Source organism: Camelina sativa, chromosome 11 (genome assembly GCF_030686135.1).
Source record: "Camelina sativa cultivar CO46 ecotype springtype chromosome 11, ASM3068613v1".
NCBI lineage: Eukaryota > Viridiplantae > Streptophyta > Magnoliopsida > Brassicales > Brassicaceae > Camelina > Camelina sativa.
This window is the reverse complement of record NC_141890.1, coordinates 30,107,780-30,175,149: the sequence shown is the minus strand read 5'-3', so window position 1 is coordinate 30,175,149 and position 67,370 is coordinate 30,107,780. Positions and strand designations below refer to the sequence as shown.

At 36.0% G+C, this 67,370-nt stretch overlaps 8 protein-coding genes, 1 non-coding gene and 1 pseudogene across 12 annotated transcripts in view; 3 read left to right on the top strand and 7 right to left on the bottom strand.

Moving 5' to 3' along the window:
* LOC104724434 (cystinosin homolog) overlaps positions 1-1,931 on the bottom strand; it is a 2,386-nt gene extending 455 nt beyond the window's left edge. Inside the window, 7 exon segments of the mRNA XM_087475892.1 lie at positions 1-6; positions 97-214; positions 300-342; positions 444-568; positions 695-784; positions 948-1,080; positions 1,177-1,931. The exon segment at positions 1-6 is cut by the window's left edge and continues 44 nt beyond it. Of these exon segments, the coding sequence (XP_087332018.1) occupies positions 1-6; positions 97-214; positions 300-342; positions 444-568; positions 695-784; positions 948-1,080; positions 1,177-1,436 (775 nt within the window). The 5' untranslated portion in view covers positions 1,437-1,931.
* Positions 1,932-13,943: 12,012 nt separating this feature from the next.
* Positions 13,944-15,995, bottom strand: LOC147934609 (uncharacterized). Its single transcript, XM_087472699.1, has one exon. It carries the CDS (start codon positions 15,993-15,995, stop codon positions 13,944-13,946), a length of 2,052 nt encoding a protein of 683 aa, XP_087328825.1.
* Positions 15,679-15,787, top strand: LOC147934610 (small nucleolar RNA R71). Its single transcript, XR_015573443.1, has one exon. It is a non-coding gene; the product is annotated as a small nucleolar RNA R71 (small nucleolar RNA).
* Positions 15,996-18,315: 2,320 nt separating the features above from the next.
* On the bottom strand, positions 18,316-19,185 carry LOC147934608 (uncharacterized). The gene is made up of 2 exons (XM_087472698.1): positions 18,924-19,185; positions 18,316-18,776 (listed from the first exon to the last, which is right to left on the bottom strand). The coding sequence occupies exons 1-2, from the start codon at positions 19,183-19,185 to the stop codon at positions 18,316-18,318; spliced, it is 723 nt and encodes a 240-aa protein (XP_087328824.1).
* Positions 19,186-23,935: 4,750 nt separating this feature from the next.
* On the top strand, positions 23,936-26,286 carry LOC104724432 (uncharacterized). The gene is made up of 4 exons (XM_010442921.3): positions 23,936-24,738; positions 25,413-25,587; positions 25,658-25,935; positions 26,019-26,286. Exons 1-4 carry the CDS (start codon positions 24,310-24,312, stop codon positions 26,124-26,126), a joined length of 990 nt encoding a protein of 329 aa, XP_010441223.2. The 5' UTR covers positions 23,936-24,309; the 3' UTR covers positions 26,127-26,286.
* LOC104724433 (succinate dehydrogenase [ubiquinone] iron-sulfur subunit 2, mitochondrial) lies at positions 26,277-28,276 on the bottom strand. Its single transcript, XM_010442922.3, has 2 exons — positions 27,445-28,276; positions 26,277-26,692 (listed from the first exon to the last, which is right to left on the bottom strand). Exons 1-2 carry the CDS (start codon positions 28,113-28,115, stop codon positions 26,521-26,523), a joined length of 843 nt encoding a protein of 280 aa, XP_010441224.1. The 5' UTR covers positions 28,116-28,276; the 3' UTR covers positions 26,277-26,520.
* Positions 28,277-28,593: 317 nt separating this feature from the next.
* LOC147934607 (RPM1-interacting protein 4-like) lies at positions 28,594-29,310 on the top strand. The gene is made up of 3 exons (XM_087475891.1): positions 28,594-28,719; positions 28,809-28,997; positions 29,129-29,310. Exons 1-3 carry the CDS (start codon positions 28,711-28,713, stop codon positions 29,150-29,152), a joined length of 222 nt encoding a protein of 73 aa, XP_087332017.1. The 5' UTR covers positions 28,594-28,710; the 3' UTR covers positions 29,153-29,310.
* Positions 29,199-32,809, bottom strand: LOC104724430 (putative membrane protein At3g27390). The gene is made up of 10 exons (XM_010442920.2): positions 32,261-32,809; positions 31,702-31,810; positions 31,422-31,614; positions 31,198-31,331; positions 30,825-31,113; positions 30,637-30,743; positions 30,330-30,465; positions 30,048-30,243; positions 29,685-29,934; positions 29,199-29,590 (listed from the first exon to the last, which is right to left on the bottom strand). Exons 1-10 carry the CDS (start codon positions 32,352-32,354, stop codon positions 29,338-29,340), a joined length of 1,761 nt encoding a protein of 586 aa, XP_010441222.1. The 5' UTR covers positions 32,355-32,809; the 3' UTR covers positions 29,199-29,337.
* Positions 32,810-36,728: 3,919 nt separating this feature from the next.
* Positions 36,729-38,199, bottom strand: LOC147934606 (uncharacterized; annotated as a pseudogene).
* A 2,673-nt stretch (positions 38,200-40,872) lies between these two features.
* Positions 40,873-53,043, bottom strand: LOC104724428 (uncharacterized). 4 transcript variants are annotated; one of them, XM_010442917.3, is made up of 11 exons: positions 52,849-52,894; positions 52,631-52,731; positions 43,527-43,592; positions 42,899-43,047; positions 42,210-42,345; positions 42,039-42,117; positions 41,897-41,961; positions 41,655-41,800; positions 41,451-41,565; positions 41,244-41,335; positions 40,873-41,152 (listed from the first exon to the last, which is right to left on the bottom strand). In XM_010442917.3, the coding sequence occupies exons 5-11, from the start codon at positions 42,312-42,314 to the stop codon at positions 41,044-41,046; spliced, it is 711 nt and encodes a 236-aa protein (XP_010441219.1). In that variant the 5' UTR covers positions 42,315-42,345; positions 42,899-43,047; positions 43,527-43,592; positions 52,631-52,731; positions 52,849-52,894; the 3' UTR covers positions 40,873-41,043. The 4 variants fall into 4 exon arrangements, 2 of the variants coding, with proteins under 2 accessions (XP_010441219.1, XP_010441220.1); XM_010442918.3 differs by lacking the exon at positions 52,631-52,731 and having other exon boundaries at positions 42,890-43,047; positions 52,797-52,894; XR_015572797.1 differs by lacking the exons at positions 40,873-41,152; positions 41,244-41,335; positions 41,451-41,565; ... (3 more) ...; positions 42,210-42,345; positions 42,899-43,047 and having other exon boundaries at positions 43,282-43,592; positions 52,631-52,715; positions 52,797-53,043.
* Between the last annotated feature and the right edge of the window lie 14,327 nt (positions 53,044-67,370).

Genomic DNA, 67,370 nt, shown 5'->3' with positions numbered 1-67,370 from the left:
AAGAATCTGGAAGAAAACAAACAATGGAATTTTAGTTAACTGTTATTACCAGAGCAAACAAAAAGCAACTGATGTGAAGGAGAAGAGATTTTTTACGTTGGTCAATAGATTGTACAACCATTTGCAGATAGTTAGCGACTCCTCCACCAAAATCAAGAAGAATATTCCCGATGCTCCACCCAACTGTGCTCTTCCTAGTAAAGTTCATCTTTGCCTGAGAAGGAACACATGAATCTCATCACAATCTGAGTACTACAACAGATTACAACAAAAAGAAAAAAAACTTATTTGTTTTAGACCTGTGGAATGTACTTGACGCATGTCATGGCGACTTGAATCGAGCTATATAACAATGAAACCATATCCAAATTATCATCAAAAGTGTCATATATGTATTACCATCAAACGAAATGGTTCATAAAAGGCTCAGCGAAACAACTTACTTGAAGAGGGAGATAAGCCAGAGCCAAGACTGAGTAGGTAATGCTATGAAAAAACAGATGGCTGCGAATGCCCACACAGCAACCACAATACCTGTAGCAAGTTTGGATATTTTTTGAGGTCCACGCTGAGAGAGAGAGAGAGAGAGAGAGAGAGTAAAACACTAGAAACCATCAGAAAAAAAAAAAAAAAAAAAAAAACAGAACACATTTTACAAGGTAAAAGAGACAAAACAAAAACTTGATTAACTCACTTCATAGATAAAGATCTGGAACAGAGTAGCTGCTGTCATAACAACTGCATGGAGTGAGAATGCAACATCATTTGCAGCCACAGGTATCATCTGAAAAAAATACGCCAAAACCAAAACATAAACCGCTCATCCCATTTTCTTCCCCCCCACCCCCAAAAACTATCCTCATAACCATACCCATTCATTTACAATAATCTAAGGCATAGGAGTCACAAAGAACCAAAACAAGAAATAACAGGAGAAAGAGTTTTACCTCTTTATCGCCATAGGTATCAAAGTACTGTTTCTGAATAACAGGGCTAAAGTAGAGGGAGACGTTGTATATCATATACGATGAGTGCTTTGTCAGATTCAACATCGCGAAGTCGAAGTTTAATCCAACCACACTTTTTTCCATTTCCCCCCGAAAACAACACAACAAAAGATTCATCAATTTCGATTTCGAAATAATAATAAATAGAGAGAGAGAGAGATGAATTTACCTTTTTCTGCGGAAATTTAAAACAAGCTGTGGGTAAAAGCTAAAAGACCACGAAGCAAAAGCGATCCATCCAACGATCTCGTACAAGATCTCCAGCGGAATCGAATTCCACGACGCCATTTTTTTTTTCTCCGAAAAAAAAGTCAAATCGATCTGTTTTTTATAAAAAAAAAGAGTTGACGAGGATGAAGAAACGAAGACGATGAAGAAGAAGAGCCTTCTTACTTTATTTATTTTTATTCTTTTTTTGTCGGCGAGCATGCTAAAAAAAAAAACACAACAGGAGTAGTGTGTATAATTGTTTGGTGGGCACGGCCTTAAGTTACGGGCCACATGATTTTGATTTGGAATTTAATGATGACTTGTCTTAAAATATTTATGGTAAGTGTTTGTTCCAAGGATCTTATCATGTGAATGGCGTAAAAAGCAATTGATTTTTAAATGAGACAGAGATCCTTATCTTATCTCTCTCTGTCTCTCTCTGAACCTGACCATCTTTATGGCTACATTCCTAATTCAACTAATTAGTACTAAAATGTTTGTCTGGTGGTGCTTCGATAATTCATGTAAACCTCTTTATTTTGGCAAAGCTCCGAAGACGTTTTGGGTTTTGGATGAAAACTGAAAAGCTTTACATAAATTGGCAACACCGATATCGCAAAACTCCAGAATTTTTTTTTTTTTGCTTAACTAAACAAGTAATGTAAAAAAAAACTCACAAAAGTTTCGAATCTTTTTTTTCTTAAATTTGGTTATGGGAGTTGATGACGACTTAAGACGTGCCTTTTTAAAATACTAGAAATACAGACAGAAATTGAAACTGTTGCAAAAATGATGGGTCACTCGATAATGACGTGTCACGGCGGTAGTGTTCTATAAGATTCCACGATCTTAGCGTGAAGGGTACAGCATTTGATTTTTAATGAGATGAGAGAGCCTTTTATCCGATTGACTCTGACGTTCTTTGTGGTGGTTGCGTACGTTCGTTCTTTGTTTTCAACCGGCGGCTGTTGTACTTGTACGACGCCCGTGGTCACTCGATTATCCTAATTTTGCGATTTTAAGTATTTAACATTTGTTTCTTTTTTGTTTGTATAATAATTTATTGCTAAAACTAATTAGAAAGTCCGGGGGAGGAGGAAAATTAGTCCACGATCGTTGATGATATCTTTTTATAATACGTATAAAAATAGTTTGTGTAAGCTTTTATAAACCGTATTTGTGTATAGTATATCTCAAAATTTTAGAAGCATTTTTTATGAAAGTTTTGAAAATAGACATTTTTGAAAAGTAGTATGAAAAAAACATCTTAAAAGAAAGAAAAAATTAATATTATTATGAATGTATTTTTTTTACGAGTTGGTCCCCTAAAAATATATTATATGAATGTGTATTTTTTACAAATACAATTATTTACAATATATTTACGTATATTACTACTTTAAGATTAATATTATTATAAATGCAATTTTTTTACAAGTTGGTCCATCAAAAATATATTATATGAGTGTGTATTTTTTACAAAAGCAATCATTTACATGACTAAAGTAAAGGGAGACATTGTATATCATATACGATGAATGCTTTTTTTTCCTGGAAATAGCACTACACACACGTCTGGAACATAATAAACCTCTGATCAGTTTTATATAAACTTGACCGTCTTTATGATAACATTCCAAATTCAACTATTTGTATAGTTGTACTAAAGTAGGGGGAGACAGATTTTATGCTCTGTTTTAAAAATTCCCGCCTAGCACCAATTAAGTCTCGCAAAATCGCTAGGCCCACACTCTTTGTCTCGATTAATGACTAATCCCTGCTTAGCATCGATTATCCAATTATGTTCGTCTAATTTGATTATAACATGTTTACGCCGATTATTTCCCGCTTAATTTTGTATATACTGATTATTTTTGAAGTCAAATATAAATCAAATATATATTTTTTTGTTATTTAGACATTTAAATTAAGAATTTATGATATTTTACAATAAAACTTTAATGAAAATCATAAAATTTTCTTTTAAAATTATGTTTTTATATGTTTACCGTAATTTTAAAGATAGTACTATAGTTTTATATTTTTTTGATATTTTTTTTAACATAAACAGAATTATTCATATATTTAATACTATATATTTGTATTTTATTATTAATTTAATAAAATAACCCTAAAACTAATCCCCGATTAATCATTGTTTAATCCCTAAATTTCTCACTAGACGCTAGGCCCATCCTGATCGCCCAACTAGCGTCTAGCGATTTTTAAAACAGACGTTTTATGTAAATTTGATAGTCTTTATGGCTACGTTCCAAACTCAACTATTTATATAGTGGTACTAAATTTGTCTGGTGCCAATTTATTTATGTAAACCTCTTTATTTTTGCAATCTCCAAAGATTTTCTACATTTTGAATAAAGCTTTTACATAAATCGGCAACACCGAGATATTGCAAAACTCCAGATTTTTTTTTTGCTTTAGCTAAACAACAGTCAATGTAAAAACTGAAAAAAAGTTTCGAATCTTTTCTCAAAATTATTATGGTGTTTGTTTGAGTGTTGACGATGATTGAAGACGTGCCTTTTTAAAATGCTATAAATACAGTATACAAACAGAAATTGAAACTGTTGCAAAAATGATGGTTCATAATGATGACCACGTGTCATGATCTGGAGGCGATAGTGATCTTAGCGTGAAGGGTAAAAAGCAGCTGATTTTGACGTTCTTTGTGGTTGCGAAAATGAGATGAGAGAGCCTTTTATCCGACTGACCCTGACGTTCTTTGTGGTTGCGTACGTACGTTCTTTGTTCTCAAACCGGCGGCTGTTGTATGTACGACGCCGTGGTCACTGGATTATCATAATTTTGCAATTTTTAGTATCTAACATTTGTTTCATTTTTTTTGTGTATAATAATTTATTTTTATATATCTATACTAATAAAAATTATGAGCTATAAGCTCCTAAGACCGTTCACATAGGATTTTAAACAACCAATAGAAATTTGACATATCACTTATTAACATTTTATACAATTTCCAGAATTTTTTATATTAAGAATTATTTTAAACAACATATCATGATTTGACATGTCATTCATTAATAATTTTTAAATTTACAGAATTTTTTAGAAAAATGAAAATTTTAAATTTATGCAAATCAAAAAACTAAGCACAATATCCCACATTGGCTATAAATTTTTTAGACAATAGTTCAGAACCAGTATAAATAAGATTAATATGCTTCCAACAACAAATGAGCAGGAAAACTTGATTTATCAGGGCGTCCAAGTTTAAAAGTTTTATTTGGGTTGATCTAGCTTTTTATTTGATCAAATTAAAACTTTAAACAGTTTCAAAAATATATTATAATATTTAAAAGTTCTTAGCGTTTAAAAAGTTTTTAAATATTATAAGTTTTAAATTTTAAAATTTTAAAATATTATAAATATTGAAAAAATTCAAAAGGTTCAAATTTTATATTTCGAAACCTTTTAAAAGTTTAAAATATTATAAATATTGATGCAAAACATAAATTATTTTATTTATCTACATTTGTGCTTTTATTTCTTATGAGCTGTAAAACATATTTTTGTGTATGATTTTAGAGATGAGTTGATATTCTTTCATTATTTTTTTATTTTTGGGTCTAAGGAAGAATGATTGACATGGCAAGACCTTAATTAGATGTTTGAGTCAAATTTTGAGGTTTAAAGAAGAAAGATGGACGACAAACACACATGTTTTATTAGCTATACATAGGCATGACCAGGGTTATGGTTGTCACGGTTAAGGTTTATTAACCATCGGTTATGGTTAGAAATTTTTGTAACCTTAACCAGAACCGTTTAACAAACGGTTAAACGGTTACGTTTAAATACGGTTACGGTTCAAGCGGTTAATGTTATATACGATTATGGTTATTTGATAATATGATACAGTTGATATTATTTGATGATATAATATAATTGATATCATTTATTTATAATTAATATGTTCTTATAGTGTACTCATATTTCTATATATCATATGATTCATATTAAATATATAATTATTAGTATATTTTATTATGTTTTTAAAATATTATAAACCAAGTAAGGATTTTGGTTTGAGAAGTTTCTAAACGCGTGGATCTAAAACCAAATAAGTATATGGATAAAATTGTCAATAATTGGGTGCATGTGTTGACTATGCTGGTAATCATGAATTTCACAAATTTTATGAGAAAAAAAATGATTTTGTTCTTGGAGTTTTATGGGTTAACAAGTTGTGTGGTAGTCTAAAAAAAGGTTTTTCAGTGGAAGAATGTGAAGAAGTTGACGAGGAAGAAGAAGAAAAGGAGTATAACGAAGAACCAAACGGTAAAAGTTACGATGACAATTAACACAAAATTTGACAATGAAAATAACAAGAAAGAATATGAAGAATAAGAAAACATTGAATAAAAAACACGAAAACATAGGTGGTAGCGATCAATTAAATATGAAAATGAGTTAAATTCATGATTTTAAAATTGTTTCGTTTTTCTGGTGGTCAAAGAAAATGGTTTAGGATATGTGAGGTCATCAGTTTGATTTGTCTCGTCTGGACGTCAAGTTAAATTTATGATTTTTTTTATCAGATTTGATTTTATAACATAACTGATTTTTAAAATTTAAAAAATTGTGTATCTGAAATTTATTTTTTTTCCTTAGTACTAATGTTAATTTTTTATGAGATAATATTTTATTACCGTAATCAATCATATATAATTTTTATCAAAATATATCAAATAAACCCATGCGTAGCATGGCTTCAAAACCTAGTTGATATAAAAATTAAACACATACCACACAAATCAGTTCGTGTTTGGTCGTCGTGTATATGAGTGAATATGTTTTGTAATTGAATATTACTTAAAAATTAAAATAATTTTGTTCTTTAATTATTTATATTTATCCAAATCATTTTTTTGAATAATATTGTCTATAATTACTTTTCATAATGTACAAATATAAGATTAAGTATTTGTAATTATCAATATACTACTATACAAAAGTATATATATATAATATTCTACATCAAATATTAGCTTATTAAATTTTATAATTAACAATAAATACGTATTTTAATATCTCTTAAGAAATACTATTAGTATAACCTTCACTCTTATACTCCCTCTGTCCCTAATAGATTGATGTTTTGGCATTATCACAAATATTAAAAAAAAAAGTTTAATTTGTAGTTATAAATTAATTTCTAATTAGTTTTGGGTTGATAGACAAATATAGACCATTAGATTAATGCCAAGTGGAAAAAAGCATAAACACTACAAAAAAAAAATTATTGAGACATATTTTTGAGACATAAAACTTTCGTCATAAATCTGTGACATTTTAAATACGATATTATGACTAAATTTCTTTGTCATAGATTCATATTTTCGTCACTATATTATGACGAAAAAAAATCATGACTAAAGTTTGTCACGATTAGTGACGAATATGCTATGATAATGTTAATCGCCACTATTATGACTACATTGTGACCAATATGTTGTTGCAAATTAGTTACGAACTTATAACTGATACACAAGTCACAGTTTGTGACATTAAAATGAGTAAACATTAGTTATAAATTAGTATAATTTGTTATGTCGTTCATACAAAGCTCATTAAGCCAAGTCTCTAACCCTAGTTTAAGAAGACTTATTTTGGATATGATTAGGGTTTTATTCTTTATAATTTCGTGTCTTCTAACCCTAGAGAGAGAGCAAACCATTTGAGAGAAAGATGACAAGAAGCCACAATCGAGATTAAGGACATATCTTACTTGTCCTAAGAGATGGTGTAAACGAATGGGTAAACAGACTCTTTTATGGTGAATATTGGTGAGCAATTTTCCAACTGATAGATATAAGTATTCCGCAAAAAAGATTGTAATACATTTTGTAGATTAAAAGTAATACATGTTTTCTCAAACCTATATTACGCAGATCTGCGAACTAATATCAGTCATCTTGTGAAACTGTTTCCCATTGCTACAAATTGAACCTGATCTACCCACCTTTGAAAAGATTTGAGTCTTACCTTTCTGGAGAGCCTGAGATCATTTTCATCAGAGTTATAATATGAGAGTTATGGTCGATTATGTGCATATGATGTTAGCTGTAGTCAAATTCGTGATTTGTTTTTGTAAGAATGAAGATAAATTATAATGTATATCTAATGTTTATGATTATTAAAAATTTGTATAATTATGAATTTAATAAAGAATTTTTTTTTGAGATTATGTTTTTAGTTATAATGTTTATTAGATGCAATGTTTTGTTTAGTAATAATTTGTGACCATTTGAAACGAACTTCGAATGATGAAATTGGGCATTATTATAGTAACAAAATATCATGATTTTTGAGTATTTGTTACAATTATGCGGTAAATTTTTAGTTATCACTTGTGACCATTTGAGACTATAGTTTTGTAATAATGAGATACATAATTAAAACGTTATTTTAGACACAAATTGTGATGATTCTAAGACGTTATGCTAGTTTTGTAATTGAGACGGCTTTGTTACTTTTTCAGTTTTTGTACTGTAATTTTTTTTTTCGTCGAAAGTGATGTTGTTATATTGATGATTGAATAAAGTCACAATACAATTGGTTTTGAAGCCATTTTGGCGGTGAAAAACAAATTGAGTAGAACTCGGAACAAATACAACCAAATTTTGCAAGTAAATGAGCTACATTATTACAATGTCTTCTTGTGAAATTGAACTGTACTTCTTTAAATTTCGCGGCCCATTCTCGTATGTCTTGTAAAATGTTCTCTAAAGAGAAATCGCCATCCTTGTTTGTTAAAATTTTTGTCAGTATCTCTGAATCTCCTTCGAAACAAACTGAAGTGATTCCTCCTATCCATGTTTGCTGCATTGCTGTTAATAGCGCTTTTGCCTCAGCTTCTAAAGGAGATGATGTTATCCCAAGAGCCATAGCACCCCAACCATTACTTATTCCATTCTTATCACGTAGAATCCATACTGTCTTTGTCGTTGAAGTACTATAATCAAAAGCTGCATCGTAGTTACATTTTAAAGAGGTTGTAGTAGGACGATTCCATTTTTGATTGGAGCTGTGAGATAATTGTGTTTAATGATGGTTTGTTTGAGAATTCTGATTATTCCAATCTGCAACATCACCTTTGGCTCGTAATAATACTGTTATTGGTTTGTCTTGAATGGAGTTGAATGTGAAATTATTTCGAGACTTCCAAATGTGCCAAAGTATCCAAAATGGTAATTGTTTAGTGATTGAAGGGATATCACTATCATATATTGAATCCAAAAAGATGGAAATGAACTGTTCGCTGGTGAAAGTTGCAGGAAGCAATAAATGAATTGGTATATTGGAGAGTTCCCAGATTTCTTTAGCATGTGTACACTAAAATAGAATATGGTCTATAGTCTCATCTGCTTTGAAACATCTTGGACAAATAGGATCCAAATTCATGCCACGAGAATTCAGTCTGGTAATTGATGGTAAGGATTGGGATAGAATACGCCAGAGAAAATGTTTTATTCTTGGCAGAATCTTTAGTTTCCAAATCTTTGTTTTGTGTGGCACTGAACCATGAGGGATAGCTGCTTGTGGTGGACTGATATTTGGATGATGCATAGTAAGCCAGTATCCAGAGCGAACAGAGTATTCTCCTGATTTATTATAATGCCAAATAAATTTGTCTCGGGAAATTGATTTTGACAAATAAATTTTGTGAATCTCTTGATGATCAGAGAGAGTAATGTGTTCGGATAACCTTTCTTGAGACCAAGTACGATAGGATCATGTATCGAAAATCAGTTGTGACACACTCTGCATATTATCTTGATGAATACTTGTTATTGGTCTTGGAGGGTTTTCTGGGATAACATTATCAATATTTACTCGAGCTGTCTTCCCATCACCAATGATGAATCTTGAACCTTTTTTGATTAACTCCAGTCCTTCTAGAATAGAATCCCAACCATAGGATTGGTTAACTCTTTTTTTTGCATCTAGGATTGAACAATCTCTATAATATCTTGCTTTCATAATTTTTGCAAATAAACTGTCTGGACAACGAAGTAAACGCCATGCTTGTTTGGCAAGTAATGCATCATTGAATTTAGATAGGTTTTTGAATCCTAAACCCCCTTCTTTTTTTGAATACTGTAAACGTTCCCATGCTATCCAAGGTATACTTCTTTCGGCATTTCCTTTTTCCCACCAGAATCTTTGTAAAACTGAATCAGTTTCTGATATAATCCTTGTAGGCAGTTTAAAACATGTCATTGAATAGACAGGCATCGATAAAGCTACCGATTTTAAAATTATTTCTTTCCCAGCTAATGACAATTTTTTTGTGCTCCAAGATGCAGTTCGTTGCTTTACTCGCTCGATTATGTAGGAAAACATTTATTTCTTCTTACTCCCAAACTGTTCTGGTAGCCCTAAGTATTTTCCTCCTCCACTGTTGTTTGGTATCTCCAATATCGTTTTTAATCTGCTCTGTGTGTGTCTATGAACTCGTGATCCAAAAGTAATCTTAGATTTTGATGTGTTGATTTTTTGTCCAGAATAGTATTCATAGACATCAAAAGCTTCTTTGATTGCTTTACAATTCCGTGAGTTAGCTTGGCAGAAGAATAAGGAGTCATCTGCAAATTGTAGATGAGTGATAGCAGGAACACCATTTCCGATCTTAATTCCACGGATGTCACCAGATTGGACTCTTGTTTTGATCAAATGACTCATGATGTCTGCACACAGGATGAATAAATACGGCGAGAGAGGGTCACCTTGTCGTATTCCTCTTTCAGAAATGATCGTTCCGTGTGGTGCACCATTGATAAGCACAGAGTAACTAACTGATCGAACTATTGCCATTATCCAATTGATCCACTTTTCAGAAAAACCAAACAAATGCATTGTAACTTCTAAGAAATTCCACTCTACTCTATCATAGGCTTTAGTAACATCTGTTTTGATAGCCATATAGTTTTGTGAGACTCTTTTTCTTGATTTCAGGGAATGCATTATCTCATGTGCTATCATAACATTATCTGTTATTAGCTTTCCTGGAATGAAAGCAGCCTGAGTATCTGAAACGATACTGTCAAGATGCAATTTAAGCCGGTTAACTAAGCATTTTGATATAATTTTGTACAAAACATTGCATAGTGCTATTGGTCAAAAAATCTGATAAAAAGTTTGGTGGATCAACTTTTGGAATCATGCATATGTTTGTGTGGTTAATGACGTGTGTAGAATTTCACTCCAAATCTTTTACCTGAAAAGACTACACAACGACTGAAAGTGCACAGTTAATCAGTGTAGTATTTTAGAATCGATCCCACATAGAGTAATAGCAAACACAAATTGAATTATAAGAGAAAGAACTATGGCTAAGACTAAATAAGAGATTGGGATTTTGGTTTTCCTAATAACTATTGCAAATAAATAAAAACGGTTTAAAACTATAAGACTAAGGCGTTGGGCGTTTTGGGAGTGATCTCAGGGTTTTCATGGTTTTAAGCAATATTAAGTGTAAGATCTAACAAGTAAATACTAATTTTTGGTCTAGGTTCTCAACTACGAAACACTAATGAACTAACAAGCTATTCTCATAGAATGAAAGTCTAAAGTCTTCACACTCCGTTACACAACTCTCGTAGGCAACGACGCATGTCAACCAGCTAGTTAAACAAGTTCGATACATTCACCAAACTTCGTAACTCAACTTACGCAGGTTACGAGCAAGGTTTCGGTATAACACTAGTTCGGAGAAGTAGGATAATGCGGTTAGCGCTTCCGTTCTCTAGATCAGTACTTGGTGATCAATCCAAGCATAAGAATTAAGATAAAGATGTCCCAAAAGAACTCTAATATAAAACCGAAAATAAGATCTGACAACCTAATTGAAGCGAACCATAAATTCCCCTTGAATCACCCCATAAAACCCAACAAAGTAAACTACTCGTTCATGATGCAAAGAAACGACATTAATATTATATAAAACAGCATCAAAAACGAATCAATAAACAAAAAGGGTTCAAAGGAAACTTCTCTATTTGTCACAAAAGTAACTTGATCCCAAAAGCAAAGTAAGAATGAAAGAAATAAGGAAGAGTAGAGATTTGGTGTCTTCGGTGATGGCTTCTAAGAGGAGGTGAGAGAGAACGAGATTCGACGGTGGTAGAGGAGTCTCTGGTCGTCTCTAGGTCGGCTGCTGGTGGTGTGGATGAAGAACTTAGAGGCACAAAGGAAGCACCGAGGAAGCACACCTCAAAACCCTAGGTTTTAAGAGTATTTATAGGGTTTTGTTTAGGGTTAGGGTTTTGTAAGGGTAGAAACGTTTTCTCTTCTTAAGTGCAAGACAAGGGGCGGCGAAAGAGGCTTCTGGACCGTGGAGGAGGCTTGGACTGGGCCGCAGTGGTGGTCGCTGGTCAGGCCTTGAATGAAAGCCCATTCGTAGGTCGGTTCTTCTTACGTCGGTTTATAACACGTCTCGGTAAAATAGGCATAACTTTCGGATGGCTGGATGGATTGAATTGATTCCACTTCTAGGAGAAATATGACTCTTACAGCTTTCCATAGACACCAAGAATGATATATTTTGAGCTCTGGAAATTCTTCAAAAATTGCCCGTACTGTAAAGCTCTGAAACTTTCCTAAAACGTATTTTCCTTGTCTTTTGGTCCAAAGTGCTATAAAACCTGTAAAACCTTATTGAAACCTGAAATACTTGATAATATACATTTTATACTTGAAATATCATCAAACTCTTCCTAAATGCATATAAAAGCTATAGCTAATATGAGTAAAATAATGATGTTATCAACTCCCCCAGACTTAGACTTTGCTTGTCCTCAAGCAAATAATCAAACTAAATCATGGAAAAGAGGTTTTGAAAATAATGGGAATTCACTTATCTTTGGGGATATCATCTTTGCACTCTTCTTCGCCTTGACATTAGGAACTTCCATTTGTAGTCCACCATGAGAATCAACAACGCTCCTTGATCCCACAATTCTTTAGAGTCTCCAGAATCTCCATTGTCATCTCTTTACATAAATTAAGCAGTAATAAAAAGTGAAATCTTACCAAGGGAAAATCGATCAGAGGCTTGTAGACTCTCTTCAAGCCAAGACTTTCTTCATATGATTCCTTTCCTCTCCCTTTTCTCACTTCTTTTCTTCTTCTTTTTTTTTTTAATCAAAGGTGTAGGCGAATATTGGGGTCATCGGTAATTTACCTACCCCTCGCTTCCAAGCTTTGTGTGATAATTTAATTCAAGAGTAGAATAATGATGTCACAGGTAATTTACCTATCCCTCTAAACTGATCAAAATCATCTCATTTTTTATTTTCTCTCTTTTTTTAAAATTCTTTTTCTTTCTCTTTTTTTTTAGGGTATTGAAGGGAAGAGAGAGGGGAACATACTTTTGAAGAAGTGCAATGTCTTGTGTGGCTTGAATGTAGAGATCTAGTCCAATGAATACCAATTCCCAGGGCTTGAAAATTAAGTCTGGTTTAGGTCCTATAAAAGTTAGAGACAACGTTAGATCATCTGAATATCCATCGAATAGAGACTTGGGGGATTGTTGAGTCGGCTCACAGTCTTTCCAAACTTTGGTTCTGTTGTCAAGCATAATCAAGAATCATAAGAGTGTTAATCCAAATCAAATAAACCGTTAGAATAAGATCATAATTCCCTACTAGTTTTGACTCAATAAAAAAAAATGTGACTCGATAAAAACTTCAAAATTATTGATGTAAAAGGTGGAAAAAGGTTTCAAGTCAACAAAATAGAAAGTAGCATTAGTATAGGATGGAACATCCTTCCCCCCCAGACTTTAATCACACCGTCCTCGGTGAGAAAAACGAAAGAGATGAGGGTTAAAAATCATAAGGAAAAGTGTAGGGTTTAAGAACAATGTCACCTTGATGGAATGAAGTTTAGTCGACTCTAAGACGTTTAATGGTTGCCCAAAATTTGTCTTAGAATTCGGCTGTGGAATGAAAATTTGGTGACTAACCGTTTGTACTTTCTTTGGTTGCTTGACATCGAATATGAACTAGGCTAAGTTCAATCGAATTGTGTTTGATATATCTCTAAATGCATCCTCCTTGAAACAAAAACCTAAAACCATCAATAATAATGAGAAATAAAAATAATAAAAACATACCTAAGTGACAGAATGGTGATGATAGGTGGTGAGGATGGTGGTGGTTCGGAGTTGTCTCGCGGTACACGGATGAACGGTCGCGGACATAAGCAGCTGGTATGGTGGTGGTACGCGGTACGCAGGACATGGTACATGGTACGTGGGACGTCGGACATGGTACACGGTACGTCGGACATGGTACATGGTACATAGTACATAGTACATAGTACATGAGACATGACATTGGCTAAGGTTGGTATGGCTGGTGGGGACTCTCGGCATCGATCACTCAAGGACGGTGATGATCCGTTGCCTTCGGCGTACATCTTTCACGGTTAACATGGCCGGTCAGTAGGTGGTACTTGCCACTAGTCATAGTGTGTATTGCCAATCCATGGTCATTCTTCTTTTTTTTTTTTTTTTGCTATTTTCTATTTTTTTTTGTTTTTTTTTATAAACCTGAAACTAAAATGAAAAAATATTAAAAATAAAAGAAAATAAAACCTAAAAATAAATACTTACTAGCTTGGGTTGCCTCCCAAGAAGCGCACTTGTTTAACGTCGTTGGCTCTACGTTAGCGGCCAAGTTAGGCTTGAGAAAGGTCAGCTTCGGGAATCAATGCTCCTTCGGCTCCTTTGATATCTTGATAGTCTGCTCCAGCTTCAATAACAAGTTGTCCTTTTGCAGAAGTTTCAAAAACTTTTGCATGAAGAAGAACTTCTTTAGTATGCCTTATCATTTCTTGGATCTGTTCCTTGCTCTCATTGCTTAGCTCAGGAGGAACTATGATCTTGATCTTGGAAATTTGTGGTGGCTTAGGCGGTTTAGGTTGCTTGGGTAGCAGGTTGTTGGTACTTGTGGATGCTGAATGGTCGAATTGCTTCATCTTGTCGATGTTAGGATCCATCAGCTCTTCATGTAGCGAGTAGGTCGGCCATGGCTTTGGCTTGGAGATAGTCGGATATGACTTCTTCTTGTTGATGTTAGCAAAGGTTGTTCTCTTTGACTTGTGGTCGATGATAGCTCCAACAGTAGCTAGGACTGGTCTTTCTAAAATCAATGGTGTCTCGGTCTTGTCTTCCATATCTAGGATGTGAAAATCGGTAGGGACTATGCAATCTCCTACTACAAGTTGTAGGTCTTGAACAAATCCGTCGGGAACCTTTTGTGATGAGTCTCCAAAGACTAAACTGAGGTTGGATGGCGATATATCTCGTAATCCTAGTGTATCGGCTACACTTCTTGACATAACATTAACATTAGCACCAGAATCACAAAGAGAGTTAGAGAATTCAATGCTTGTTATGGAGTATGAGCAAACAAAACGTCCAGGGTCTTCAGCTTTAGGTAGTCTCCTTAAGGGGTAGTGGCTTGCGGTTTCTTCATCAAATGGACATGTCATACGAATAATGTCTTCATAAGAGTCAAATAGTGGTACCGTAGGTTTGGCTTCATGGCAAGTGAGGGCTGGTACGGCTGAGATAGCATTGCAATATCCTTTAGGATTCTCTTCGGGTTTTCCTGGAAGTACACCAACTTGGCGTGGAACGACATTAGCAGTTTGAGCAACTTGGGTTTCAAGCTTCTTAACATGAATAGAAATGCTTTCAAACTTCCCATTCAGTTTGGTATAGATGTTGTCCATCCTTGAGTTGATATCTCTTGATTGCTTTTGAAAAGCAACAAGGAGTTCTTGCATCTTTATGTCGACGTTAGCATCGGCTTGAGAGGAAGGCGCCTGGGCTGGTCCGGATTGGAAAGGTGGCTTGTTGTTGTTGAATTGGGCACTCGGCTGAAAGTTATTGTTGTTGTTTCCACCGAAGTTGTTGCCTTGAAAGCGGTTAGCTTGCTGAGGATAGTTCTGATCTTGGGGATTCTCCACATTTGGGTTCCTATAAGAAAGGTTAGAAGTGTTTCTAAAGTTGTTGTTGAAGTTGTTGTTGTACCCTCGGTTTTTGTAGTATCCTTGAGCACCAACATAGTTGACTTCTTCTTCTTGGTCATAAGAATCTTCTTGGAAAGGCTCCATGTTTCCATTGTTAATAATCTCACAAGAGTTTACTCCGCGTTGTTGGTTCCTTAGAAGTTGGTTCATCATGTTCTTAAGGTCAGCAATCTCCTTAGCGTCGGAATTGCTAGAACGGATGGTTCTATCAAAATCGGTGCAAGTGTTGCTACTACTTGCGGCAAGGTTGTCGATAAGAGCTCGTCCTTCTTGAACGGTCTTCGTAGTGAAATCTCCATTGCTGGCTGTGTCGAGTGAAAGTTGATACTTAGGGTGTAATCCTCTATAGAAAGTACTTAAGAGGTTACCTTGAGCAAAACCATGATGGGGGCAGTCACGTTCATAGTCCTTGAAACGTTCCCATGCTTCATAAAAAGATTCGACCGGTCCTTGTTGAAAACTTTGCAGCTTGTTGCAAAGAGAATTGGATCTAGACTTTGTGTAGAAGTGGTTGAGAAAGGCTGACTTGCATCCTTCCCAGCTAGTAATCGATCCAGGAGGTAGAGACTTTAACCATCTATGAGCCTTGTCGGCTAGAGAGAAAGGAAAAAGCTTACACTTCAAGTAATCTTCGGGAATTCCATTGGTTCTTGTTGTTGAGCAGATTTCTTCAAAGAGATCAATGTGGTCCATCGGATGTTCGGTAGTAAGGCCATGGAACTGATTTTGTTTCACCAAACCAATAATTTGAGGTTTAATCTCGTAATCACGTCTTGGAGGATGAGTGATACGGATAGCAGCACGGTCTTGAACGAATTGGTTAGGAGCATCATAATCGGCTATGGTACGGTTAGGTGCGGCACGTCTTAGAGGGTGCACATAATCAGGTTGTCTTCAGCCAACTTGATGTAGTGATGGATTAGCGACGAGAGCAGGCTGGTGAGGAGGAACATCGAGGTTGTCTCCCACGCCTAGAGGATTAGCATCATGAGGAGCTTGTTGATTGCCTCGGCCAACTTCAGGGTCGAGTTGCGGAATAACGGCTACAAGGTTGGGGTTGCCACCTTGTGCAAGAATCGGTTCTCCTTGCTCGTTGAGGGCTGGAGGTATCAGCGGTTGGTCGAGGTTAAGGAAACCTTGGTCCTGGTTCCTTTCTTCGGCCATGAGTTGTTGTCTTTGAAGTTTCCTAATTTCACGTTCTAGTCGATCAATGTCTTGAATTGGAGATACGGTTCCGGAGGGTTGACTCCTAGTCATGCACTACAAAATCCAAAAACAGAAACTAAAAGGGAAAATGGTGGTTATCGATAAACAAGAAAATTAAAACTAAAATTGAAAAAATTCAAAAGAAAAATTCAAAGTATATTAGACGAGAGTTCTTATCAAATTCAATGGGCAGCTAGTTACTCCCCGGCAACGGCGCCAAAAAGCTTTGATGTGTGTAGAATTTCATTCCAAATCTTTTACCTGAAAAGACTACACAACAACTGAAAGTGCACAGTTAATCAGTGTAGTATCTTAGGATTGATCCCACAGAGAGTAATAGCAAACACAAATTGAATTATAAGAGAATGAACTATGGCTAAGACTAAATAAGAGATTGGGGTTTTGGTTTTCCTAATAACTATTGCAAATAAATAAAAATGGTTTAAAACTATAAGACTAAGGCGTTGGGCGTTTTGGGAGTCATCTAAGGGTTTTTATGGTTCTAAGCAATATTAAGTGTAAGATCTAACAAGTAAATACTAATTTTTGGTCTAGGTTCTCAACTACGAAACACTAATGAACTAACAAGCTATTCTCATAGAATGAAAGTCTAAAGTTTTCACACTTTGTTACTCAACTCTCGCAGGCAACGACGCATGTGAACCAGCTAGTTAAACAAGTTCGATACATTCACCAAATTTCGTAACTCAACTTACGCAGGTTACGAGCAAGGTTTCGGTATAACACTAGTTCGGAGAAGTAGGATAACGCGGTTAGCGCTCCCGTTCTCTAGATCAGTATTTGGTGATCAATCCAAGCATAAGGATTAAGATAAAGATGTCCCAAAAGAACTCTAATATAAAACCGAAAATAAGATCTAACAACCTAATTGAAGCGAACCATGAATTCCCCTTGAATCACCCCATAAAACCCAACAAAATAAACTACTCTCTCATGATGCAAAGAAACGACATTGATATTATATAAAACAGCATCAAAAACGAATCAATAAACAAAAGGGGTTCAAAGGAAACTTCTCTATTTGTCACAAAAGTAACTTTATCCCAAAAGCAAAGTAAGAATGAAAGAAATAAGGAAGAGTAGAGATTTGGTGTCTTCGGCGATGGCTTCTAAGAGGAGGTGAGAGTGAACGAGCTTCGACGGCGGTAGAGGAGTCTCTGGTCGTCTCTAGGTCGGCTGCTGGTGGTGTGGATGAAGAACTTAGAGGCACAAAGGAAGCACCGAGGAAGCACACCTCAAAACCCTAGGTCTTAAGAGTATTTATAGGGTTTTGTTTAGAGTTAGGGTTTTGTAAGCGTAGAAACGTCTTCTCTTCTTAAGTGCAGGACAAGGGGCGGAGAAAGAGGCTTCTGGACCGTGGAGGAGGCTTGACTGGGCCGCAGTGGTGGTCGCTGGTCAGGCCTTGAATGAAAGCCCATTCGTAGGTCGGTTCTTCTTACGTCGGTTTATAACACATCTCGGTAAAATAGGCATAACTTTCGGATGGCTGGATGGATTGACTTGATTCAACTTCGAGAAGAAATATGACTCTTCCAGCTTTCCATAGAAACCAAGCATGATATATTTTGAGTTCTGGAAGCTCTTCAACAGTTGCCCGTACTGTAAAGCTCTGAAACTTTCCTAAAACGTATTTTCCTTGTCTTTTGGTCCAAATTGCTACAAAACCTGTAAAATTTTATTGAAACCTGAAATACTTGATAATAGACATTTTATACTTGAAATCTCATCAAACGCTTCCTAAATGCATATGAAAACTATAGCTAATATGAGTAAAATAATGATGTTATCAGTTAAGACCAGACTTCAAATAGAAAGTATCAAAGAATTCTTTCACCTCTTGTATAACATCTTGGTCAAGAGTACTCCAGTATTGTTTGTAAAATCGAGCTGTCATCCCATCAGGTCTCGGTGCTTTATCGTCTCCTATCGAGGTTAAAGCCTCATAAATTTCCTCAGCACTGAATTCTTTTGTGAGTTCTGCATTTATTTGTGGTGTAACTGTAGCAGGGAAGTCACCGAAGTCCAATGGTGATACTGGAATTCTACTTATTTTGTACGCATTTGTAAAGTACTCTTGTGCATGACGTCCTATTTCATGATCGCCTTGATATATATTGTCTTCTGTATCACTTATGGCAGAAAGATAATTCTTAGCGTACCTTGTTTTTGTACTTGCATTGAAATATGCAGTGTTTCGATCTCCATTATTGAGCCATTGTTTCCTACTCTTATTTTGCCAATAGTATTCTTCATCATGATAGGCTTTGTTTAGCTCTTGTTGTAGCTAAGGGATTCTTTGTCTCTTCGATGATTGGATACTCTCCATTGCAGAATTTAAAGCAGTTTGAAAATAATCAATCCTTCTTGAAGCATTTAAATTTTTCTGATGTTTACTTTTTGCCATGGCTTTTCGGCAAGCAGATATTTGGTCGCAAATAGTGAAGTAGTTCTTTTGTTTACATGAGTTCCAACTCTCTGTAACCACCTCTTCGAAATTTTTGATTTGAGATAAACGTTTATCAAATCTAAAAGGTTTGTGTGGGGTGTTCTGCAATGACGTTATATTTGTGAGGATAGGTTTATGATCTGATCCATTGAATTCAAGAAATTCAGCCTCTGCGTGTGGAAAACTTGCTCTCCATTCCGAGTTGATCATCACTCTGTCCAAACAACATTTGATTGTATAATTTCTTCTTTCTCCCACCCATGAGAATCTGTCTCCTTTATGTTTTGTATTGTAACTATTTGTGACAAAATAGTTACTATTATATTCACTAGATGAATACCCGCGCTATGCGCGGGCTTATGGCTTACCATTTTTTAAATAATTTTGCTACTAATTTGTTTTTTATGTAGAGTTTATCTTTGTTTTTTTTAACTGTGGAAATCTTGAAAATATATAATTTGAGGTTTATTGCTTTAATACTTTACATATGTTTTCTCATTTTGTAATTGAATTATTAGATACATGCATGAACAACTTTGTTTTGAGAGATTTAAACATTCTATAATTCTTGTCTAAAACTGCAAAAGAAAATATTTTAAATGAAAACTTGATCTAAGGATGCATATTTTGTAACAAAGAGTTTATTGGTTGAATAAATTTTACATTCATTAAAAAAAAGCTTAAGTATTTAGATATATTGATACTTAAGTTTCTCAATTAAATACTATAAAACACTAACATTTTCTTTTATCAAAAAATGTAGCTTGGGTAACTCTTTAATAGATATAATTAAGATAGACATCTTCCTTTCATGTTAGCTCTTCAATTTCTTGAATATAACTATAGAATTTGGTTTTTAATAAGAATTTCATTCAGTTTTATTTTTGACAACTTCTAAATATTAGAATATGAAAACTAACAGTCATGAATTTATTCAACTATGTTCCTCTTTGTCTCTGTATTTTTCTAAACCAACATTATACAGTTTTATTCAACTATCTTCCATTTGCTAGTGAACAAAACCCCAATCTTCTTTATATATAATTTTTTTTTTGGGACAAACTTTCATCAATTTCTCTACAATATTAACCAATATCTCTATCAATGCTGCAACTTTTCAAACTATTGTAAAAATTGAAACGCCTAAACCATATACCCATACATTCATGGTTTATGCCAAGAGGAATAAATGGCATTTTGATTCACTTCCGATGCTCTTTTATCTTTTGGTGATCCATCTAGTTTCTTGAGATATGTTATAGGCCTCTCTAAATTTCTTACGTAAATATTGAAACTGTTTGTGATATAAAAAATAATAAAAAACATATGTTTCATATTCCTTTAAGTTTGGGTGTGTTTGCTTTTAATGAGTATAGACATGTGGCACTCCCTCCAGTGCTGATGTGTCATTCAAATGGAGAGAGTTGACCATCTTTCATATTATAGATTGCAAATTTTGTGACGTTTTTATTACAAATAAAAAGTTATGACGATTGTATTGCAACCATTCAAAAATTGTCACAAATTCGTAACAATGTTTATATTGTGACTAAATACTTTTTATTGTGACTAAATATTACGTCTTAATAAAATTATTTTCTTGTAGTGAAAGTAGAAATATTATTTTAGTTTTTTGTATCTACAAAATTAATCTTTTTGAGACAAAAATATATCCTAGAACATCAATATATTAGGGACAGAGGGAATATATATTAATTCATATTAATTCTTAATTTAGTACATATTAGTACCTAATCACTATTATTTGAGTAGTCCGACTAATGCGCAAATTTATTTTTGTCTTACTTAATTACAAACTGTTGACACTTCAACTACTTTTAATTTGTTCTTTAGTAAAAATTTGTTGGAGATGAGTTTTTGATAGGGTTTTAAAATTTTGATGTCTTATTTTAGGGGGATTTTTTTTTTTTAAAGACTTTTTCTCATACCACTTTTCAAAAATATCTATTTTCAAAAATATCTATTTTCAAAACTTGTTTACTTCTAAAAGCTTAAGATACATTGTACCCAAATAAGTTTTATAAAAGCATACACAAACTACATACACAAACTACTTTTATATGTGTATAAAAATACCATAAATGATCGTGAACTACTTTCCCCCTCCCCAGGCTTTCTAATTACTCCCTCCGTTTTTTATTAATTGTCTTTCTAGAGTTAAAATTTTGTGTTATAATATTTGTCGTTTTAGATTTCCAATGCAAATTTTTGATAAATATTTCAATTTTATCCAACAGTTTTAATGTTTTAACCAATCAAAAAATTAGAAAATATATTTAAAAAAAACAAAACAATAAAATTAATGGTTTTCTTAATCTATGTGAAACAACCTTAAACGACAATTAATAAAAAAACAGAGGGAGTAGTTTTTAAGAATAAATAAAAGTGGGGGAGAGAACGAACAATCATAAAAATGTGGTTTACGATCTAATTAAATTAGTATTAGTACAAAAAAAATACCGCACATATATTTTAGATATATTTTCACAAATTATTGTATTTCTAATTATTTATTTTTATTCAGTTACTAATTATTATTTACTGCAACCAAATATTTTATGATTATTTTTTACTTAACAGCTTATGTTTTTTTTTGCTTTTTGTTATTTCTGAATCCTAAAATTAATATAGAAGATTGAAGTGCATCATAAATCCAACAGAGATTTCATGGCCAAGGGTAAAGATGTTCAAGTTACAATTATTTTACAATGCACCAATTGTGTTCAAAATGATATTAGGAAAGAATCCGCATGATTTTCTATATATACTAAGAACGGATCTGCCCTATAGCAAGAGAGAATATATATTGTTATGTAATATAATTTATAGTAAAAGTAGCAATATATGTAAAATATTGTAAATGATTGCATTTGTAAAAAATACACATATAATATATTTTTGATGGACCAACTCGTAGAAAGATTCCATTCATAATAATATTAACTCTAAATGTTTTATCATATGATTGTGAGTTTTGCAAACCATCTAGTATATTTTTTAGAAATCATGATATTTTAAATTAATAAAAGCATACCAGCTGGTCCACTTCCAATAATAACAACCTTTTTCCTGCAAACTAATAAGCAGCATAAATGGAGAAGCATGTCAATCCACAATATATAAACTCCAACCCAACTAGAAATTGCAATTTAGGTGAGACCTACAATATACTTTAAAAGTATACCATGTTTTCTTGAGAAGAGGCATTAGTACCATCCATCCCTGCTCAAAGGTTTTATTTATGATAAAACATTCAATGATTTTGATAGAAACATGGTTCTCGATTATTCCAAGAACCTTCAAATAGTGCAGGGCATACCCACCCAGTAAATTTTGGGACGCTGTTTGTCTCATGTAGATTATTCGAGCCTTCTTGCCATCTGTTAGGTACACAAGTTCGTTGAATTCAGGGATTTTGTTACCAAGAGGACACCCATAGAGATCTCTTGTGATTTTTTCAAAAACAAAAAATGTTGAGCATTCATTCATGAAACACCAAAATGCATTTTTTCCTTAGACATTAAATTATTTTCAATTAATAAAAGGATAATATCTAATATATGTTATATTCATATCCAGAAACCAAATTTTAAGTATCCAAAGTATCCAAGAGTTTTTTTTGGTTTTATCAATAATTGATCCGATTCATCGCTAATTTCATACCTAAAATACTCTTAATGAAAATTCAAATCTTAAATTAATTTTGAATGGCCTATTTTGTAAAAAATAGAAAAATTAAAGGTAATTTTATATTTTTAGTAATATAGGAATTACTCAAAAGAATCATTGTAACACTCCTAGTTGATTGGAATTGAGAAAATCATGTCCCTATTGTACAATGATGTATATCAAAATATCAAGTTCGTCTTTGCAACTCCAGTATTAATTCCACAAGTAGTTGGGAATCTCCTTCCCTGAAACCAACTTGAAGTGTTCGCGTTATGCTAAGGATTGTTTTATTTATTCAGTTTCTTCAAGTTTTCAACTAATTTATTATAATTTTATGTATTTAGGTTAAATAATTAATCAAATTTGTTATGAAGTTATATCATTTTCAAAATACAGATAAATATAATATATATATATATATGTTAGTCCCGTCTCAATACTTTTTTGGACCGTAAGTGAACTAAATCTTTTGGACCCTAGGTAAACTAAATTTTTTGGTCCTATTTTACATTAATTATTATTTTTTGTTCTTTTTGTTGAAAGATTTTTTTTCTGAATTGTTGGTTGGTCCCTTGGTTTTCGCCCCTCCCCGCCTTCTTGAGTTGGGCTGTATATTATTGAGAAATAGTATTTTATATTATTAAATACGAAATTGTTGTTTGACAATAAATAAAATGAATAACACAGTATTTGCTTATACTTTCCAAAAATTGTAACTTATTATTAATTTTCATATCCTTAAAAATTGTAACTCACGATTGATATAAAAAGAATCTAAATTTGCATTAAACAAAGCAACGAATCCCCAACTTTGATTGCCTTTTCTTAAAAATAAAAAATAAATAACAAATCTTTGAGAAACAATAGAAAGGAGGGAAGTCAGATATTATATTCTGAATTTACATTAGAAATTAGCACATTTGCTGCACTTAGGACAGAATACAGATGGCTTATGAGTTTTGCTGCAACTTAATTATAATTTTTGCTCTTTCCTCCACAGTCCTCTGGCTAGAGCAGTACGTGTTTTGAAATGATCATATCATGCATTTCGTGAATATACACTATGTCAAGCCAACACACAACTAGAGGCTAGCAATAGCAGTGTGTTTTGGTGTGATTTCTTATTGTTCAATTTTCTATAAGTACTTCAGTTGTAGAATCACAATAATAGAAACCACACAAAATAAAGACCATAGGTCATCAATCAACGACTGATCATTTAGACACCAAAGTTAAAGACTTAAAAGCCATTTTCTAGCAGTTTACAAACATGTACATCAATAGACATCTTTCCTATGGATCATCCGGTATGTTTGTAAACCAAACTCAAATCATCCAAGATGGTGGAATATAAACTAATACTACTTTAGATGTTGCAAATCAAAACCAAATAAAGAAAATTGGATTAGAACCAATTTACAAATAATCATATAGACAGTATCTTAGTTTTGTATTTAGTAATAGCTAGTCACATTTTTCAGAAAAAAAAACAAAAAAAAAACACATTCTCTAATTTTCTTTTAGAGGTTTATCACTTGGGGTATCGCAACGACGTCGTTTGGGCTTGGATCTGTGATCTTAGAACCCCTAAGCTTACAAGGTGAGAGAGAAGTCCATTTTTGTCACCGGAGAGGGAAGAAGTTAATGGCGGCGATGTTAATCGGAAGAGCATTTAAATCGGTTAGAAACTCTTCTAATCTGGCCGTTCGTGCTCGATCCTTGTGTACGACATCCGCCGCTCGTCAACCCGAATCCGATACTCAGGCATCGGAATCTTCGTCTTCGTCTTCGTCGTTCACGTTCGAGAAAGAAAATGAGAAACCCATCTTAGTGAAAGCTCCCAACACTCGCCGGAACAACGACTCGGAGTCAGTGACGATGCCGACGTCTTTTATGACCGGTTCGATCGTTGGGAAGAGGTTTTACAAGAAAGTGACGACGAGGGAAGCTGATGATGGGAATGGATGGACTGTGATGCTCGATTACAGAACACTTAAAACCCCTTCCAAAAGACCTCTCAAGCTTCGTTCTGTGGCTCTCGCTAAGGCCATAGCAGCTGAATGGGAGTATCAGGTTTGTTCCACATTTCACAAAATTCGATCTGGTTTGCTTCTAAAGTCTACTCCTTTAAGCTAGTGGTCTGTAATGGGTTTGATTGAATTTAGCTAGAATCTTTGTGATTTGGTCTGTTCGTTGCTCATTCAACTTAAAGCTGAGAGCTTTCTATTATGTTCTTTAGTTAGCGTAACTAATGTTTGATCGGTTTCTTGGTTTTGCCATCTGAGTTCTTATGTGTTCAATAGGTTGTAGTAAACTCGATTAGTGGCAAATTTGATAGTGTTCTGAAGCTCTGAGCTTGATGGAGTTTACCTACATTCCGTGTAATTTGGGGCTGTCTGATTATCTATCAACGTAAAGCTGAGAATTTGATGTTGTTTGTATCCATGAACATCAATCAAATCGAGTGTGTTCTTTAGAGTCCATGATGATGTTTTGATCCATGTCTAGGTTTCGCTATTTTGAGTGCTAATGTGATCGATAAGTTGAATTATCTGTTGTTTAGATCCAATCTACTGTTTTTTAATGTTTGATCGGACTCTGGGCGTAGTTCTGTGAAGTGATTAATAGGTTGAAAATTGGATTAGTGGAAGTGAGATGTCAAGCACTAGACTTACCCTTCTCTGCTCAGTTTCTATTGAGATTCTACTTACGCTTGTGCAATGACTGCACGATGATCATGTGTATAGCTAACAGAAGGGATCAGACCATTCACAATGCCGCTCATGAGACTAGCATGTACTGCACTTGAAAGAGTTCCTCTTACGCGTTCAAAGATCATCGAACATCTAGCGAGAAAGTTACATCAAGATCTCGTCTTTTTCCGAGCGCCTGAAGATAATGATCTGACTAGTGACGTCCATGGTATAATACACTGTCTCTTCAGTTCCACTACCTTCTAGATTTTACCCTTATTGAGTTGTGTCTTTTGCAGAAATTCAGGTAGAGAGTATCGATCCTCTACTTGAGTGGGTAGAATCAAAGTTTGGGGTCAAACCGAAAGTGTATTCTAGTATCTTCGGGGGTAAACAAGACGCCAAGCTAGTGAAAGCAGTAGAAGATCTGCTCAAGAAGACAAATGATGGTGAACTTGCAAGCATTGATGCACTCCAAGCATCAGCTCACTCTATAGTAATCGCCCTCGGCATTTTCTGTGGGAAATTGCAGATCGATGATGCAATCAAATTGATTCGACTTGAAGAAGATTTACAGGTTTCCTTTTGTCATTCACCCAGCTAACATCTATTGCTTTGGCATTCTTTGTTAAACGAATCTTTCTCGCACGTTTCATGCAGGTGGACAAATGGGGACTAGTGGAAGGTGGGCACGACATTGATATCGCTGATCTCAAAGTTCAGATTGCATCAGCGACAGTGTTTCTTGCTCTATCCCGTGATAACTGATTACTAGTCTCTCTTTTTGGCTCAACACATTTTTTGCTGAAAGACTTATCTTTAAGCTAATCTGTTTGTAGAATAGATCATTTACCTTTCAAGTTCCTAGAGATAAATGTAAACATTTTGTTCCCTCTATTCGCAAATAAAGCAAAACAAAACTCAAAAACCGTTTGTATTAAAGCAAATGCTGAGGTTATAGATTATAACTTTCAGAGTTTTTATAGCTTCTTGTTTTAGGCAATAAATTTCAGCAAGATGTACCACAAAATCATCTCTTCTGAGATCTTGTAACAGCAATACAGGAATAAATCCAAAATCAGAGTTACTTGCAGATTATTATTAGCATCAAAAGCCATCTGCAGATGAGTTACTGATTGGTACTGCGTGATTGATTAGTTGTTCAACCAGATTGCTGAAGCTGCTTGATGTGGGTGATCTGTTTTCCTGGGTTCAGTCCCTTTGGACAGGCACGAGCACAGTTCAAGATTGTGTGGCATCGATACAGCTTGAACTCATCGTCAATTGCTTCAAGCCTTTCCTTAGTGTACTCATCTCGGCTATCGCTTATCCACCTGCATATATGAAAGAACCTCGTTACAATACCGTGAAAGATCAGAACTTTTAACTAGTAACACAGAGACAGTTAGATAGTTGAATTTATGGTTTTCTCCAGTGACATTATCAACTTCTGATAGAAGTCCCTCCTCCATTTCAGTTGAACAAAGAGCTAAAACTACACTACAACTACAGGAGCAAAAACAACCTAAATGTTCACGCATAATGACACATATATAATCAGATAGCTTAACTTGCGGTTTTCTACAGAGACATTTGAAGAAGCACATTAAGTCCTTTGTCTAAAGGTCTCTCCTCCAGTTCAGTTGAATAAAAAGCTAAACTACACTACACTTGCAGTAGCAAAAAAATCAGACCGTTGAATCTGAGGGTCCTACAGAGATACTTAAAGAATCGTTAGCACCTTCCTTCAAAGATCCTCCTCTACTTAGTGAAACAAAGATCTCAAGCATACTACAACCAAAGGAGTAAAAACAGCCCAAATGACAATACATAAATGAACTAATGTAAGCTACCAGCTAACCATACATAGTCAATTTGTCAAGTCTTATAGCTCAAAGCAACAAAACTCTCCCTAAGCAAAACAAACACGTAAAGAAGCACAATGAGTCTTTAACACATTCCTTCAGAGTTAAACTATAACACATTCCTAATTGACCGTATGTAAACTACTAACAACTCACAAGATAATCAATCTGTAAATTCCCGAGAATACTTTGATTAGTGAAAGTCCAGAATTTGTTTTAACCTGTTGGCGTGGAGCAAAGCAGCAGGGCCAAGATAAGACTCAGGGTTCCACCAATAGCTAGGACAAGACGTACTACAACAAGCACAGAGAATACATTCATACATCCCATCAAGCTTAGCTCTATCCTTCTTACTCTGTAAAATCTCCTTCCCAGGAACAGACGCTGGAGTCTTCCTCTTCAACCACGGCTCAATACTCTTATACTGATTATAAAAATTCGTCATATCCACAACCAAATCCTTAATCACAAACATATGCGGCAACGGCGTAATCGTCGTCTCTTTAGATCCACATTCAATCTTCGTCAAACAAGCGAGACCATTACAACCATCGATGTTCATAGCACACGAACCACAAATACCTTCACGGCAAGAGCGACGGAAAGTGAGCGACGGATCCATCTCGTTCTTGATCTTAATCAAAGCGTCTAGAACCATCGGACCACAATCCTTGAGATCGATTTTGTAATCTTGAAGCTCAGGCTTCCCTGGATTATCTGGATTCCATCGATAGATCTGGAACGTCTTCAGATTCTCTCCTCCGCCGCCAGACGAAGCTTTCGATTGTGCTTCTGATCCTGTTGATGTCCATCGCGCCGGAATCAATCTCGCCGCCGTGGATAACCGTGACGGTTTGGTTCCAACAACTCTCCCGATCAAACCGAACGCCATAACTCTCGGAGAAGCTCAAATGAAATGAATTTTTTTTTTTTGTGAAATGGCTGAGACTATTTTTTAATAGTGTTAGAAGAATGATTAATTTGTTAATAACCTGTAATTAATAATTAATAATGCGAGGCTTAGCTTCGACTACGTCATCGTTGCCGTTGATTAAAAGCTTGGACAAATCTGAACCGTTTATAAATACCGGCAAATTAATGGATATGTTCTGAAACGCGCGTGTTGGCCTCGAGAAGTGTGTAGGTGTAGTGTAGGCACAACTCAACACGTGGCGAGTTTTTATTCGATATTCGATAACAAAAAGGGTACAAGAAAAAGCGTCCCGTTTCTATACAAAAGAGAAACAATTCGTGTCGTTTTCAGCTATTTTCTCAAACCTGTTTTTTTTGTTTGTTAAGTGTTTTTGTGTTTTCAAGTTTCAACAATAAAAACACGTTAATTAGAAACATAAAACCTATATTTAACCTTAAAAAAACGTTAATCTGTTATCAAATTTTAATTCTTTAAACGTAAGATAACAATTGTTTTTTCTTGTTGTTTGAAGATCATCTCATGTTCTGTTTGCATCTTTTTACACAATCTTTGAATGGCATCGGTAAGATCTTTTACCCTTTTGTTCTTCACATTTTTATGTGTGTTTTCATCATTGAATTCATTAGAATTTGTTGTGCTGAAAAATTTCAGAATAATCAACGACAGCAACAAGATCGACCATTACCAAAATTTGGGGAATGGGATGTGAACGATCCAGCATCAGCCGAAGGATTCACGGTTATATTCGCTAAAGCTCGAGACGACAAAAAGACAAACGCAAGTGGTCGTGCCACCTCACAACGCCGTGACAACAACAATAAATCTCAAGATGAACCTACGGTAAAACATTCTAAATCTCAATCGTCAAACATTTTAGGACTAGTTTGTAAGAAACAAAGACAATCAGCCTTAGTTCGTTATGTTTTAGAAAATATGAGGTCTTAAAAAGGTTGTTGCTATTTCTATTGCAGAAGAAACGGTTCTGCTGTTTCTGAAGAGCAACAACACATCATCAAAAGGCCAAAAGCTGAGTCATAAACATTTGTTAGATCATTGAAAACAGCTTCTTCATCATATTCACTGATATCTGTGTAAATTTATCATTACAGAGATAAAGAAAAGAAAAAAAAAACAGACGGAAGTTTCGATCTAATTCTTGTCACACAAAACATTTTTTTACTTACACAATATCAATGTCTCTTAACCCGCGGTTTGGTGAATCTTGATCTGACCCATTGCTACTTGTCTTTTTCTTGAACGATTTCTGGCTGAAAATCCTAGAAACCGTTTTCGCAGGACGTGGGACTGATCTTGAACCGCCTTCATATCGGTTATGTTTCTTGTCTAGCTCATTTGATAGTTTCTTGACTAGTTCCACAAAATGTCTTCTGAATGTTGGATACCTTGATACTGATTTGGTTAATCCTTGAAGCCTAACCAAAACCAAAACCACACACAAAGATTACCTTAGAATACGAAGTAGAAAGTCGTAACAAGATTGTGAGTTTTTTATGTTCTTTTATTTACCTGCGAGCAAAGGCGTCAAGTTCAGCTTTTCTGAGTTCGGTTAACGGAGGAGATTCAGCTTCAACAATGGAGCTTTTAAGTCTCTCTGAAGCTCCAAACAGCAATACCAATCTCCCAAGATACTCTTCTTCTTCTTCGGATAACTTTGCTGCTTCGATCTGGTCTTTGAGGATCAAAAACGGATTCAGAAACCAATCAAAAAACGCATCTTTTGGGCGGTTTTTTGAAGTTATCTCCGTAACACCGTCACCTACACACAAAAAACCAATTTGGGAATCCAAAATGCTTAAAGAAACTGTTTTGCTTGGTTCTTGATGATATTCAAATGGGTACTAGACAAACTGTTGAAACATTGCAACATACCGAGTAATAAACCGGTGGAATTAGATTTGATAGAGCGTAAAAGCTCGTGAAGAAGAGAATAAGCAGGTAAGCCAAAGCTGATCACTTGACTGCCTTTGCTAGATTTAGCTTCTTCGATGTCTTTTGAGTTTATAATCCCTTTCAGCACCATTATCTCTCCGTGCCGCCTACATTCTACAAATAGAGCCTCCAAAAGCTGCAAAATAAACCAAAAAAAAAAAAAAAGTTTCAGTTAAAATTTAATACAAGGAATCGAATATAAGAAGAAGTTGTTGTGAGTACGTCAAGCGGTTTCAGGTCGATCATTGGGCCCCTGTTTGATCCTCCTCTTGATGGAGTTGTCTTGAAAGAGTTCGGTCTTGAAAGACCACCAGGTAATGCTGTATTAGCCCCTTCTTCGTTTCTTCGATATTTTGGCCTGTAACAAAAAAACAAAGAACCACATTTTTGGAATAAAAAGAGAGAGAGAGATAAAGATTGCTGTACAGACCATTGGAGACAAACCTGGGCGGTTTTTGGAAGTTATCTCCGTAAAACAAAGAGAGCAAGAGAGAGAGAAAGATTGATATATAAGCCATTGGAGACAAACCTGGGAAAGCAAGAACCTTCTGGCATGTCAAGAACATCATTGCTATACTCATCATAAATTGAAACAGAAGCAACAACATAGCAGAGACCGAAGAAGAACGATGACTCCTGTGTTGTGACAAGAGAGAACCGATTCAATATCATCAAGATTCACACTTGTCTTAAATCAGTAAGTCATTTTAAAATAACCTGATATGAGACTACACCGGCGTAGGCACCAAGGAAGACACTAGAGACCACAGATCCTAAAACCGCTCCAACAACAGCTAAAGGCCAGAGTAAGATCACAAGGCCTGCGATTGGGACACACATTGTTTCCAAGAAAGGACCTTCACGTCCAATGAGATCGTGAAACAAACGGCGCCAACCTTTGAACAACATGTAAGGGCTTTTATAAAAGGCTAAGAGTGATATCATTGGGAAATCAACAAGAATTCCAAGAACCGCAGCAATCACAGCGCCTGGGATTTGTAGTAACCTGAGGAGTAATGTAAGTGCAAACTGTAAGAAACCACTGTTGTGTAATCGCAAATTACTGAATTTCATAAAGAGTTCTGTAAACCTTATTTCATAATAGTGACGATCCGCGCTAGATGTTCTAAGATCATCCATAAACGAAAAGTACGAGTGAAAGCAAACATCTCTAAAATCGCAGACAACGGTGAAACTGCCTTGAACAGTGCTCCAAGTCCCATCCTAAATTGTTAAAACAGACAATTTTATGCGTTGAGGTCTAATCTGTAATAACATATAAAAACAAGAAATGGAGAAGGAAAAAAAACTTACATAAAAGCAATGGAAAAGGGGATTAGACTTCCCTACGCCAACAGCATCGAAAGTGGCAAATATTGGAGAAAGAAATCCATAGATAGCACCTCCGAGGATACTTCCAATGATACTAACCACAAGCCAGAGAACGACACCGAGAGGAAGACATAAACACAGAAAGAGCTTCAAGATCGGTCCTAACTGTTTAGCACTGAAATCAAACAAAAACGCTTCAAACATTGAAAGAACTGGTATTACTTGTAGGAGGACAAAGATTGTTTCAGTAAAGAGAAAGTACCTCACTGTGGAATATAGAGTCCAAATAGCGTGCACTGGTAAAAGGCCTAAGATGATTGCAGAGTTCCCAATAGCCACAATAAGGCATATAACCGGGCAGAAGACGATACCTAAGCAAACAAAGAAGAAGTTTAAACAATTCAACCCGATGAATGGATAAATGAATTAAATTACTCTAAGATGAACCATCCATAAGCCACTGAACTAGTGAGCAAGATCTCTAAAACAGAACAAAGTCCATGGATTAGGGGTTTCCTTACAATTAAAGAAGGGAACTTTATGGTATTGAAGAACCCTAAATTGGGTATGGAAGCAGTTGAAGAAATAAATGAAACAAATCCTAAAAAAAGCCCAAACACAAATCAAGAAAAAATCCTAAAACTTCACATTAATACCAAAAAAAAAAAAAGAAAAAATCCTAAATTAAGTCAACAACATCGATCAGAGTTAATGTTATATCCCCACAATCGAATTCAAGTCTGAAACTTTTGATTATAAAGACAAAAAAGTGAGTGAGTGAGTGAGTGTATCAACCAGAAGAAGAAGAAGAAATTAGTTACCTTTAATGACACCAAGAAGGAGTAAACCAGTGAAATAAGGAATGAAGAGTATAAATTGCCATAGAGAAGCCAAAATTCCCGTTGGAGGCTCCATTACAAAATATATATATATAGCTTTCTCTTCGAATTCAACAACACAGACCCATCACTCAAAAATGCCGCATTTATGAATGAATCCCTAGAATCTAAAAATTGGAAAACAAAAGGTAAAGCAGAGATTTTTTTTTTTTTTTTTGTGAGGAAGAGAGAGAGAATGACAAGTTCAAACGGTGACAGACACGACAAAGAAGCATAAACAAGTTTTATCTTCTTTAGTCCTCCGAGGATTTCGAGATTTTTTCTTCCTTTTAATTTTTTCAATTTAAAATTTACAAATTTGAACAGCAAACACACGAAAGATTCGAGAGAGAAAGAGAGAGAGGGGACAATGTCTCACACACTTTTGGGATTTGACGGTTAAGAAACCGTCCATAAACCCCTAAACCAAAAAAAAACTATACAATTATTTAACCAAATCTAATAAATTTCTTTTTTGTAACATCTTATTTTATTGATTATCAAGTAGTTGTATTATAATAATCCTCATGAAAGAAATTTATTAGGCTATTTGGAACATAATAATGAAAGATGAAAGTATTGTTATTGGTTTAAGGATCCTTTGCTAGATGGTTGGCTGCTTTGTTTTCTTTTCTTTCAATCCATGTAAATTTAGCCTCTTCAAACTTTTCTTTCCAATGTAATACTTCTCTTATCCAATTATGCATTCCAAAATTAAATGATTGTATGTGTAGAAGCTTTCTCAACTCAAGGCAGTCTCCTTCGAAAACAACTTTGCGCAAGCCTTTTATCCAACAATGCTGCATTGCTTGAATAAGACTTTGACATTCATTCTCTAAGGCATTTTGAACTTTTAATCCTTTTGCTTGGCTTGCTCTCATGTAAGTTCCATTTGAATTTCTTATAATCCATCCAGCTTGCGGTTCCCTAATTACGTTTGACCCAAGAAGTCTCTGGTCTTGTCCAACTCTGAATTTTGCGTGATGATGGCGTAATGTGAACAACATTTAGTGTTGAGAGGTATGCTTCTGCATTAATCCATTCTTCAGTATCATGTCTTGTTGATCGGATTGTATGAGACCATGGTTGGTGTCTTTGCTGGAAAACTAAGAGGTTACGACTTTTCCAGATTCTCCATAGGATCCAAATAGGAAGCTGATTGCTGAAATCAATATTGTTAACCAGACTGCAACTCAATACTTTGTCAAGATTTTTCTCTAATGATGCATTTGCATTGATCAAACCAGCGATCGAATGTCCCAAAGCTCTCCATAATGATTCTGCATGATAACAGGTGAAAAAAAAATGGTTGGCTGTTTCTTCCGCTTGGCAACATCTTCGACATACACTTTGATCAGTTATGTGTCTCCTTCTTAAATTTTCACCTGTTGGTAAGATTCGTGACACCATTTTCCATAAGTAATGTTTGATCTTTGGAGTTGTCTTCAGTTTCCAAATTTTCTTCTTCATATCTATGCTGCCCGGTATTGGTAGTTGTTGATGATCCCGTAGTTGTGTTGCGAGATAGTAGGCTGACTTAACTGAGTAGAAACCACTCTTTGAATAATGCCATCCCATGAGGTCTGCTCCCTGTTTCGAGTATAACTTGATTTTTTTTATGATATCAACATCATCTTGGTGTACCAGTTCTGTTAGTTTCTCTTCATCCCATGTTGTTGGTTCCGATATGATCCAGTCACTTAGAATTGTGGTGTGGGATATCCTCTTGGAACAGGAGCTCTTGGTGGATTTGTTGGGAGCCATGGATCATTCCATGCATCAATTGACTGTCCATTACCTATTAATGGTCTCACCCCTTGTTTCATTAGATCTCTCCCATGAATAAGTGATCGCCAAAACTATGATTCTTTTCATTTTCTTGTTGCGTTGAGGATGTTTGAGTCCGGGTAGTACTTTCCTTTGATTACCCTCGCCATTAGACATTGAGGTTGTTGTAATAATCTCCATGCTTGTTTTCCTAACAAAGCATCATTGAATAGTTCCATATCCCTGAATCCGAGTCCCCCTAAACTTTTAGGGCTTCCTAATCTCTCCCATGACAACCAATGCATCCCTTGCGTGTATTCATCTGAATTCCACCAAAAGCTTGCTAGTGTTGAGTTTATCTCCTGACAAGTTTCTTTGGGAAACTTGAATACATTCATGGAGTATATAGGCATGGCCAGAGCTACTGATTTGAGAAGAACTTCCTTTCCACCTGTGGATAAAAATTTCTTGTTCCAACCTTGTGTTTTTGCGTTAACCTTCTCCGTGATGTAGTGAAGCATTTCGCTCTTTCTGCGTCCAAACTGTTCAGGTATCCCCAAGTATTTTCCTCCTCCACCATCGTTGTGTATATTGAGAATATACCGTACTTTCGTCTTGTTCACTTGTCGAACTTTCTTACCAAAGGTTATTGAAGACTTACTGAGGTTTACAGCCTGTCCTGATACCCGCTCATATTGGTGCAAAATCTCTTTTATCTTCTTTGCTGATCTTACATTTGCTAGTGTAAAGAAGAGGGAATCATCTGCGAAGAGAAGGTGGCTAACCTTTGGACTTTTGTTACTGATTCTGATCCCTTGTAGTTTCCTTTCAGCCATATTTCGATTCATCAGGTGGGAGAGGACTTCAGCACATAGTATGAAAAGATAAGGAGAGAGTGGGTCTCCTTGTCGTATACCCCTTTCTGGCATTATATTTCCTTCTGGTGAACCATTTACTAATACTGAATAACTTACTGTGGAAACGCAATTCATAATCCAGGATATCCATTGAGGGTGGAATCCCATTCTCTTCATTGTTTCTTCCAAAAATGACCACTCAAGCCGATCATAAGCTTTAGAAATGTCTGTCTTGATGGCCATGTATGACACTACTTGTCTTGTTCTTGTGTTAAGGCTGTGGAAAACTTCATGGGCAATAATAATGTTATCAGTGATCATGCGCCCAGGGACGAAAGCTGCTTGGTTCTCGGTGACCAGTCATGACAAATGGTTCTTAAGGCGGTTCACAAGGATTTTGGAGATGATATTATAAGCCACATTGCATATAGCGATCGGTCGAAAGTCAGCCATAGTATTCGGTGTCTCCTTTTTTGGGATGAGCCAGAGGTTGGTATGATTGATCAACTGGTCTAGTACACCGGTATTAAAGAAGTTTTGTACCTCTTGAATGATGTCAGGTTGGATGTCCTCCCAAAAGTTTTGATAGAAAGCAGCAGTGAAGCCATCTGGTCCTGGCGCTTTGTGTGGTCCTACTGCAAAAACCGAGGCTTTAATTTCCTCCATACTGACTGGCTTTATTAGGTCTTCATTGATTGTGTTGGTGATCTTGGTTGTGTATCCTCTGAAAACTGCATCGTATTCCTTCTTGTCCACTGGAACAGACTTATAAAGGTTCGAGAAATAACCTTCAGCAGCCATCGCTATGTCTTCATCTCCTCTTTGTATAACACCTTGTTCATCTTGCATGGCATTGATTCTCTGTTTGACATGTCTTGTTTTGGCAGTTGATTGAAAAAATGATGTATTTCGATCACCTGCTTGCATCCAATGGTTTCTGCTCTTTAGCTTCCAATACATTTCTTCATCAATGTATGCCTGATTGAGATCTCGTCTCAAGCCTTGTCTTGTTATTAGTGGAGCACCCTCTGCAACGGCTTTATCTAGTTTGAATCGAATTATATTAATTCTTTCCTCAGAATTTATCCTATTCGCCTTCTTCCATCTTGAGATGTGTTGACGGCATTGGTGAAGTCTTCTTGCCAAAAGGATGTTTCTATTACAGTTATCTTTCCAGCCTGACATAACAGCATCATGAAAACCTTCCTTTGTTGTCATTCTATTGTCATAGATGAAATAACCACGGTTTTGCTCTTCGACATCGGAAATATATGTCACTAAGGGTCTATGGTCTGATTCTCCAAATTCTAAGAATTTTGTGGTTGCAGCTGGGTATTTATCTAGCCAGGCTTTGTTAGCCATGTTCCTATCTAAGCAGCATTGAACATAATGTTGTCCCCTTTGACCCGCCCAGGAAAATCTATCCCCAATTGATATTAAATCTATTAGTCCACACTCTCGAACCATTCTTTGAAAATTGTTAAAGGTAGCTTCTGATCTATTTCTTCCACCCTTTTTCTCTCTATTACTAAGAATTTCATTGAAATCCCCTATTAGTAGCCGTGGTTGGTTTTTCCTGGTGATATTTAATCTTTCTAGGCGTTCCCAGGTATGATCACGAAGGTTTGGGTCTGGGTTCCCATAAACCAGCGACAAATAAAAAGAACTACCATTATATTAGACTAAACAGTCTACAAGATTAGGGGAAGCAAAAGAAACTGATAGAGTTACATGATTTTTCCAATAAATAACTAAACCACCACTAAGACCTACAGGAGGAACTGATACATAGTTACATAAGCCTAATTCACCCCCTATATCCCTAATATGATCATCATCCTGCTTTGTCTCTGAAAAGCAGATAATGTTCGGGAGATACTTTCTATGAATCTCCTTAAGGCGTCGAACTGTCAAGTCTAAGCCTAACCCTTGACAGTTCCAGCAGGTTGTCTTCCTATCGAATGTGGTGGTTTAGGGTCCACCACCCCTCTAGCAAGTTCAGGATCAATGTTCGATCCTCCATCATCTTCATGTTCTGTCTTCCTCTGTTCAGTGTTGCTCCCTTCTCCCACTTCCCTCTTCCGCTTCTTGTTGATTATCTCAGTGGGTGCCTCCCTTACGTCATGGTGGTGTTTTGCATCTCCTAATATGATATTATCTGCCACCGGACCATTGTCTTGAGCTCTGTTATTATCGTTCTCATCACCTTTATTCAGTTCCTCAATTCGAACATTTTGGTTTCCTGGTGCTGTAGGGGGATGAATGTCTTCGTCACTATCATCATCATCTGAGAAGGGATCAAAGCCACCATTTCGGAGAAGACAAGCCCCCGAATCATGAGTAAGCATACCGCATGCCTCACAAAATCCCCTATGTCGCTCATATCTGAACCTCAGGATGGTGTTGACTCCAGGGGTAAATTGAAAATTGCGTTGGAAACGAAGGGGATCTCTGATATCCCAATTCAATCTGATGCGGACATACTCCGCCCTTTGTACTGCAGCCTGATCATAATTGATGTCCATGATCATGCCCATAGCCCGACCTATATGGGCAACCACTTCCTGATTCATGTATTGCAGGGGGATACCGCGAACTTGGATCCAGAACGGGATAAAGTTAAGATTGTCTTGAGGCATTAGTGGAGTCATCGCTGCAAAACCACCATACGGTCTGCAAAGGTCCAGGGTCCTCTCCTTAGCACAGTTTCCATTGATTCTTCGGAGGGGAAAACAAATTGAAAGCGCCTTCCTTCAACGATTCGGCCGTGGACCAGACCGACTTGACCCCACAGTCGTGGCATAACCGCAATAAGAGAGCGGAGGTTTTGTCGTCTTGGCATCACTGGTCGGCCCATGAGTATGAACCGGTTTTCCGCTGCTGCGTTGTTGACCACGTCAAAAGGAAGTGCAATGGGGACATCATCGACACCCAAGTCCAGATCTTGCAAAACTCTACGGATGTTATCTGCCATTCTCTCAAGGGAATTGAAATCTTGATAGAAAAAATAAGTTGGAGAAGTAGATGAGGAGTGATCGGGAAACTTATTAGCCCTTTGCTCTTTATAGATCTCAGCAAGGGCATCCCTTGTGAGGGAATCGACATCACTAGGAAACGTGGTTTTCTTAGTGGAGATAACTACTCCGTCGCAGTGATCATGGAGATCGTGATCGACAACGCCGGTGTCTTCAACAACCATCACAAGTGTGAGGAATAGACGGAAAAGTAACCGTCTCACAATCGCACAAAAAATCGCACTTTTTCTCTCATTTTTTCTTCTTGTTCTCGGCTTATTCGTTAGTTAGTTGTAATCTAATCTAATAAAAATTTTATGTTAATAATTTTGTACCCCTATAATATAAAATAATATATCACTTTACCAAAATTACTAATCACAAAAATATTAGTAATTTTCTATTTGCAGACTTTGTTATATGATTTTTAGGATTTTTACCAAGATTAAAAAATAATAAATATTATATTATTATTAATTATTTTTGGTTTTATGTTCTTTTTAATATTTATTTACTCATATTTTTCTTACACTTGTCATTCAAATGTATGTCTATGTTTATTTTTATTTTTTTAACATTTAAAAGCTTTATTATTACCAGAAAGTGTGATCCTCGTTAAGGAAGTTTACAATAAAACCAGGAATATAATAAAAGCTGTTGAAAGAAGAATTGTTTGAAGTGGTCTATGTTTAATTATTTATTATAAAAGTAAAAACATTAATTAGTTGTTTGATTTTAAGAATAAAAATGCATTAAATACACTAAAAATTATCCTCTGTGATATGAGAAAAAATCCTAAAACATATGATACAGTGGGAGTATAAAAATACATTAAATTTAAATATATTATTTATTTTTTTAAAATATAATTTTAAAAGATCATCTTAAAAACAGTTGTATTTTACTACTCACTTTGTCCCATTTTATAAAATCTTTTAGTCAAAAGCACCAAGTTTAAGAAACTATAAATGTATTCTTCTTTTTATTATAAATTTAATATTTTTTAACCAATAAGATTAAAGATTGTAGAATACAATAATTATAATATACTAAACAAATATAAATTATGCATACTTAAAGAAAAAGTCTAGAAAATCTTATAACAAAGGAAGTATTTTTACATTGTTATCGCTTTTGTTATTTATTAAATTTTTGTGTTGGTTTCTGTTACCAACTTACCAGGCAATTTTAAAATAATCATCTTTAAGAAAGATCGATAAAGACGAAAATAAGATTAATTTATTTTCTGTAATTTGTTTCAGTTTCTTCTAAAAATATTGTTGTTGTGTTCCTGGTGATAGGTTTTTGTGCTTTTTAACGCATGAGCCAACACCTTCCTCCTTGTATTGGGTGAAGGAAGCACGAGAAAAGAAGGTTAACAGAAAACGACATGCATCATATAGTAGTAATTAGTGATCACTAAGCGACACTTTATTTTTTTGGTTTCTTTATTTTGATGTCGACACTAAGCGACAGTTAAAGAATCACAATACCATTATATTATTATCAAAGTAGTAATCGGACATTAAAGCAAAGGGAAAAAAGAATTAAAAAGTACAGGTGTGTTTCTTCTATGGTTCTTGAGTGTTTTTTTTTTTTCTTTGGTTTTAATCCAAACCTAATTTTGGAATAGGATTCATTCGTGGATCATGATGGTTCCACTTGGTACGACTGGTCAAACCAATTTTAGTATTCTTATGTACTTCTCCAATAGAAAATGGTGTGAGTGAAATTTCAAATTCCTGAATCTCACCAAATATCACGAAATATCACTTTGTTAGGAATCAATCACACGTCAGAGACGGTAGTGGGATATAGACTAGTAGTATATTAACGATTGCAAGTGTAAGTCTATTTATAATCAATTGGTTGTGAATTGGAAACGTACAAGACTTAGCATGATATCATGAATGGTTGTGAATTGGAAACGTACAAGACTTAGCATGATATCATGAATGTTGTCTTGCAAGTCTTACCACGTGGAAGATCGAAGTACAAAATATTTTATGTTTTCATCAGTTTGTGACTATTTTATATAGTTGGTGGACGACCAAGCATAAATGGTATCAGTCTACGAAAGTAAAAAGAATAGATGAATGTGGATCATAAGATTAAGTAAATTTTACCTTTTAATGATAAAAAGCTCGGCCAAATTGATGGAGAAAGCCGGCCTAGCTAGATCTTCAAAATTCAAGGGCTATCACGATCAACTCCTTATTCTGATGGAGAGTCACACACACTACAAAAAAGCCTACAATGATTTGTTGGTATGCTTCGGACCGGACTAAAATCAAACTAATTTGTTATTTTTCTACCATTCACACAATTATTTGATATACTCCATATTAACTCTGGACCAATAAAACATATATTAGAATTAAATAAATAGTTACAGCATACTAAAATTGGTTTGCTTTAAAAATGTTACATACTTTAGTATGGAGTTTAGCATACTAAAATATTAGCATGCACTGTTTAGTATGAGTTTATGAACCAACCATTCAAAGCCACATGAAATACTTGCATTTCTATATGGCGGACAGACCTTTGATGGGCATAGTGTATATTTTACATATATTAAATTAGTTCTTAATAGAAAAAAAAACAACAAGAAAAGTTTTAAAAACTGTAAGTATATAAAATCATGTAAAACATAAATAGGATGATTCATGATTCCCGAAATTTCCTCTATTTTTCATGGTAAGTTTGAAGTATATGTATGTACAAAGGTGATAGTCAATCTAATGTCTCGGTCTTGAGTACTACTCTTTTTCACTTTGGTGAAAGATATTAAGAAAGACTGAATCAAGTTGAGACTTAAAATGGGAAATGTATATTTGTGTCCCTCGGAAGATTATGCGTAGTTTTGTCAGCCAAACCAGTTCGAATCATATACGGCTCGTACTTAGGTAAATAATGAAGGCATGATAAAGAGTTAATTCCAATTACCAAACCATCAAAAATTAAGCATTGTTTAACGTACGTTTAGACAAACTTAACTAGAACATAAGAAAAACCGAAGTAAGTAAGATAAACAAGTTACAATGTATCGAAAGTTAAAAACACCAAAGAGCTTCATCTTCTTCTATCAGTCGTCGTCGTAAGAGAAGGTAGTCTTCTTACCGCAGAATCTGATCACGTCGGATTTTTCCTCCTGTTGCCTCAGAATAGGTTCTCGTAGAAGGTTGTCTTCATACCTAGAATATATAAAAAAAACTCTTGTATTAGTCTTCTGTTATGGTATTAAAACTCTAGCAGTAAGTATAACAACCAGTAAAATTAATTTACTTTGGTGTAGATAATGGATTCATCTTAGGCTTAGCCACGTCAAGAAAAATATTGCGACCCTGGAAATATTCACCATTTTTAGTTTGCAACGCCTACACAAGTATAAAAGATTAATTTAGTCAGCAATCCTACTTTCAAATAACGTACTTGTCTATTTTTCCATACATTACTTTTCAAATGACTACTAGCTATAAAAACTACTCTCACCTTCTCTACCTCGTTAGCAGAAGCAAAGTCAACAAAGCCCAAGACAGGCTTGCCCTTCTTGTTAACAATAAGTCGAACATCAACAACTTGTCCAACATCTTTAAAGAAATCGATGCTGTATACATGGAGGTTAATTAAAAAAAAATATTAGTCATGAAAGAACTTGTTCCAAGAACGAAGAGAAAAATTAAACGAGCTACTTACATATGGGGTATTTTAGTTTGGGGAGTAAGATGCGCAACGAAGAGCGTCTTTGTTTTTCTTATGGCAACTTCCTGAATTAAATTAGCCTCCTGATCATCAGACTTGTGCTGGAGACTATCACCAAGTCCTTCCGTTAGTGCCTCCTCCTGTTACATACATGAGTAGTCATTAGAAGACGGTCTTAAAAAAAGATATATTGTTCTCAAAGATCACAAGAGGAATCCGAGACCATCTTAAGTTACCTTCTCCTCGGATGTTTCCTTCAGCATGGGTTTGGTCTCCAAATCATCTTCCAGAATTCGCTCACCTAAAAAGAAGAGCTTCAGCCAAGTATAAAACATTTAGATAGGAGCTCAGAGCCACACAAAACGTAACGTAACTAACCAAATAAATTAGCCTCCTGATCATCAGACTTGTGCTGGAGATTAGGATCAGCAAGTCCTCCTTCCGTCAATGTCTCCTCCTGTTACATACATACATGAGTAGTAGCCATATTAGAAGACAGAGTAAAGAAGATTGTTCTCAAAGAACCAGAGGAACATCTAATTAGGTTACCTTCTCGTCGGAATTTTCCTTTTGTTTCTTGAGAACCGGTTTGGTCTCCAAATCATCATCATCCGGCTTTCGCTTACCGGATGATTTGCTAGCACGGGCGCCCATGGAGAAGATGAAAAAAGCGACGGCTTATTTTCTGGTAAGAGTTGACAAATAACTCAGGGATTTTCTCAAAACAACCTTTTGATTAATAGAAAATACGTTTACAAGTATTTCTTTTGAAACTATTTTCTATCCTCTCCAAAACCCTTTAGCCCTCTCTTTGAATGAATCTATCTCTAAGCTATTCTTCTCAAACTATGAATCTCTGCCTCTACCCTATTTTTATACTTAAATAGGATGAGCCATACAACAGGCTTTTTTCCTGTTCTAAAACAAATAGGAATTGACAATTTCCTTCTTCTTAAAGAAATAGGAAATTATCTTTATCTTCTCTAATTAAAAAAAAAAGGCAGTTTATGGTATTGAAGAATCCTAAGACGTTGTTCACCAGATGAAAGTGAAAATGCTAATTACATACATCATTCAGTAACTTGGGAAGTACTTCTGTTTAAGAATCTATAGGAACTTGTTAAGAAAAACATTCTCCAATGGTATAACCCATGAAGGGTTCTTAAGAATTTTTTTTTTTGAACACAATAAGTGAAAAACCTCACAAGTATCACGGAAAAAAAGGATACCTAGAATACCTGGAAGAGAGGAACACCTGTTCTTTGACTTTAAAAGTATGTGCATCGTCTATGTGGCAGCACAAGCCAATTATATCATATGACTCTGCAAGCAAACTCCTCTTGCAAGTCACTGTCTCCATCTATTTCTTAAAATCTCATTAAGATCTCTGCATTTTTAAATTATGAAATTGGTATAGCATTTTTGATATAAGTTCTCATAGCCATTAAAAATCAGATTTTCAATTTTCGACTTAGAGAGGGTAGAAAAGAAAATACAAACTAAGCAAATACCCAAATTCCTAAAGAGAAAAGCAAACCCCTTTGTAACTCAAAAGGGAGCAGAAACTAATATATATGATGAATCTCACTCTTATCTCATTGGCAAAAACTAACAAAACATCTAAGAATAATCATTCTCTCATAAGTAAACAAAAATAACAAGTTATAAGGTAAGTATAGCTCTCTAAGTTACAAGCTCAAATTAGTTTAATCCTAAGTTTACACTGACTTCAACTTGGACCAATTTAAAAAGTAAAACAAAGCAAAACCCAAAGAGCAAAAAAAATACTGAAGGTAAGCCCACCAGATCGGGATATAACTAACGTAAACATAAATATATCTCTTGGAATCAGCTTCCATCGCTTACTTAGAGATGTCGAATTTGCAAACGATCACACCGGTCTGGAAAGGTTACAACTCTGCCCACTGTTTCCTGCAAGTAAATATTATCGCTGGTCAAGAAAAGAAATATACTTTTTGCACACTTCCTCTTTTTTTTTTTTTGTATAAAATGTAAAATTTATTTAAAAAAATCGTTTTACATCAGCGGTACTTTAAAACATTGGTCAGACTGTTCATCTACAAATTTGAGTTACATAACAGAGAGATATCTTGTTGTAAGCCATGTTGCCATTGCTGCTTCGTATTTTCATTTGCTATGAGTGTAAATGGAGAGTAATCTGTCTCTAATGGTCCGGTCAAGTTGTTTAAGTAGTAAAGGAGCAGGGGATGGGGTTTCACCTTGTCTACTCCTGTTCCGTTCCCTCCATAAAGTATAGATAGTGGCTTGAAGAGCAAAGCGCGCTATGTACAAGGTAACAGAGCTCAAAGTCTCGTCAGAGATGAGAGATAGGTTATCCTCCCAATTAGTCGAGAACCTATTGGTGAGGAGCTTTAGTGTAAGGCCTGTCCATATTTCGGATGAGTAAGGGCAGGAGAAGAATAGATGATCCCTGGTTTCTAGTTGATTTGAACATAGTAGGCATGAAGTGTTGATGGCACCACCGCAGGTCTGCATTCGTTCACCTGTTGAGAGTTTATTCAGGACTGCTAGCCAAGCAATGAAAGAGTACTTTGGTGTTGCTTGAGAAAACCAAACCCCTTTACTCCAAGCCTTATGTCCCCTAGATTCCCGTAAGCTCTCCCACGTCTCTTGGGTTGTGAAAGTAGTCGTAAATCGACCTCCTTTACCTTTCTAAAGAACGGTATCCTCTGCATCCACCATCCCATGTGTTCGAACCTCATCCAGAGCATTCTCCATGTGGTTGAGGTAATCCATATTGTTTCAATGAAAGATTTAGAACAAGAATGTAAAGAATTACTCTCTTTATTCAGAAAAAGGAAATCTTACACAAAAACCTTAAAGCTTTCTCTCTCAAGTTCTAAAACTTCTCTCTCTAAACTCATAGGTTTACCACAAGCTTTGGCAACTCTATATATAGAGATAGTTCTCCTAAAACTATTTGGGATTAGATATCTCCTAATCTCATTAGAACTTATTACAACTGTTTATTCTAGATGTCTCCTAAAATAACTCTAATCCTAATCTTTATTAGGATTACTTCTACTGCAAGTCACACTTCAAGCTTAGCCCAACAATCTCCCCTCTAAGCTTGAAATCCTTCTTTGACAGTTCATGAACTCCGATGAGGTTCCTCATATTCTTGAATTTGATCTTGTCGAGAACCTTGGTTAACACATCAGCCTTCTGTTCGATCCCGGGAACATGTACCACATCAACTTGTCCATTTCAACACACTCCCGTATGAAGTGATATCTACGGTGAATGTGTTTGTTGCGACCATGGAAGACAAGATTCTTTGTGAGAGCAATGGCAGACTTGTTGTCTACACAAATTGTTATTTTCTCACACGTTGTTCCAGTAATCTCAGCGAGTAACTCTTGTAGCCAAATGGCTTGCTTAGCAGCTTCTGTTGCTGCCATAAACTCGGCTTCACAAGAGGATAGTGCCACCACCTGTTGCTTCTGAGAACACCATGTGATAGGACATTCATTGAGATAAAACACATGACCAGCAGTACTTCTCCCATCATCCACGTCCACACTATGACTGCTGTCACTGTATCCCATTAGTCCTGTTTGAGTTCCTGGTTTGAAGTGGAGACCATAGCCAGAAGTGCCTTGAAGATATCTCAGAATCTGCTTCAGTGCGGCTCCGTGTGACTCTCTAGGTTCCTGCAAATAACGACTCAGAATTCCAACAGAGTATGATAGGTCTGGTCGAGTATGGAGCAAATATCTCAGACAGCCAATACTTCTTCTATAAGCTCGTTCATCAATGCGCTTTGGATCTTGAGTTTTTGAAAGCTCCAGACCCGGTTCCATTGGCAACAAAACAGAGTTACACTCACTCATTCCGGTCTCTTCAAGAATTTTCTTTGCATACTTTTCCTGTCTTAACACGATCCCGTTCTCACTTTGGCAAACCTCAATGCCAAGATAGTAGGTGAGTCTTCCTAAATCACTCATTTCGAATTTTCCAGCCATCTCATTCTTGAAATCAGAAATAAGTTTCAATGATGAACCTGTGACAAGAAGATCGTCTACGTAGACTGCCACAATCAGAAGATGTTCATTGTTCTGTTTTCTGTAAAGAGATGGTTCTTTACTGCATTTTTCGAATTTTAGCTCACTGAGAATGCTGTTAAGCTTGATGTTCCAGGCACGAGGTGCTTGTTTCAGTCCGTAGAGAGCCTTATGTAGCTTGTACACCTTTTCTTCATGGTCTTTCACTACAAACCCTTCTGGTTGAGTGATGTAGACATCTTCTTGCAAGTCTCCGTGGAGGAATGCGGTCTTCACATCAAGATGATGTACTTCCCAGCTTTTGGAGGCTGCTAAGGCAAGAATAGAGCGAATTGTTTCGATTCTAGCAACGGGGGCAAAGACTTCTTCAAAGTCGATCCCATGTTTTTGTACATAGCCTTTAGCTACAAGCCTTGCCTTGTACTTGTTTATGCTATCGTCTATGTTCCATTTTAGTTTAAACACCCACTTCAGGCCAATTGGTTTTACTCCGAAAGGTAGCTCAACTAAACTCCATGTCTTGTTCTTTATTATGCTTGACAATTCATCCTCACAAGCGTCTCTCCATACCTTCAACTCGCTTGCTTCCTGGAAATTCCATGGTTCTTCATTAACTGCTAGTAGAAGAGTTTCTCCTTCTATGCCTGATAACAGGACATAATCATTGAGATAGATAGGCCTTTTAACTTGTCTTGTTGACTGTCTCAACATTTGAGGTTGTTCTTCCACAGTAGCTTGCTCCTCTGCAGTTTCATTATCACTCCCCTCTATGTCATTTTCGTCACCTTCTGTGTCTGCTCCATCTTCTCTGTTTTCTTCTGCGTTTGTTTCATTCTCTGTTCCAGCAGCTGTGTTGAAAACATTACTGATGCTGAGAGTAAATGTGCCTGAATCAGCAGAGTCCTTCTCAGAGTTGTTCCATTTCCAGCTTTTGAGCTCATCGAACACAACATCTCTACTAACCACAACTTTCTTGTTTGAAGGATCAAACAATCTGTATGCCTTTGAGCCTGGTTCGGTACCAAGATATACGAGCATCCTAGATCTATCTTCAAGTTTCCTGAGATGTGATGTTTCAATTTTGGCATAGGCCACACAGCCAAACACCCGTAGATGTTCCACATTGGGTTTCTTTGCCTTGAATACTTCATATGGTGTTTGGTTGATCAGACTCCTTGTTCCTACTCTATTAATGACATAGGTTGCGTGCCTTACTGCCTCTCCCCACAGATAGTTTGGCATATTTAAATGCTTCAGAAGGCTTCTAGTCATTTCAAAGAGTGTCCTGTTCCGTCTCTCCACAACCCCATTCTGTTGTGGAGTGTATGGTGCTGTGAGGTGTCTGTTTATGCCCTCCTTCTCACAAAATGCTTGAAACTCGTGAGACATGAATTCTCCTCCTCGGTCTGTCCGGAATGTCTTGATTGTGGTTCCAGCTTCATTCTCAACTAGTGACTTGAAGATCTTGAATTTTTCAAACGCTTCATTTTTCTCTTTTAGGAGAATAGACCACATATACCGTGAATGATCATTGATCAGGACAAAGACATAACGTTTTTGTGCAGCTATAGGAGGTGTGATTGGACCGCAAAGATCTCCGTGAATCAGTTCCAAGGTTTGTGTTGCTCTAAAAGGTGTTGCTTTGGGAAATGTTTGTCTTGTCTGTTTTCCAAGTAGACAAGAAGCACAAGTGTCCTTTTCTGTTGGTGCACTAGGGATTCCAGTAACTAGCTCTTTCACAACCATCGTTTTTATAGTGTCAGTGCTAATGTGTCCTAGTCGTGCATGCCACAAGTTTGAATCTGATGAGGTTGTAAGTTGCAGGCACTTTGTGTTTTCAACTTCCAATTTTACCTTGTACAATCTGTTTCTCGACCTTGTTGTTTTAACCAATAGATGTCCATCTTTGTCGTGTATGGTGAGGAGGTCTTCTTTCATTCTTACGTCGCAACCTGATTTCGTTGCTTGTCCCAAGCTTATGATGTTACTTTTTAACCCCGGTATGTAGTAAACGTCTACAAGCTTCTTTCTTTCTCCTCCTCTTGTAATAAACAGAATTGATCCTTTCCCTTTTATGTCTATGTGAGAGTCATCACCAAATCGAACTCGTCCTGTGACCATAGGGTTCATTTTGAAAAACAGAGTATGGTTTCCGGTCATATGATTACTGGCTCCATTGTCCAAGTACCAAGTATTCTCTGAGCAGTCTTCTTCAAAATCCATAGGTTTCACATTTTTTTCATTTAGGTATACTACCTCATGCATCATCAACGAGTCGGCTTCATGGGTGTTGTCTTCTTCTTCCTTTTGGGCGCTTTCTTGTGCTTTGATCAGATTGAGCAGACGATCTGGACAATTGGAGGCATAATGACCAACTTTGTCACAACGGTAACAGGTAACCTTGGATTTGTCCTTCTGTTGATATCCAGACCTTCCTCGTCCTCTACCTCTACCTCTTCCACGGTTTGAACCTCTTCCTCTGCCACCATCATAGTATCCTTCATATGAGTCAGAGTTAACATACATGAGCTTGCTCTGACTCTCTTGTGAATCATCTTCTTCTTTGATTCTTTCTTCATAGGTCTTTAGTCTTCCAACGATGTCTTCAAAGGTGGTTGTCTTCAAATCTAGGACTTGTTCAAGAGCTGCAGTGATGTGTATATATTTCTTCCTCGGTAGGCTCTTAAGAAACTTTTTCACAATCTTGATCTCTTCAATAGTTTCACCTAAGGAGGCTGATTTGTAGAAATTTCAGAAAGTTTGCCTACAAAATCGTCGATTGACTCAGTTTCTTTCATTGTGAGTCTATCAAATTCGGCCATGAGGGTTTGTAATCTTGCTTCTCTTACTCTTTCAGCACCAAGATTCCTAGCTTTGATGGAGTCCCATACACCTTTTGCAGTCTTCTGTTCACCAACCTGCAGGATCATTGATTCTGGGATAGACTGAAATAGAAGTGCTCTTGCTAGGTCGTTCTTTTCTTCTTCTTCTGTTCCAGGATCAATCGCTTCCCACACCTTGTGTACTCGTAACGCAACATTCATTCGCATCTCCCACACCGTATAGTTGATTGATGTCAGCATCGGGCATTGTATGGAGGACCGGACGTTTTCCTTTGCCTTGTTGGCCATCTCAACGATTTCACTCATCTCTCGAATAAGACTTGTTTCAGAATCTTAAAACCTGAGTAGCTATGATACCAATTATTGTTTCAATGAAAGATTTAGAACAAGAATGTAAAGAATTACTCTCTTTATTCAGCAAAAGGAAATCTTACACAAAAACCTTAAAGCTTTCTCTCTCAAGTTCTAAAACTTCTCTCTCTAAACTCATAGGTTTACCACAAGCTTTGGCAACTCTATATATAGAGATAGTTCTCCTAAAACTATTTGGGATTAGATATCTCCTAATCTCATTAGAACTTATTACAACTGTTTATTCTAGATGTCTCCTAAAATAACTCTAATCCTAATCTTTATTAGGATTACTTCTACTGCAAGTCACACTTCAAGCTTAGCCCAACAATCCACTCGATGTCTTCTTTTCCTACGGGCTAGAGCCTCGTGGACCGTGGCGTGTAAAGATATCCCCATATCAATGCAGCCACGCTGCCCTGCAACATCCAGTAAACAACCCAAGTTCGACCAATTATCGTGCCAGAAGGATGTATTTCTGCCATTTTGTACCTCATACTTGATACTTCAACAGTTTTCTCCACATCCAAGAACCTGCTATTGTATTTTCTTTGATTGACCAAAATGAACCTTTATGGAGCAGATAGGACCACAACCACTGTGTCCATAACGAGTTTGTTGACAATAGACGCCATATCAGTTTTAGAAAACTTACCATGTTAGCTTCTTTTAGTGACCGTAATCCTAATCCTCTTTCTTCTCTAGGTAGACAGACATCAATCCAGGCCACCTTTGCCTTCTTTGTGTTCAGAGTTGGTCCGGAGACAAACATGATGCACGCTAGCTATATAAGAGCATCATAAGCTTGCCAAAGGATCTATCGTAACCACTACATTGGTTTTAACAAAGGATCTATCGTAGTAGTTGTTTGACACAAAAAATCATCACCGCAACAACTCCCGAAAGTGTTTTCTTCATCATAAAAATCAAATTAGTGACTCTCTTCAGCTCAATCAGAAAAATTTAACTCAAAATACTCCAAACATAAACATGCAAAGATTCAGTTTTTTTTTTTCACTTGGGTAAACACTAAGCCCCGTCCCCAAGTCGATTCATAATCAAATCAAAGACTGTTACATGATAAACCGGTTAATAACCTGGTTTAGACTATCTAATCTCTGGTTTAGTTAATTATGATTTCTGGTTTACTTATTTCATCTTTGTCGCTTCTCTATGTATGGCGTTAGCCACAATTTGTAAACCTAATCAATCAAATAAACAATTTCTCAAAATCCCTAAATCTCTTTGTTAACAATCTATCTGTAGATTCTCAATCTCTTACAAGTGATTCTTCTTCCTTCGTAATCACTTGCTAGGCTGAGATCTCCCTTTCCTCGAATTCTCGGTGAGTTCTGGATCGGGGTTTACTACCATCAACAAATACTGTTTCATTGGTATCAGAGCATTCGAGCTCTTCGGACCAAAATCTTCCTCACACAAACATGATTCCCCTAAAGTATTCATGTGAGGAGGTGTATGAAAGAATGTAAAAAGGTTTATGAAGAACAAGACACTCGTGGCCATCAACAGTTAAATCACAAGAGATTTCGGATCGTCATGATGGAACGTGACTATGATACAGCTTTTGATGATATAGAAGAAGTTCATCAAATCCAGAAAGCTGTGAAGAGTCCTGACACGTCCGTGGAAACGGTGAAGAATTCAGATCCCTTAATCGATGTGTTGGAGAGTGCCTCAGTTTTACAGGTTCTACATTCTGTTTCTGATGTGGTTGATGGTGCATAAAGTGGACTCAAATGTCACGGAAGTGGAAGAATCGCCTCAGCAATCAACAAATGGTAATGGCAAAAATGTTGCATATCAAGTGTTCGATCAAATTCCTCGTAAACAAAAACAGAGGAAGTATCGATCAAAACCACTTCAAAGAGAAGCAAATTGATGGATGATAAGTTCTCTTTGGTGGAGGAAACTGCTTTGCTTAATAAAGATCCTAAAGTGAAAAATTGGGATCATGTCAACAAAGAGTTCAAAGTAATTGTTGCTGCTTGTAGGAGGAGAACAATTGATCGATATAAGCTAGTTGATGAGAGTTCAGAGTTAGCAGTTTATGATGGACCAGCTCAGCTCCGTGCTTGGGAACCAGGCGGTTTGCAGGATCTTTGGGTCTGGCCTGAGAAAGAAAGGAAGTCGAAGCCATATGAAGAATCACTTCAGGTTGAAACATTTCTGTATTTGCAGAAGCAGGTGGTGATTTGTAATTCAGGGGAGTTCAAGACTTTTGCCAGAAAAAAGAGTAACAAGACTCCTGATCTCAAAGAGGAACAAGATGATGAATGTGAGCAAAAAGAGGTAACAAAACTCATTTCATCTTGGAACAATCAGATTTGGGAACCTGGTGGAGTATTGATTGAACATGATAATTGGAACTGGTTGGAGAAATGTTACAATCATGGTAAATTGATGAGGTTAATGCAACCATTGTCTAGTTTGTGGCAAGGAATAAAGTCTAGAGAGCTTGATAGGTTAGTAGCATGTTCTTTGGTGGGTGTCAAAACGTGGCTTACATTATGCTCACATGAGTATGAGATTCACATGTTGCTGCTCGTTTATCATGTTATAGAGATGCATAACTTTTCTTGTTTACTGGATATTGGGTTTAGAGCAAGTATGAGTATGGAAAACAAAGTCAGGTTATGGGTAAGAGACATTGAGAGCATTAAGAAGAGGAAGCCTGATTCTTTATCTTTGATAACTCACTGTAAAAGTTTCGATTTTGGGGGACTTAACGGAAGTTGAATTTTTTTGTGATAAGACAGTAGTTGATAGGACACAACAATGGCTGGAAGTAAAAATCAGGGTACTCACCTCACGTGGCACAAAGGAAAAGAAATTATAGGGCATTGTTAGCAAGGTTGGTTGTGTGAAAGAAACGGTTGCAGAGTTAATGCAAAAGCTTGATGAGGGTTATGTATGTGGTGTTGGTGTGGCATATGAATGTCTTACACTTGCTGCAAAACAAGGTATCTACTCAAAATTTAAATGCTTTAGATACTTCTATGTCAAAGGCTACAGAGTAGATAAGAACTACACTAAGGTCAGAGAATACTTTGAGAAGGTAGCTGATAGTACAAACCTAAGCGGGGTTAGCCTATGTGGTGGCGTGAAGTTTCACTTGAAGCACAAATGGAAATCTAGGCTATTACAATCATTTCTAGAACTGGAACAGAGGATGATTATGAGTGTTTGGAAATCTTTTAGCTATTTGATGGAGCTTTCATGGGAAAATAAAAAGAAGCTTACTAATGCTAAGAACGGGGCTCAGAGAAGGTACAAGAGCTATCTAGTTTTTATCACAAGCTTTCTAACGGTTCAAGGCTATTATATTATCGATCAAGTTATAGACATGAACTTGAAAAGGGTTAACTACCACAGCAAAGCTATCACCAAGGCCTTTGTTAACTGGAAAGTGCATCCTCCCGACCAAGCTATATGGGGAGTCTTTCACTTATGAGCATCCAACTTGTCATCCTTGAGGACAAGGATGTTCTGAAGATGAGAGTATTGTTACAGGATAAACCAGTTAATAACCTGGTTTAGGCTATCTAATCTCTGGTTTAGTTAATTATGATTTCTGGTTTACTTATTTCATCTTTGTCGCTTCTATATGTATGGCGTTAGCCACAATTTGCAAACCTAATCAATCAAAAAAACAATTTCTCAAAATCCCTAAATCTCTTTGTTAACAATCTATAGATTCTCAATCTCTTACAAGTGATTCTTCTTCCTTTGTAATCACTTGTTAGGCTGAGATCTCCCTTTCCTCGAATTCTCGGTGAGTTCTGGATCGGGGTTTACTACCATCAACAAATACTGTTTCAAAGACATGCAAATTCAAAATCAAATTTTTTTTAAAAAAATGGTAAGAAGTAAAGTACCTAGTACTGGAGAACTCAAAGAGCTTGCAGAAGACAATAACAACAATCTCACCGGCGTTTTCATCCGCTAAAGAGACGAAGAAGAAGACGAAAGAGACGGAAGAAGATCGACCAAATTTTTTTTCTTTTTTTGCTAAAATTTTTTAACTAACCAGAAACGGACACGTAAGCGTTTCTTATTACCATCTCTAAAAAACTCTCTTCTTATTAGAAACGATTCTTCACATTTTTTTTTGAATAATTTTTTAGTCTTTTTTTCGTAAGAACACTTCTTTAAGAGCCAGCTTTGGCGCCCACTTTTTTTTTTTTTTTTTTTGAACAACATTATCAACATGTAATGGCTTTTACAAAGGCTAAGAGTGAAAATCGCCGACGGATTCGTTGGTTTTGGTGAGAAGTGAGAGCCGTGGCTTCTCTTCAGTGAGTTCCGGTGGTCAGATCTGGTGTTTCTTTCACTGGATCTTGACTTCTCTCCATTCAGCCAAAAAGTTATTTTACAGTTCGGGGTTGGTTTCTTTGACAGGTAAGGTTGGGCGGCGCTTTATTGTGGGTCTTGGATTTACAAGGGGAAGGCAGTGGTGGGTGGTTTGCATCTCCGACAACAGAGGCGTGGTATTGTTTTCCATCTGATGCAGTTGTGGCTTCGGTTTTGGAAGGTCGGAAAGCTTCTAGATCAAGCCGCGTTTGGTCGCGGTGGAGCTTTCCCTTGGTTCACCCATCCGATAGAAGTTGCGGTTGCGGCGGAAGTCAGAAGAAGGCAGGAGGGTATTGTTGCGTAGTTGCGGTGGTTAACCTAGAGGTTTGGCATCCTCAAGGGATATCATGGGTTCCAGGTTATGGAGGATGGATTGAGCCATCATCCTCTGTAAATTGCCATGATTTTTTGTTTCCACCGGATCGGATTGAAGCAAACTTACCTTGAGGTTGCGCCGTTGCGTTGTGGTGGTGGCCGGAGCTGGAAGAGACATGTTAGATCTGAGTGAGCGGGTTGCTAGGCATGGGACCTGACTTCGTGGAGCCTGTCATTGGTTGTTTGAGCTTGGCGGAAGATCTATAGCGGGTCAGGCGGTACACCAGAGAAGAATTTGAGACAGAGTTTGTAATACGAACTCCCTAGGATGAAACTCTGATGGAGGCTGATGACAGGTAAGAGGCGACGTGAATTGATGGTGATGATGCACAAGTGGGTTGCGAGTGACGGCAGGTGATGTTCGAGAGAGAAAAACAATGATTCGATGGTGAGAAGTGTTAGATGGTTATATGGATTCGAAAATAAAGTGAAGAGTTTCTTAATCACAAAGTGTTTAGAAACTCGGAATCATGAACGCATTCACGAGTTCGGATTGAGAGAAGAAAGATTCAACAATACTTGTTACATAAAACTTCTTCGCTCCCCAACAAGGAGGCGTCGCTTTTGGGTTTTATAATCAACCCTAAGGCTCGACACTCCAAACAACAGGAAGTTCAAAATAAAACAACAAGGCGTGTAAAGGAAATAAGAAAACAACGAAGCGTCTAGGTGATCTGTAGTAGTATAGAAGTCACTTGTATTAGTACAGAAGTCATGGTGACTTGTACATTATTCTCCATTGGTAATGACTTCTAGATAACTCGACGTAGTGATCCATTTGCCTCATTAAAAACCATACCGAGAAAAGCCATTGGGACAAAACTCAGGTATGGGAAAAAGAGTACAAACTTCACACCTAAGTTATCTAGTTATCATTACCGGGTGAAGTCGTCAGGGTGGATATGTTGAAGACTTGGATCCTCGGTAGATTGAATGACCCGTCAGCTATGAGTGCATGAGCTTCCTTGGCCATCTCCTTAGCTCTTGAACGAGTGATCCTTCCCACGATCTTCGGTTTCTCTGCAGCTTCTGTCTCCTTGCTGGCCATGATCATATCATCCTCCCCCTCTTCAAAAGGATTTGTCCTCAAATCGGGATCTGCATAATAAGGAAGCAAGTCAGAATGTTGAAGATATATTATACTTACCTTGAAGATCAATCTGGTAGGCGTTTTCGTTGATCTTCTTGATGACTTCAAATGGACCATCAGCTCGTGGTAGAAGCTTGCTTTTTCTCTCTTCTGGGAACCTATCCTTGCGTAGATGAATCCACACCAAGTCTCCTTCTTCGAAAACGATCTCCTTTCTGCCCTTGTTCGCATGTTTCTTGTACTGCTTGGTTCTTTTCTCTATGTTCTCCTTAGCTTTAGCATGTATCCTCCTGACTTGTTCATCCTTTTCTTTGCCATCAAAGCTACACTTCACACTTAAAGGTAAAGGAATCAAGTCTAGAGGTGATTGTGGATTAAAACCATAAACAATTTCAAAAGGAGAGAATAGAGTAGCAGAATGCTTAGCGTGATTATATGCGAACTCTACGTGTGGTAAACATTCTTCCCATGACTTGAGATTGCTTTTCACTAAGGTCCTGAGGAGTGTAGATAGCGTCCTGTTCACCACTTCGGTTTGCCCATCTGTTTGCGGATGACATGTGGTTGAGAATGATAGCTTGGTTCCGAGTTTAGCCCATAGCGTTCTCCAGAAGTGTCCTAGAAACTTAGTATCTCGGTCTGAAACGATTACTTGAGGTATTCCATGCAGACGTACTACTTCCCTGAAAAACAAGTTAGCTACAATAACAGCATCATCCGTCTTGTGACTGGCAATGAAGTGAGCCATTTTGCTAAACCTGTCAACCACAACGAAAATCGAATCTCTACCATTTCTGGTTCGAGGTAAGCCAAGAACAAAATCCATAGAAATATGAGTCCAAGGTTGAGAAGGGATAGGGAGAGGAGTGTACAAGCCGTTGGGCTGTACTTTACCCTTGGCCATTTTGCAGATATGGCACCTAGAACAGACTTTCTCAACGTCTTTCTTCATTTGAGGCCAATAGAAGTGTTCTTGCAGTCCAAGTAGAGTCTTTGACACTCCGAAATGTCCAGCTAGTTCACCTCCGTGAGCTTCTCTAATCAACAGTTCCCTTATGGATCCTCTTGGTATGCACAATCGATCCTTATAAAATAGATATCCATCCTGCCTATAGTAGTTTTCAAAAGCAAACTTATGGCATTTGCCATAGCTCTCAGCAAAATCGATGTCAGTCCCATAAAGTTCTACTATTTTATCAAAACCTTCAAGCTTAGAAGACAAGGTAGAAACGAGAGTGTTCCTCCTGGATAATGCATCTGCGACTACATTATCCTTACCTTTCTTGTATTTAACCGTGTAGGGAAAAGTCTCTATGAACTCCATCCATCTGGCATGTCTCTTGTTGAGCTTCTGTTGTCCCTTGAGATGCTTCAAGGACTTATGATCAGTATGAATAACGAACTCCTTTGGCCACAGGTAATGCTGCCACGTTTGAAGAGCCCGAACCAAGGCGTACAGCTCCTTGTCATATGTAGGATAGTTTAGCGTCGATCCTCCTAGCTTCTCACTGAAGTAAGCTACTGGCTTCCTATCCTGCATCAAAACAGCACATATACCCACTCCGGAGGCATCACATTCAATCTCAAAAGTTTTCATAAAATCAGGAAGTAAGAGAATAGGGGCAGTGATAAGCTTCTCTTTTAAGGCTGAAAACGCCTTCTCTTGTGCTTCCTCCCATCTGAATCTTACATCCTTCTTGATAACTTCTGTAAGTGGCGCTGCAATAGTGCTGAAGTCTTGGACAAATCGCCTGTAGAATCCTGCTAGTCCATGAAAGCTCCTGACTTTTGCCACGTTTTTGGGTGTTGGCCACTCCTTAATAGCCTTGACCTTCTCATCGTCCACTCTAACTCCTTCTGCACTGACAACAAAGCCTAGAAAGACAACCTCAGTAGTACAGAACGAACATTTAGAAAAATTAGCAAAGAGGGATTGAGAACGAAGAACATTTAGAACTTGGCGGATGTGTTCTAAGTGTTCTTCTAGACCTTTGCTGTAGATGAGGATGTCATCGAAGTACACAACCACGAAGACGCCAATGAAAGGTCTGAGAGCATGATTCGTTAAACGCATGAAGGTGCTAGGAGCATTGGTGAGACCAAACGGCATGACTAGCCATTCGTAGAGCCCTTACTTGGTCTTGAAAGTTGTTTTCCATTCATCTCCTTCCTTCATTCTGATCTGATGATACCCACTCTTCAAATCGATCTTTGAGAAGACTGTTGACCCACATAGCTCGTCCAACATGTCATCTAATCTCGGGATCGGATGTTTGTACTTCACTGTGATATTGTTAATAGCTCTGCAGTCAACACACATCCTCCATGAACCATCTTTCTTTGGTACGAGCAAGACTGGTACTGCGCATGGACTGAGGCTCTCTCTGATGTGTCCCTTGTTCATCAACTCTTCTACTTGTTTCTGCAGCTCTTTAGTCTCTACAGGATTGGTTCTGTAAGTTGTTCTGTTCGGTAGAGCTGAACCTGGTACCAAATCGATCTGATGCTTTATCCCACGTATTGGAGGCAAGCCTGGAGATATCTTTTCTGGAAATACATCCTTGTACTCCTCTATAATCTCTATCATCTCGCGTGGAAGCTCTTCTGCTGGCTTGGTACTAGCGAGTGTCTCTTTGTAGACAAACATGAATGTGGTCATCTCTGGGTCAAATAGCTTAGTGAACTCGCTGTGATTGATGTACAAGCTTTGAGACACTTTCTCTGTATCCTTACGGTTCATGTGAAGCTGATCCATGTAGATCTCACTAGGTGTAAGTGGTAGAAGAGTGACCTTGCATCCTTTGAACTCAAATGACTGCTTGTTGGTGTAGCCATCATGAAACACTCTTCTGTCAAAATGCCATGGTCTTCCCAAAAGAATATGACTAGACTTCATCAGAATCACATCACAAAGCAACTCATCTTCATACTTCCCAATTGTGAGTTTCACTACCACTTGCTACGAAACCGTTAAAGCTCCTTTGTTATTCAACCACTGTAGCTGATAAGGTCTTGGATGTGAAGTGGTCTTGAGATTAAGCTTCTGTACCATCTCTTCACTAGCAACATTAGTACAGCTACCACCATCAACGATCAAGGTGCAGACCTTGTCTTGAACCATACCCCGGTGTGGAAGAGATTCTCACGCTGCCCTCGATCATCTGGATGAGTCTGAACACTTAAAGCTCTGCGTGCTACTAACATCTCTCCCATGACTGCTGGTTCACCTTCTTCACCTAAATCAGACTCTGGTTCACTCTCTGAACTGTCTACAGGCACAATCTCTCCTCCTTCTTGAAGAAGAAACATCTTCTTGTTAGGACAGTCTCTGGAATAATGCCCCATCCCTTGGCATTTGAAACACCTGATATGACTTGTAGAGGTGCTACTCTTGGGCTTGAAATCGATCTTAACTTCCTCTTTGACTGTGGCTGTCGCGGGTTTGCTGTCCTTGGTGAAGGCGGGTTTACTGAACTCTCTTGGCTTGGGAATGTTAGGCGTAAATGTTGACCTCACTCCCTTTCTCTTGATCTGTGATTCAATTAGCTCTGCCTTATTTACCATTTCTTGCACATCTTCATAGTTCTGAAGCTCTATCTTGTCTTGAATCTCTCTGTTCGAACCTCCAAGAAACCTAGACATAACCATGTCTTCACTTTCTCTCAGATCAGCCCTGATCATAAGCGTTTCCAACTCCTGATAGTAGTCTCTTACAGACTTAGTGCGTTGAGTGAGACGCCTCAGCTTGTTAAGAATCTCTCTCTGGAAGTGTGTAGGCACAAACTTCTTTCTCATCTGCGTGACTAACTGTTCCCATGTAGTGATAGCAGGCTCTCTCTGTCGATGTCTAGTGAGTCCCAACTGCTCCCACCACAACAAAGCATAGCCATTGAATTCAGATATGGCTATCTTCACCTTGTTCAACTCATAGGTACCTTGAACTTGAAAGTTCGACTCCATCTTCCTTTTCCAGTCTAGATAAGTCTCTGGATCATTGGTACCATGGAACGAAGGATACTGAATCTTGAGATGATTCAGCTGCTGCCTCAAAGGATCATAATCCCTGTCGTGATCTCTGTTTCTGTTTCTCCTCATTGTCTCTTGGCTATGATCTGAGGCTTCCTCTTCTTCTAAATACTATCTATCTGTATCAAAGTATATTCGATGCCCAGCTACTTGTTCAGCTCGTCGTGGGCGTGTAGGATCTCTACCAGTTCTCCGATGCTCTCTTTCTGTGCTTTGAGTGTTTCTTCTCTTATTGAAACAAGTCTCTCTTCCCCCAGTAGGTGACTTAGCTGTTCTGATCCGTGTATGTTTGGAAGAAGCTCCCACGTGTGCCTTTCCTTTAGCTAAGCGGAGAGCCTCATTAGGACTAGGCGGTTATGAAGAACTCTGATCTGAAGCGCTAGTTGCTTGAGCTATATCTTTGATCTGCTTCTCAAACTTGTTACTGAGCTGCTCCATCTGTTGCTGGAACTGAGTAGACATTGTCTTGTTTGCTTCTGTTATTTGCTTAGCCATGGCTTGGTTCAAAGCTTCCATAGCTTCTGGAGAAAGCTCCATTGTACCTGCAAAATAAAGAAGAAAACTCGAAGTAAAACGTTCCTTGAGTGAAAGAACAAAATAAACTCTAAGACTCGTAATCTAGACACAAACGAACAACAAAAAAAAACAAATCCTAAAACTAAACAAGACTCACAACGGAAGCTAAAACAGCAAAGACTAACACAACAAAGAATTAAACAAATGAACAAAATCAAAACAACACAAAACGAGATTAGGGTTTAGAATCGCTCAGCCTTTGGCATAGAGTTGGCTCTGGTACCACATAATACGAACTCCCTAGGATGAAACTCTGATGGAGGCTGATGACAGGTAAGAGGCGACGTGAATTGATGGTGATGATGCACAAGTGGGTTGCGAGTGACGGCAGGTGATGTTCGAGAGAGAAAAGCAATGATTCGATGGTGAGAAGTGTTAGATGGTTATATGGATTCGAAAATAAAGTGAAGAGTTTCTTAATCACAAAGTGTTTAGAAACTCGGAATCATGAACGCATTCACGAGTTCGGATTGAGAGAAAAAAGATTCAACAATACTTGTTACATAAAACTTCTTCGCTCCCCAACAAGGAGGCGTCGCTTTTGGGTTTTATAATCAACCCTAAGGCTCGACACTCCAAACAACAGGAAGTTCAAAATAAAACAACAAGGCGTGTAAAGGAAATAAGAAAACAACGAAGCGTCTAGGTGATCTGTAGTAGTACAAAAGTCACTTGTATTAGTACAGAAGTCATGGTGACTTGTACATTATTCCCCATTGGTAATGACTTCTAAATAACTCGACGTAGTGATCCATTTGCCTCATTAAAAACCATACCGAGAAAACCCATTGGGACAAAACTCAGCTATGGGAAAAAGAGTACAAACTTCACACCTAAGTTATCTAGTTATCATTACCGGGTGAAGTCGTCAGGGTGGATATGTTGAAGACTTGGATCCTCGGTAGATTGAATGATCCGTCAGCTATGAGTGCATGAGCTTCCTTGGCCATCTCCTTAGCTCTTGAACGAGTGATCCTTCCCACGATCTCCGGTTTCTCTGCAGCTTCTGTCTCTTTGCTGGCCACGATCATATCAGTTTGGTTGCTGATATTAAGGATTTCGATTTGGTGTATCCGCCGCAAAGCCGTGGATCCTGCAACCACCGGCGTTCCTGTTCAAGCTTTTGTTTCAGGTCTTTCAGCAGGATCCGATCGCTTTTTCCGGTGACGGCAACGTCCGTTGTTTTTCTTTTTTTGTAATTGTTGGATCCTTGTAATTTGTTCAAGGCCGAGCTCATTAGTAGGAGGCCCATTAATATTATTAATAGAAAATTTATTATTAAAAAAAAAATCACCGGAAAATCAACAAGAATTCTAAGAACCGCAACAATCACAGCGCAATCACAGCGCTACAAGCAGGCAGAAAATGATACCTAAACAAAGAAAGATAAATTACATACATCATTCACTAACTTGGGAAGTACTTATGAATTACGAAACAATTAATTACTCGTAGATAAATCCTAAGCCACTGAACTAGGAGTAATATTTGTAAAACAGAACAAAATGTACGGATTAATTAGGTGTTTCCTTCAATTAAAGAAGAGCACTACTTAATGGTATTGAAGAATCCTAAAAACTAAACCAGACTCAACTGACTAACCAAATTTGGCAGATTCCAAGGCCGACTAGTTACTGGCAAATTTGTTAGAAACATTATCATATATATGAATGAACCTGTAGCGAGAAATGAGTAGGGATCACATGAGCAAATTTGTTGGGAATTGTCCGAGAATCAACCTTGTTTTCCAAACTATATTTAATCTAATCCGTTCTAGGTTTAACTGTGCAATGAAAAAATAGCTTTTGTTACGTTGCTTACTCTTTATATATTTCATATACACTGTTAATCAATCAACTTTGTTTTTGTGTCAAGTGGTTGACATCGTCGGACGTTAGTGTTATGAGTTATCTATGTTTCACGTTTGGAATTATTTTCGAGTATTGTCAAAAGTTTAAATATCAAACTCTAATATCCCAAGATCTAATACAAAACATCGTATAATTTACACATTACTCAAAAAGTGTGTATCACTTTCCAATCAAAATTGATCTTTCATATTGACAACTAAACACAGAACTTACTAACTACTTGATGATTACAGTTAAATTACACAAGACAAGAATAAACCATGCTATATAAGCTCGACTAGTTAAACAACTAAACAAGTAGTACCAAATAGTCTCTTTTAATAAACATGATTTTATTTTTACATAGAGTAATGCATAACGTGCTTGCATTAATGTCACTTGTGTACTCTCTGCTTTAGATTTGTAAAATAACATTTTGTGTTACCTGTCGTATGATTCGTATCTAGTTTGAGTCCCTTTCTGGAGTACAAATTAATTTAAAGAAAATAAAAGTACTCTTAGAAACCTTTAGAATACGTATGTTAGTGAACCAAAAATAAAAGAAGAATAAGTATGTTTTTCCCCGGTCATATGTTTTAGATTTTACGGTATGTTTAATTAACAAGTAATAGTTGAATTCTTGGTAATCGTATCAAATATATTGACATGCGTGTGTATCTCTCTCGTCATATATGTCTGTTGACCAGCTAGAAGACTTTTAGATTTTTTATTCTCTTTATCTCTTTCGTGAGACTCAATTTCAAGTCCACAATTAGTTATGTTTACGCTCCATCATAATCCCTATGCGATAAAACACAAGTAAATAACATTGTTTTGTAAAATATATAATTTGAAAAAATTGTTATTGCAGAGGTGATTTCTAAATCCATATGGATTTATAAATTCTAAAAATCAAAACACATGGATTTTGAAATAACATGTTTTATTTTTGGATTTGAATCCTTCTATTTTACACTTTCAAATCTATTTAAAACATAATGTGGATTTTGAAATCTAAAAACAAATCACTAAATGAATAACATGAGATTTTAACAAGTATTTGTAAATCATATAACCAATAACACATAATTTCGATAAGTATTTTAAAATGAATGATTGAATAACACATGATTTTTGTTTGGATTTCCAAATCCATTAACCAATAACCCTCTCAATAAGTTGGTTATAAATAGGTTATAAATAAAGTTTTATATTATTTATATAATCTGGATTTATTGTTTCCAAAAATATTAAAGAAAATATTATAAAGAATCATTTGATATCATCTAACTTACCATATTAATTTCCTTTATTAAATTATTCATCAAATAAAATTCTTTGATATCTAACTTAACATATTAACTTGTTAATTATTATTATACTTCACCTCTCATTTTATATATGAGTCTATTTTGTGAAACAAATAAATTATCATATTATTTATTATAATTAAAAAATAGTTTTATTTCTGGATATACCATAAGTTGAATTTATAAAAACAAATATAAATGATTCAATCTACAAAATATTCAATTTTTATTAATATTATTCTTTAAAAATAATATCTATTGAATTAAAAAAATTTCCTGAGTAACGGGTCAAAATTTGAATATTTAAAATCAATTTCATACATTTTGTTGAATTTTGTAACATCCGCGAACCAAATAGTGATATTTGGGGATGGGTGTCGATCGACACCATGGGGTGTGTCGATCGACACCATGGGGTGTGTCGATCGACACCAGCTTTTCTGGTTCGACCAGATTGAGTTTTAATTGACGTTTTGGGTTGGTTTGGTTTGATTGGTTCCCAAACCGACGTATTTAAAGAGGAGTCGAGGGTTTTAGTGTTTCTCTTCGCCGTTTAGTGAGAAAAAAGAGAGAAAACGTTTGTGAGTGTTCTTGAGAGATTTTGGCTTGTTCTTGGTAGTTTTTGGTGAGATCTGTTGCTGTGGAAGGGAGTGTGGTTGCTGGGAACGAAGGAGAAGCTTCCTAAGGTGTTGTTTCCACTGTTTCTCAACCAAATCTTCCTGCAAAAGAAGTGAGTGCATGACCATGGCTTATCTAAGTCTAAGAATCCTTTGTTTGCTTGATTTGTTATGTTTTGTGGTGTTGTTCTTGCTTGTGGTGGTTGTGTTATGGTTCTTATAGGTTTCTAAAGGTTTTGGGTGAGTTTGGGATGGATTGGAGATGTTTGGAAACGGGATTCGACGATCGGCTTCAAGCAGAACGCGTATGCGGAGTCGGTGTCGATCGACACCAGGGTGGTGTCGGTCGACACCATGTTTGGGCCAGTGTCGATCGACACCCCTCTGGTGTCGGTCGACACCAACTTGTCTATTGCGTAGTTTTCCTGGTTTGTTGTGTTTGTTTGTTGTTTGTTAAACATTGGAATCTCAGCTGTTTGTGTGTATAGCCAGTAGATGGGAGGATTGTCTCACTAAGTATTTGTGATAATACTTACGCATCTCAATTGTTGTTTGTGGTGTGTAGGTATGTGGCGTGGAATCATGGCGATGAGAAGGAGGATGATCTAGGGTCTCTTGTGTGTGATATTGGTTATGTATGGTTATGTTATTGGAACCTTGGTTAGAGTTATGTTAGGTTGTTGGATAGAATGGTTAGGAATGTTATTGTAATGATGATATGATGGTTTTGTTTTGTTGGTACGTTTCCGGTGTGTATATTGGTTGTTGCTGGTTTAATGAGGTATTGTGGTTTGGTTGGTTTAATTAGGTAGTATGGAATAATTAATTATATATTATTATTATATAAAAAACAACGGGTCGGGTTATTTCAAATTTTATAATTTTACATAATATAATAAACTTTAAATAATTTATTTTGAAATATTTTAAAAATATTGAAACTTGATATTAAAGTTAGAAACTATAAACACTATAAATTGGTTTGTTATAGCAATGTCAATCATATGTCACTATAATATGAAAGAATTTCAAAAAATCAAGTATATTAAAACAAAAAATATAACAATATATTAAATTACTTATAATATAATAATTCACTTTTTAAAAACCAAATTCACAAAACAAATGTATTTTTCAAGTTATCATATTTAACATATGATTTTATTGTATAATATTTTGTCCAAAAAACTTTTAAAAACAGTCATATAAATTATATTTTGTAAAAAAATTACAATATAAATAAAATAAATTCTAAGTTTTATAATGTTGAACTGGTCTCTTGAGAACATCGCTTGATATATGTGTATATAGTTTCTACTACTATAGGGTATAAATTATTTGGACATGGAGTTCATTAATATTAATTTTTATTAAAATTATTTGGAAAAAAGGAGTATGGGGCATTGGGGCATATACCGACCCTTCTGTTGTCTTAGATCATCCTCTGATTGCAAAGAAAACATTATTAAAAAAAATAAAAATAATGGTTGTAATATCACTTATATTATTGGTAATTATTAAAGTGGTATACTCCATACTACAACGTTACCAATCAAAGTCATAAGCAAACTATAAATGTAAGTTAGAAAAGAAAGAAAAAAACATGATCTAGTAACTTAAAGAATGTCATAGACCTAGAGGTTCCATGTTTTGGTTGGTTATATTATTACACTGTGCCATAATTCTATTAATTATCTGTCCAAAAATCGTGGAACCGAATTGATTAATAATAACAGATACTCGAGTTTAAATTATGATTATAATATATACAATTAACATGACATGTCGTATAATTCAAATAGATTTTCCTTACACTTATATATAGAGACTTCAAATCGTTGTTGCGTGATTTGAAGGATATAGTTTTGTACATTGCAATGATTTAAGCAAAAGAAAATATATCGTTGTTGTTTGAAATTTATGGAGACTTCAAATCAATATATAACCAAAAACAAAAAAGTGAAATCTTTATGCCTTTTTCGACCCACGTGGGTTGATACCCTAAAGGATAACCAAACCGGCCTTCTCTATGCATAAAGTATGCCTCAAGGGATATCTTTAGAGGCAAATATATGAATATAAAAGATTTCATTCACCTAACTATAACCATATCTTATATAACTAACACAAAAATCCACACGCTTTGCTATGACATGACACAAATTAAATAGGTTTAGAAAGTGTATGCAAAGTTGTGAAAATTAAGTTTTTCCCTTTGACAACGAATTTTTAGAAGAATACTCACAACCATTATAAAAAGTATTTAAGCACACTTAAGTATGTGTTATGACTTATGAGATCTGATTTTTGTTTATTTTTGATTCAGATATTTCATTTGTAAAATATAAAAATGGAATAGCAATAGATTTGTAATAACAAACAAGTGTCACTTACAGTAAAAACCTCTATAGATTGATAAGGTCGGGACCATGAAATTTTATTAATTTATAGAAGTTTTATTTTATCAATGAATTAATAAAATATTAATTTCTGAAGAGATTTTTTTTTTTCATAATTTTGAAAATTTTATATTATAAAATAAGACACTTTTGTTATGATTCACATTTTTATAGAATTTTCTTAATTTATGATCTTAGCTATCATAATAGGATTGATGTTAATAGTTTAATTAATTATCTAGGTGAAAATGATAAATTTTAGAAGTTTAGAGTTTAGAAGAAATTGTTGGTATTATCTTTCATGGTAATGATGAAGTCGAATAACATATTGCGGTGCCTATAGAACCAATTACATGTAAAAAAATAATTACCGCAACTAGGATTCTCCTCAACTTTTGGATGCGATTTAAGAAGACAACATTAAAAAAATTTAATACAATGAAAAAAATTAGAGATGAGCTCCACCTATAACGCAAATTCAAGAATAGGCAAACAACAACAGAATCATATTTCACTAAATTTTTTTGATATATATATATATTTAGTTTTTATCATTATTAATTTATGATATTGTTGGGACTATATTTTTACATAGAAATTTCAAAAAAAATTATTATTTTATTATTTTATCGAATTGTGTTATTTTTTACATCGGCCCAACTCGGAACCGAAAAAAATTATTAATTTATAGCAATTATTAATTTAAAAAATATTAATTTATAGAGGTTCTACTATATAACTTATGTATCATGAATATATCGAAACTTATGGAAACCCCTATGTTTAGAAAAATAACTATTCAAATAAGTAATGACTAATGAGATAATGAAAAATTGGACAGATCACCACAAACAAAGAGACAGTTTGGTGGTCATCATTATGTTTAGACAGTTTGATTCTATTGTGGACATTAGACTAAAAACAATCATTAAGATATTTGACTCCTAAATATAAACAAAACCATGTTAAAAATGGACAAGGATAGGAAGTACTATAATGGTTATCAAATTCCGAGAAAGAAACTTCTTAAATACTAAATTAAACTTCATAATCACTTGCTAGACTTTTGTTAAAAATTAGTTGACGTTTTGTAATATTTATTTCTTTATTTATGGGAAATTGCACGACATATATCTAACTTTTCTATTTTTTCTTTTATCCACTTAAGCATTCATCTAAGCAATGCTATATATATATTTTTTTGCATTTAAAATATTATTTTAAATATTCATTTATTGCATATTTATTACTTATAATTAATAATTACAAAAATAAATAAAAATTTAATTAAGTAAAATTAATTAAATTTTGAAATAGTAAAAATAGTTTAGTAAATAGTAATAAAAATAACTATATACAAATGAATTAAGCACTTAACTACTTTCTATTAATTTCTATTAATTACTTAACTACTTTTTACGGAGACGGTGGCGACACTCCACAAAACAATTTCAGGAGGACGAGTTAAACCGGCAGTTCCACACGATGAGTTTTGGATGGGTCATCATGAGTCTGGACCGAGTCATGTTGAATTCGGGTTGGGTCATGGTGAGTCTGATAAATGTTTGGTTACATTGAAATCGTGTGTTTTGGATAATTCGGATATACTCGGATCTAACGTCGTGGACAAGTGGTGTTGTGATCTTCCTTTCCTTTTGATGATAGTTGTCAAATCTATTTCAATCATTCTATTTCTCTTCACCTTTATGGTGAGGGTTGCTATTCTCTTTGCCGGTGATGTGGTTTTCTTGGGACATCTCTCCTACTCTTCGGCAGTTATCTCCACACCGAAGCCCATGATTCGATGTGATGCAGTCTTGTTCTTGTTCTCGCAGATCTACAAATACAATTGGAGA

Bases quoted from the DNA above. Each gene is read 5' to 3' on its own strand.
- LOC147934607 (XM_087475891.1), top strand. The intron at 28,998-29,128 runs GTAAAACATTCT...TTTCTATTGCAG, and splicing joins AATCTCAAGATGAACCTACG to AAGAAACGGTTCTGCTGTTT.
- LOC147934608 (XM_087472698.1), bottom strand. From the start codon at position 19,185: ATGATCAACTCGGAATGGAGAGCAAGTTTTCCACACGCAGAGGCTGAA. The intron at 18,777-18,923 runs GTAAACATCAGA...ATCATGATGAAG, and splicing joins CCGAAAAGCCATGGCAAAAA to AATACTATTGGCAAAATAAG.
- LOC104724430 (XM_010442920.2), bottom strand. From the start codon at position 32,354: ATGGAGCCTCCAACGGGAATTTTGGCTTCTCTATGGCAATTTATACTC. The intron at 31,615-31,701 runs GTACTTTCTCTT...GTTTGATTTCAG, and splicing joins ACTCTATATTCCACAGTGAG to TGCTAAACAGTTAGGACCGA. The intron at 31,332-31,421 runs GTAAGTTTTTTT...TTAACAATTTAG, and splicing joins CCCTTTTCCATTGCTTTTAT to GATGGGACTTGGAGCACTGT.
- LOC147934609 (XM_087472699.1), bottom strand. From the start codon at position 15,995: ATGGACCACATTGATCTCTTTGAAGAAATCTGCTCAACAACAAGAACC.
- LOC104724432 (XM_010442921.3), top strand. From the start codon at position 24,310: ATGGCGGCGATGTTAATCGGAAGAGCATTTAAATCGGTTAGAAACTCT. The intron at 24,739-25,412 runs GTTTGTTCCACA...TCATGTGTATAG, and splicing joins CAGCTGAATGGGAGTATCAG to CTAACAGAAGGGATCAGACC. The intron at 25,936-26,018 runs GTTTCCTTTTGT...CGTTTCATGCAG, and splicing joins GACTTGAAGAAGATTTACAG to GTGGACAAATGGGGACTAGT.
- LOC104724428 (XM_010442918.3), bottom strand. From the start codon at position 42,314: ATGGGCGCCCGTGCTAGCAAATCATCCGGTAAGCGAAAGCCGGATGAT. The intron at 42,118-42,209 runs GTAACCTAATTA...TGTATGTAACAG, and splicing joins AGGAAAATTCCGACGAGAAG to GAGGAGACATTGACGGAAGG. The intron at 41,153-41,243 runs GTAAATTAATTT...TATATATTCTAG, and splicing joins AATCCATTATCTACACCAAA to GTATGAAGACAACCTTCTAC.
- LOC104724433 (XM_010442922.3), bottom strand. From the start codon at position 28,115: ATGGCGTTCGGTTTGATCGGGAGAGTTGTTGGAACCAAACCGTCACGG. The intron at 26,693-27,444 runs GTTAAAACAAAT...TCATATATGCAG, and splicing joins GCTTTGCTCCACGCCAACAG to GTGGATAAGCGATAGCCGAG.